Source organism: Apium graveolens, chromosome 3, assembly GCF_009905375.1.
Source record: "Apium graveolens cultivar Ventura chromosome 3, ASM990537v1, whole genome shotgun sequence".
Classification (NCBI taxonomy): domain Eukaryota; kingdom Viridiplantae; phylum Streptophyta; class Magnoliopsida; order Apiales; family Apiaceae; genus Apium; species Apium graveolens.
The window spans coordinates 226031236-226103324 of record NC_133649.1 but is presented as its reverse complement, the minus strand read 5'-3'; the positions used below and the strand labels follow the sequence as shown (position 1 = coordinate 226103324).

Genomic DNA, 72089 nt, shown 5'->3' with positions numbered 1-72089 from the left:
TTCAATAGTCCATTCTGCTTTTGGCTTGGGAATGGACTGTCCAACAGCAACTGTTGCAGTAGCAGCTGTGGCCACTTTGTAAGGGATGTGAGGACCATTTTCAACACAGTTGATGTAGCTTTCATCTTGAGAAAGAAGATGTAAATGCATCTTCACTTTCCAGTGATGATAGTTATCTTTTTCCAGGACTGGAATCTTTATTCCAATATCCTTCCTAGCAGGCGGATTCTTCTGTGCACTCATGATGTTAGCAGAATAGATCTTTAAACTCTTTGTATGTTAAGAGCTTGCTCTGATACCAATTGTTATTCCCATTGGACTAACAATGAGATTTACAGAAGGGGGTTGAATGTAAATCTCAAAACTTTTTCAAGTTTTGAGCAGTTTCTAAGGCTAAGTGTTTTAGTGAGCAAATGTGTGTGAATTGCTTGAGGCTAATACAGACAGATATATATTCAAACACAAATGTAAAGAACACAAAGAACTTAAAAGCTTTTCTGGTGGATTTGTTGTTCCACCAGAGATATGTTATTTCAGAAAATCTGTGATTCAAAGAATTAAATCACAGCTGCTTCCTAGTACAAACTAGATGATTTTCTCTCTGGATTTTTCATAACAGCTCTGGAAAAATTCACATCTAATTACTAGCTGCTACTTGGTTTATATATCACCAAGTTTACAAGTGAAGACAAAACTATAAAATACAATTAAAAAGGCTCTTCACATGTTTCTTCTTCATTTCTCTATCCAATGCAATTTGGGTTTAGCTGTTAATCTTTGAATACTCCCTTGTTTGCACCAGAATGGAAATGCTGCATTTTCTTGATTCCTCCTAGAGGCTGCCACATTCCAGTTTGTCTCTGTCAACCCATGTGCCTCTGTCAGCTTATGAATTGTCACTATCAACTGCTATTGAACTAAGCATCCGTTGAAGCTTTCATCCGTTGATGCCTTATCCGTTGAGCCTTTATCCGTTGAAGCTTTATCCATTGATGCATTAGCAGTTGAAGTCTTTATCCGTTGAGGCACTTATCCATTGATGGATATTATCCGTTGAAGCTTTAGAGACATCCGTTGAAGCTTTTTTCCTTAACTGTTGAAGGTCTTCAATATCAGTTGATACTTCTTCACTTATACAAAATTACAAGGCATGAAATATTTACAATTAGCCCTCCTATTTGCATATCCACTAGTAGTCAACATGACTGATAATTTCCTACAACATCTAAGAATTACAAGTTGAATCCAGAGAATGAGATGTGCTACAATACTAAACTTATTGCTAAGTAAAGCTACTCCTTCAACAGATAGCCAAGATAGTCTTATCCGTTGAGGCTACAAACACTAGATTTCTACTTAAGTGTTTTGTTTAAGTTATCATCAAACTAATACACATATTCCTAACATAGCACATCTCTGCAAACAACATATGTTAGTTGAGTAGATGTTGTAGGATTCTGTAAGTCATGATGACTACTAGATTGATGTACAGAATAGGTTGGCTAATTGTAAATATAAGATGTCTTGTGATTCTGTACAAGTGAAATAGAGTCAAGTGGTAGAAAGACTCCCAACGGATAATCTACAAAGACTCCCGACGGATGATCACCAAAGTTCCCAACGGATAATCAACAAGACTCCCAACGGATGACCAACATAGTCCCGACGGATGATCATATTCAAAATAGCTGTTGATAGTGACAACACAGTCACATGCATCGGATGTTTGCAAAAGGAATGTGGTAGCCTGTTAAGCAGGATTTTGAGAACAAAGAAGCATTACCATTTCCATGCAAATGTGAAGATATTCAAAGATGCTGGATAGAGTAATGTTACAGCATGATATTAGACTAGATTCATTTTGTTGTCTTGTCTTGTCTTATTATCATGTAACTTGGTGATATATAAACCAAGAGTAGCAAGTAGAATATATAACTGAGTAAGCATATTTTCCAGAGAAGTAGATAAAGCTGTATTTGTTAAGAATTTCTCTGTAAGTTTGTTTGTTCACTTGTAAGCAGCTGTGTGCTACTCAAAGCATCACAGAGTTCTCAATATGATATATATATATATATATATCTGGTGGATACATTTAAATCCACCAGAAAGTTTTAAAGCTTTGTGTTTTATTACTTAGTGTTTTGATTTCTATTATTCTTTCATTCCGCATCACTGCAAATTAAACACTGTTATATATATTAAGTCAGAACATTTTTAAAATCTCAAAAAGAAGCTAGAATTATATTCAACCCCCCTTCTGTAATTCTTGTTGTATTGTTTGGGAATAACAATTGGTATCAAAGCAAGCTCTTGAAGTACAAAGAGTGTAAAGATCACAACAATCAACAAGATGAACAAAAAAGATGTTGCAGTTCAAATTCCATTTCTGGACCAAGACAACTATCACTACTGGAAGGTGAAAATGCACCTACATCTTCTTTCTCAAGATGAAGCTTATGTGGATTGCATTGAAAGAGGTCCTCATGTCCTATGAGAGCTGCTACAGGGAATGAACCATCAGTTCCAAAACCTAGGCATGAATGGTCTGATCCAGACATTGAACAAGTCAGGAAATATAACAAGGCCATAAACATACTGTTTAATGTTGTTGATGGTGATATGTTTGACAACATTATTAACTATAAAACAGCCAAAGAGGTTTGGGACACAATACAGATTATTTGTGATGGTACTGAGCAAGTAAGGGATAACAAGATTCAAGTCTTGATTCAGCAATATGAGCATTTCCACTGTGAAGAAAGTGAATCACTAATATTTTCAGTAGGTTTCAAAAACTATTGAATGCTCTAAAACTGCATGGAAGGGTCTATCAAAAAAAAGACTCTAACCTCAAGTTACTTAGATCTCTCCCAAAGGAGTGGAAGCCAATGACAGTCTCATTGAGAAATTCATAAGATTACAAGGAGTTCACCTTGGAAAGATTGTATGGCATTCTGAAAACCTATGAGCTTGAAATAGAGCAATATGAAAAGATGGATAAGGGAAGGAAGAAGGGAGGAACCATTGCACTAGTTACTGAGTTAGAGAAGGAGAAAGAGATGAAGGTGGAAGCTGTTGAATCTACATCAAAGGTCTGTGAAAGCAAGGGTAAAGGGATGGTAGCTGAAAATGAAGAATAATTGAGCCAAGATGAAATGGATGATATAGATGAGCATCTAGAATTCTTATCCAAGAGGTTTGCCAAGCTCAAATTCAAGAAGAATTTTGGAGCAGCCAAACCAAAGAGAAACATGGTTGATAAGTCAAAATTCAAGTGTTTCAAATATGGCTTAGCAAGGCATTTTTCCAGTGAGTGCAGAAAGCCTGATTCTAGTAAAAAAAAGTTTGAGCCTATTAAATAAATAAACATAAATACTTTGAGTTGCTCAAGCAGAAGGAAAGGGCTTTCATAACTCAGGAGAATGACTGGGCTACAGATGGATTGGATGAAGATGAAGAAATCAACTATGTCAATCTAGCCCTAATATCCAAGTCAGATGAAACAGAGACGAGTTCATCAAGCAATCAGATAATCACAACTAACCTATCTCATATTTCTAAAGCTGAGTGTAATGATGCAATAAATGACATGTCTACTGAATTATATCACCTGCGTGTTACACTCAAGTCTCTCACTAAAGAAAACAATAAAATTAAAGAGAACAATGTGTTTTTGAGTGAAAGAAACAATGTATAGAGACTCAATTTGTTGAGTTTGAAAAGATGAAAATTGATTGCAAGATTGCTAAGGAAGAATTAACTGAATCTTTGATGAAAGAAGAGATTTTAAGGAAGCTGCTTGAGCGAGAATAGGAAGTAATTAAAGCATGGAAATCATCTAAAGATGTTCATGCTCAAATTACTAAAGTTCAAGGTATAGAATCCTTTTGTGATGAGCAATGGAAAAAGAGCAAAGAGAAGCTTGATTCCAATCTGGTTGAAGGACTCTTTATAGATGTGGAGTCGACGGATGATGAAAATCATCTGTTGGATAATCAAAAGGATTATCCGTCAAGAGACAAGGAGCCACATCTGTCGGTTGTGAGTAAACCAGTTAGCAAAGCTAAGTTAGTTAAATTAAATGAGAAATATGGATCAGTTTCTAAAAACTTTGTTCTAGGAGAATCAAGTCAAGTTAGAAAAGAAAAGAAAGCTAATATTGGTCATATTTTTATCAAGCAATTGAATGATAGACTGGAAAAGATTGAGGTTAAAATATAAGCTAAAAAGAAAAAACAATAGAAATGGGACGGTAGGGATTAACAAACATAACAACTACACACCTGATAAATATACACCAAGAAAAATTTGTGTTAAGTGTGGTAGCGTTAATCATTTGTCTGTTAATTGCAAGCTTGCTATGCCTACTCCCATGTCTGCACATTCTTCTTTTCCCAACATGATTGACATGCCTGCCATGCCTATAAGTACTATACCTGCTCATAATGAATGCACAATTTGCTAATATGCCATTTGCACCTAATCCTGATTATGCTGCATTTAATATGCCACAAATGCCATTTAGCATGCCTTACTAGAATAACATGTTTGCAAATAGCATACCTTTTCATGTAAACCAAAATGTGCATGATAATTTTGTTTCAATGACTGATTTCAAAGGTCCAACTCAAATGACTAAGGATGAATCTGAGATCCCCAAGTCAAATGAGATCAAACCTAAGAAACTAGAGAAAACGGCTAACAAGGCAGGACCCAAGGAAACTTGGGTACCAAAATCAAATTAATTTGGTTTTGATGTGTGCAGGGAAATAGAAAGAATCTTTGGTATCTAGACAGTGGTTGCTCAAGGCACATGACTGGAGATTCTACCCTGCTCACTGAGTTCAAGGAAAGAGATGGCCTAAGTATCACTTTTGGAGATGACAACAAGGGTTATACTGTGGGATATGGCTTGATTTCAAAGGATAATGTCATCATTGAAGAGGTTTCCCTAGTGGATGGACTCAAGCGTAATTTGTTGAGTATCATCCAGCTTTGTGATAAGGGTACAATCACTTTCAATTCAGAAGCCTGTGTTGTGACCAACAAAAAGAGCAACAAAGTGGTTCTCACTGGAGTGAGAAAAGGGAATGGTTACCTAGCTGATTTCAACTCATCAAATGCAGAATCAGTAACTTGTCTTCTCAGTAAAGCAAGTCAAGATGAAAGTTGGTTATGGCACAAGAAGCTGCCCCATCTAAACTTCAAGACCATGAATGATCTAGTCAAGAAAGAATTGGTTAGAGGTATTCCTCAAGTGGATTTTACTAAGGATGGATTGTGTGATGCTTGCCAGAAAGGAAAGTAGATTAAACCATCATTCAGAAAGAAGCTTGATTCAACAATTGAAGAACATTTACAACTGTTTCATATGGATTTGTTTGGACCAGTCAATGTGTTGTCCATCTCAAGGAAAAGATATTGCCTAGTAATTGTAGATGATTTCTCAAAGTTTTCTTGGACATAATTTCTAAAATCCAAAGATAAAACTAGTGAAATCATCATCAATCACATAAGGCAAATCAACAATCATCCTGACTTCAAAGTAAGAAGAATCAGGAGTGACAATGGAACTGAGTTCAAGATGAGTTTTCTACAGCTAGAACTCCACAACAAATGGAGTGGTGGAAAGGAAAAATAGATCTCTTATTGAAGCTGCAAGAATAATGCTAGAAGAATCAAAGTTACCAACATACTTTTGGGCTGAAGCTGTGAATATTGCATGCTACACTGAGAATATTTCTTGGTTAATCAAGAAAAATGCATGACACCCTACCAATTGTTCAAGAATAGGAAGCCAACAATAAATTTCTTACATGTCTTTGGCTGTAAATGCTATATCTTAAGGAATCAAACTGATCAACATAGAAAATTTAATACCAAAGCAGATGAAGGAATTTTTGTTGGATATGTTGTGGGAAAAGCATATAGAGTCTACAATCTAAGAACCAACATAGTCATAGAATATGTACATGTTGTGTTTGATGATAAAAAGATTGAAGGACTGCAAGATGGAGATTTCCATGAAAGCCTCAAATTTGATAATATTGAGATGGTTAGTGATGACAGTGATGATGAAAGTGATCAAGAAATAGTGGCTAAGGATACTGCAGAAAAATCTACAACTAATGAAGCACATAATTCAACATATGTCAAGTTACATAATGCTTCATCCGTCGGTAGACAATCTGCTTTATCCGTCGGTAGACAATCAGCTTCATCCGTCGAGATACAAAGTGCATCATCCGTCGGAACAATGAGAGAAGCTGAGAGTCAAGACAGATCACTTAGAGAAAGAACCCCTTTGTTAGGTCACACAACACTGTAGAAGGGGGTTGAATACAGTGTAGAATATAATCAAATCAATTTCAAACACAAGTAACAGTAAACTGATATATTCAATATAATAAACTCTGTTACAATGGAACTATTCTCTCTCAGTGATGAACAAATATCACGAGATCTGCTAGGTTACAATGTATGATCTTCTCGATAATGATAACACATATAGTGTAAACCTATGTTTGTGTTTATGTAGTACACAGTTATAAGATAACTTCTAATTAATATAGAATATAATTCTGTCTCCTAAAATATATCAATCAGATATCTTATACAAATCTTTCAGTCCTCTAACTCTTTCCATGTATATCTTCTTTTGTATTAGTCTCGATCTTCTTTCCTGTAAATCAGCTTCCTTCCTTAACTGTAAGTCTTCCCGCACTTAAGTTCTGATATCTATCTTCTGATATTTATCTTCTGATAATCTAAGTTCTGATATCCTTAAGTTCTGACTTCTAGTAAGTACTGATTTCAGTAAGTACTGATATTTCCTGTTTGTTAAGATCTGAAAACTAAACATGAAACATATTAGACATAACATCTCAAATATATCTAACAATCTCCCCCAACTTGTAAGTTGTGCAAAAATATACAAGTTAATAGATTTGATGATGTCAAAAACATTTAAGTTCAAATACAATAAGAGTTTAATAAGACTATTAATTACAACTTACAGTCCTTGTAGATTTACCAGTATCAATGGATCAATCTAAATCCATAATGATTCTTAACAAAATCTTTTACCAGCTTATCTTCAGCTTTTCTCAGAACTTCAACTAAATGTGCTTTGACCTGCATCAGTTCTTCATCTTTACTATCACCAATTTGATAAATGGCTGTTCTGAGAGCTTGAATTGATGTTCTTTCAAGTCCATCACTAAGTCTGAAACTCTAGGATGTGAAGAGTTTTCATTATAACATAAGCATCTTCCTTTCAGAATAACTTCCACCTTAGCAGAATTCTTCAGCATAGGAATTTCTCTTCCATCATCTTCAGTAATCATTGGTATATACTGAGAAGTATTTGTACCAGAGATTCTAAGTAGATCTCTTATAGCCTTCAAAATGTATTCTGACCATCTTCTCGTAACATCAGATTTTACTTCCAGAAGATAGTGAATATGTTGAAGTTCTCTGACAGACTTCTTTAGCACATTAGTATCATCTAGTCTGTAAGTTAGTCCATCATTGAGAAATAAAATCAATTTCTCCTTTAGATTTTCCTTATCATGAGCATCCATCACGATTTGAGCAGACAGCACTTTGTCAAGGTGCTTTTGTTTTATTTGTTCATATGGTTTGTCTGTCAACATGAAAGGATCTCTTAGAGTAACTTCTACTCCAGTTTGTATCTTCTCTTCATCAGAACCTAATCCAGCTCCACCTCTAGGTTGCTTGCTCTTAACCCAAACATTGCGAGTTGATTAATCAAAAGATTGGATTTTGGTTCAACTGGAGTAGCTTTCTTCCATAACAGCTTCTTCTTATCAGCAATTGTCATCTTTTTCAAATTAACTTGATCAGAATTTGTTGTTTCTTCTATAACTTGCTGTTCTTCATTCTGAACAACTTGAGCAGTGTCAGAGGTTGTTTTAGATTCTTCAATTATCTTTCTTCTCTTCAGAATGTGAACAGTTTCATCTTCTATCAAATCATCATCATGCATTGTAGTTTAATAGACTGGAACGGAAGAACTTATCTTTTTCTCAATCTTTAAAGGTTCATCAACCTTTTCTTTTCCTTTTGACTTAGGATCAGTCTCAGTTTTTGATCTAGTCTTGGACTTTGAAGTCTCAGAATTTGACTTTTCCCTGATCACAATGCCTTTTTCGGAGGTTTCTTTGCATCAGAAGCTTTAGACTTAAGATTTGTCTTCTCAGCTGCAAATCTAGCTTCTTCCTCCTTGAGAGTTTCCAAATCCATTCCTAGGTTTTGTTTCATAAATAATCTTCTAGATATCTCCTCATCAAGTGTCTGGATTTTAGGATTTTTGTAATAAACAATAGTCTGCTTCCCCTTTAGCTTCAGAGTTTATAAAAACTTCTGAGAGTCTTTAGATCCTGACTGAATCAGAATATCAGAACTTGACATTTGACTTTGTTTATCAGAACTTGACTTTAGACTTTTAGCATTCACGGCATCAGAACTTGACTTGTTCTGTGTAGAAGATTTTCCTTGAACTTTTAGGAACCTCTACTCTTATCAGAGTTTCCCTGGTCATCACCTTTATCATCCTTCTTCTTAAGTATTTGAGTAGGTGAGCATTTGGATTTAACTACCTTCTCCCCCTTTTTGGCATCATCAGGAAGTAAGAGAGAGTGAAGAAGTTCAACTGAAGATTTGATTTCATCCATTTGAGCTTTCTGAGAAGCTTGGTTAGCCAGAACCTCATCAATTTGGGCATGTTGCTTCTCTTAAATCTTCTCAATGGCTACAATTTTCTCAAGAGTAGGTCTGATATATCTATTATTGTCAAGCTTAAGCTGTAGATCTAGCTTATCAGCATGTTCCTTTAGTGTATCAACCTTTTCATGAGTAGAAGAATGTAGACCTTGAAGATGTTTGGTAGATAGAGCAGTGATCTTGAGTTGTGTCTTTAAATCAGCATTTATGAGCAACTCATCAGCTTTAGCAATATACTCTGTCAGAATGTTAGAGCTTGGAATGAAATCAGTGTCATTCCACTTCTTGGTCCACTCCACACCTCTGTGAGTATCCTCCCAAGGAATAGGTGCTTCCTTTTATACAAATTTCTTCACCAATGCTTCCTTGCCTAGTATGGGAACTGGAGTCTCAACACAAACAATGTCTTTAGAACTTGAGGAAGACTCATTATGTTCTGACATCACAACAGTGTGTGAAGCAACTAGAGATTCAGGAACAACTTCATTTAAATTCTGAGCATCAGAATTTATCTCCAGAGCCGGTGTGGTTGGTGTAGATGGTATCTCAGCATTTAAAATTGGAGAATGAGTTGGAGATTGCTGAGCTTCTGTAGATGGAGCTTTCAGATAAAGAACATTTGGTATATTCAAATTGTAAATATCTATCTCAGAGTTTTTAGTTTGTTCTTTAGCATCATCTGTAGCTTTAATAGGAGATACAGGAGGAGTTACAACTATATCAGTAGCAGTGTCTTTGGCTTGAGCTGGAAGGGCTTCAATGACAATTAGTTCTTGTGAGATCAGAGATTCTTGATCCCCTTCCTCAGCTTCTTCAGTATCTTCTGATGGAGCCTTAGCCAAATACCTCCTAGCCTTCATTTTCTTCAATCTCCTTTCCAATGAAGGAGTTACTTCAACAGTAACAAAACTTACATATTTCTTTCTTTTCAAAGTATCAGAACTTTGAGCTGTTGTTTCTGTCTGAGAAGTAAAGTTCTCATCTTCAATTATCACAGGTTCTGATGCATGAACCTGTGCTTCAACTGTTTCCTCTTCATCACTATTAGATTCATCTTTGAGAATCATCTTCCTTCTCTTTTGTGGAGGTTGAGGAACAGACTTTGTCCTCTTTGTCCTGGAAGATAAAGATCTGATGGTATGTACTGATAATTCAGGTTGAAATGATTGAGGTGATGGTTTGACAGATGTCCTGATGGTAGATTTTGGTTGTGGTTGAGAAGTTTGAGGTGTTTGGATAGTGCTGGTAGGTGCTGATGGTTGAGGTTCAGATGGTTGGACATCAGGATATAGTGCAGTGCATGTAACTGGATCATAGATTATTAAGGCTTGTTTGACAGATAAAGGTATTTTGAGGGGTCTCAACACAACCTTCTTATTATCAGTAGATAATAAGTCATTAAAAGCTCTTTTAGCTAGTTTAAATGATTGAAGTAATTTACTAGCTAATTGGGGCTTATCAGCACAACAAAAACTATAAATAAGCTGACAAAATCTAGCAAAATAAACAGTGTTCCTATCTTCTGTCATACTATCCCCAATAAAGCCTAAAACAGCACTTGCATAATCAAAATCAGTTTGATTAATGAGAGCATACCCGATTTGTTGACTGAATATAGGAATTGCATCGAAATTAGAACATTTGTTTGCAAAAGCCTTTGTGATGCAGTCAAAGAAGAAACTCCATTCCCTCCATATGTAAGATCTCTTCAATTGACCCAGCTTTGCTAATGTCTTTTTATACCCCAGACTGGCCATCATATTTGAAGAACTGGCTCCTCAACAGTTGTATAAGCGCAGTTCTCAGGCAACTGCAATGCTTGGCGAACTATAGCCAAAGTCACGACATGCTCATCCTTCCCTGTTGTAAAGATAATACTTGGGGACCCTTGAGCACCACCATCATCATAGATTCCACTTCTCCAAAACTCCAGTACTTGGGTTCCAGAGATTTCTTCAGGTTGGGTCAAAGCATACCCAATATCAGAATTAGCAAGGAAATCCTGAATAAAGTGAAGTTCCGATGGAGCTTCAGCCTTGCTAAGAATAGACGAGTAGTTGTTAGGAACAAACTGAGATCCATTGAAAATGAGGTCTTTTGGTTCCATCTCTGTAAGAAATTAAGTGAGAAAATATATTGCGTGAAAGGTATTTATGAAAATTCCTGTAAGAAAAACTGCTTCAGAGAATATTAGTGGGTAAGATAAAATAATAGAGATTAAGAATAGAAAAGTAAGTAAAAGATTAGAAAATCTTTTAACCCCTATATATGTACTCTCTCCACTCAACAGTTATATTTTTGAAGCATGGGATACACTTTACACCTGGCAACGTGTGAACAGTCAGTATAAAGTTAAAGCAGGAGTTAATGGGCACGTAAAATAAGCAATAATTACCGTGCACATGCAGTTTTTCAGGACTTACACGTTTACCACTAACCCTTAATGATTATGATTGTTTTTATCTCTCCTAAATATTCTGATTAAATATGACTATTTCAGTTTTTATCAAAAATAACTCAAGTAAAGAATAATGCCATGTAAGCATCAAGGATTCCATCAGGATTTAATATCAGAACTTGACTTATATCAGATTTTAACAGTCATCAGAATATGGCTTATCAACTCAAAAAGTGAATATCATTTTCTGTGATTCTTCATACAAATACTAACTTGATTCTTCAGAGTTTGATCATCAGAACTTGTCCTCGGAATTTATGCAAATGACACTTAACTGTTTCTCAAAAATAACTTAATCACCACAGTAATTTTCATCATTCATATGGAGTGAAAGTGTGTGCATTCAGCAAAATATCAGATAAAGATTAAAGTCTGATAAACTTCAGTACATCTTAGAAATAAGGTATAACTAAGAAAAGTGCTTAAAATCTGTCATTAATCATGAAGTCTACTATAGAACAAATTTATGCAAGAGTCCACCTCAACTGTTTGTGCTCATTTTATGCATCTTTTGAAATTTCTTTTTACAATGGCTTCTCAGTGTAAGTGAATCACGACTGCTTATCAGAATTTATGCTGTTGTCAGAGTATTTCTCCAGTAATCTGAGAATGTGAAAAGTTACCAAGAAAATTTATTTGCTTTTCTAATGCATATTACTTAATACCAGCAATGCACTTGGGTCTTCCCTTCCACATATTTACTCTAGATCTCAAAGGAGTACCTGACTTCAATTTTCTTTTCTTTTCTTTAGATAAGTGAGGCTTATCAAGCATGTGGTTCATCCTTAAGATTTACTGACATCAGAATTTGACAAATGAGAAGCAAGAATCTAGTTTGTGACTTAGTAATAAGATATACAAAGTAAATTTGACTAAGCTCAAAATCAGAATTTGCTTGTGTTAATGAGTTTCCACATAAACAACTAATTCAAACATGGGATTTCTAGTAAGTTAAAGACTACTAGGTCAGCATCTAGCACAATTATCCTCATTGGATTGAATAGTCACAGAACATTCAAAACACTTATCAGAGTATATATATCCACATTAGATAACAATCAGCATTTAATGAATTTTCAATTTAAGAACAAATTTTATGAAGATAAGACAATCTGTAAACACTGATCATAAAGTCTGATGCATGAGAACAAAAACTAAGCAGATTTAGAGAAAGGACCTGAAATCATTCCAAGTTCATTTACCAGTCTTGTAAAAGTAGCTTCACATAGTGGTTTGGTGAAGATATCTGCTAGTTGTTGATCTGTTGGAACAAAATGCAATTCCACTGTACCTTCCATCACATGTTGCCTTATGAAATGGTACTTAATGCTGATGTGCTTTGTCATTGAGTGTTGAACTGGATTACCTGTCATAGCAATAACACTTTGATTATCACAGTAAATAGGGATTTTAGAAAATTCTAACCCATAATCCAGTAACTGATTCTTCATCCAAAGAATCTGAGCACAACAGCTTCCTACAGCAATAAATTATGCTTCTGCAGTTGATGTGGAAATTGAATTCTGTTTCTTGCTAAACCAAGAAACCAATCTGCCTCCAAGAAATTGGCAGCTTCCACTAGTTCTTTTCCTTTCTATTTTGCATCCTACAAAATCTGCATCTGAGTAACCTATTAGCTTAAAATCTGATCCTCTAGGATACCACAATCCCAGATCAGTTATACCCTTAAGGTACTTGAAAATTCTTTTCACAGCTATTAAGTGAGGTTCTCTTGGATCAGCCTGAAATCTTGCACATAGACAGGTAGCATACATGATATCAGGTCTACTTGCAGTTAAATAGAGTAAAGAGCCAATCATACCTCTATAGTTAGTAATATCTACTGATGAACCAGTATCTTTATCTAACTTGGTTGCAGTGGCCATGGGAGTGGATGCTGTTAAATTGTCTTGCATTCCAAACTTCTTCAGTAAATTTCTGGTGTACTTGGATTGACAGATAAAGTACCTTCTTCATTTTGCTTGACTTGAAGTCTCAGAAAATAGCTGAGTTCTCCCATCATACTCATTTGATATCTTGAATGCATTAGCTTTGAACCTCTCACAGAGTTTGGCATTTGTATAACCAAATATGATATCATCAACATATATCTGTACCAAAAGTAATTCATTTCCATGGTTGAGGTAGAACAGTGTTTTATCAGTTGTACCTCTATGAAATCCACTTTCCAGAAGGAATTGAGCTAAAGTCTCATACCATACTCTAGGATCTTGCTAAAGGCCATAAAGTGCTTTGTCAAGCCTGTAGACATGATTTGGAAATTTTGAATCTACAAAGCCTGAAGGTTGTTCAACATAAACCTCTTCTTCCAATTCTCCATTAAGAAAAGCACTTTTCACATCCATTTGAAAGACTTTAAACTTTTTGTGAGCAGCATAAGCCAAAAAGATTCTTATGGCTTCTAATCTAGCAACTGGTGCAAATGTTTCATCATAATCAATACCCTCATGTTCAGAGTAGCCTTTAGCAACCAGCCTTAATTTATTCCTTGTAATTATGCCATCACTGTCAGTTTTATTTCTGAACACCCATTTTGTGCCAACAACTAATCTATTTTTTGGTCTTGGCACTAGGGCCCAGACTTTATTTCTTTCAAATCCATTTAACTCTTCCTGCATTGCTTGCACCCAATCAGCATCTTGAAGAGCTTCTTCTACTTTTTTTGGTTCAGTCTGAGATAGAAAAGAATGATAGAGACATTCATTTCATGTTGCAGTTCTAGTTCTGACAACTGCTTCAGGATCTCCAATAATTAAGTCAGGTGTATGTGACTTGGTCCACTTCCTTGCAGATTAAAGTTGACTTCTAGAACTGGATCCTCCCCCATTATCTATGATGTCTCCATCAATATTTTCTGATGCTCCCCTTGTAGTTATGCTCTCTGAGACTTCAGAATTTGACTTGGATCCTTCAGGATTTAAAGTATAAGAGTTTCCAGAATTATCAGAATTTGGCTCATCAGAACTAGGTGAATCAGAACTTGAAGAGCCAGTGTCAGGTTCCGATGCTTCTTTAGAGTCTTGAGATGTGGTAGGATCTTCAGCTTGCTCCCCCTGGACAGGTGCATTTTCCTTTGGAGTTGTTACCACAGATTCAATGACATCAGTACTTACAAGATCAGATTATAATTCATCAGAATTTACAGAATCAGAATTTAAGTCTTCATTTTTAAATCTCAGCTGATCGTGATCATTGAAATCTTCAAGTCCAGTAATCTTCTTATCATCAAAAGATACATTGATAGATTCCATGATAACTCTTATTCTTAAATTGTAGACTCTGAAGGCTTTTGTGGAAAGTGGATATCCAACAAAAATTCCTTCATTAGCTTTAAGAACAAATTTTGACAGCTGTCCAGGATGAGTCTTAAGAACAAAACACTTACATCCAAATACATGAAAGTATTTCAGATTTGGCTTCTTTTTATTCACCATCTCATATGGTATTTTTCCATGCTTGTTTATGAATGTTGCATTCTGTGTAAAACAAGCAGTTTGCACAGCTTCTGCCCAAAAGTAGGTTGGTAGCTTTGCTTCATCAAGCATAGTTCATGCAGCTTCAATGAGAGTCATGTTCTTTCTTTCTACAACTCCATTTTGCTGTGGAGTTCCAGGTGCAGAAAATTCCTGTTTGATTTCATGCTCTTTGCAGAACTCTTCTATGATTGAATTCTTGAACTCAGTGTCATTATCACTTCTTATAATTTTAACAGAATCTTTGACCAACTTATCCAGCTGTCTGACATGATGAGTTAGAGTAGATGCAGTTTCATTCTTCTTGTGCAAGAAGTACACCCAAGTGTACCTTGTGAACTTATCCACTATAACCATAGCATATTTTTTCTTTGCAATAGACATGACATTGACTGGACCAAATAGATCAACATGTAGTAGGTGATAATGCTCAAGAATTGATGACTCGGTTTTGCTCTTGAAAGAAGATTTTCTTTGTTTTGCCTTTTGACATGAATCGCAAAGGCCATTAGGAGCAAATACTAATTTTGGAAATCCTCTCACAAGATCTTTCTTTACAAGCTCATTTATGTTGTTGAAATTTAAATGAGAGAGTCTTTTGTGCCAATTCCAGCTTTCTTCAATTGATGCTCTCCTCAACAGACAGATTGCAAAACCATCAGAACTTGTTGAAAGTTTGGCTTCATAAATGTTACCATGCCTGTAACCTTTCAGAACCACTTTGCCTGTAGAATTACTCACAACTTCACAGTCTTCTTCAAAGAAATCCACATGATAACCTCTGTCACAGATTTGACTCACACTCAGCAGATTATGTTTAAGTCCTGAGACAAGAGCTATTGTTTCAATGATGACATTCCCAAGATTAATATTGCCACATCCCATAGTTTTTCCCATGTTGCCATCTCCATAAGAAACTCCTGGGCCAGCTTTCTCCATAAAGTCTGAGAGAAGGGATGTTTCTCCTGTTGCCCTGCAATCACAAAGACCACTAATGGTTAGTTTTAAGGACCCAGACTTGCTTGGATCCTTTGGCCTTTTTAAGTTTGTTAGCTTTAGCAGCGGATTTAATATCAGAGTTTATGCTAACATGCTGTTTATTAGAACTTATATTAGACTTTGCATCAGACTTTACACTAGAAGGAATTTAAGTAACTTTCTTCAAAGAAGGTTTTTTTTATAATAATCATAGTACAAACTATGATATTCCTTACAAGTATAAATGGAATGCCATAAACTACCACAATGAAAACAAGGATTTTGTGGCTTAAACCTAACAGACTGACTCTTAACTCCTGACTTAGGAGGTAAATAGTTTATATTCTTATTCTTCCTGCAAAAAGAAGCAAGATGGTTAGAGTTTCAACAGTTATAAAATTTCTTTCTAGGAGCATTAGGAATAGGCATATAATTATTACTTTTATTCACACCTTCCTTTCCATTCCTATTTTTCCTAGCTGCCTTTACTTTGTTGACATTCCTTATTTCTTTCAGCTTATGCTTAAGCTGCTTCTTTGTCATTAAGCCCATGTTAACTTCAGCTGGTTTGTCCTGTTCTAATTTGTCAGAAGTTGACTTCTCCTTAACTTCTGTCACATACTCTTTCATCTTTTCAGAATCAGACTTTACAGTTTTAGCTACAAACTTAACATGATTTACCTTTGGCTTAGCAGATTGTTTAGCAATAATTGGCTCAATTTGTTCAGTTCCATTTTCACTTTTATCATCTCCATAACCTAAGCCCTATTTCTAGTTTCCACTATTTAATAAATTCTGAATTATTCTGCCAGAGTTAGTCCAAGTCCTGATAATCTCTTCTTCTTTTTTTAACTCAGTTTTGAGAGATTAACTCAATTTTAGCAATTCATCTCTAACATAAAAAACAGCATCTCTCTCTTTCTGAGTTTGATGGAACATAAATAACTCTTTTTCTAAATAATCATTCTTTTTCTTATAAGCAAGATTTTCAGAAGTTAATCTTTTACATGTTAAAATTTGATCTCTGTAACTAATAAACATGGTTTTAAGATATGATCTCAACTCAGTAATATTATCAGTATGAAAGGCATAAGTTATTTGAGGTACCTTCAATTCAGCAGTTTCAGGGCTGCCATCAGCATTTGCTATCAAGGCATAGTTCACCTCATCTTCAGAATCTGAAGTGTCTGTCCAGATTTTCTTCTTTGTGACAAGTGCCTTGCCTTTGTCACTTTTTTCTTTCTTGCAGTCAGGAGATATGTGGCTTCTTTCACCACAGTTGTACTATTTGACATTTGAGTTATCTCCTCTGTCAGACTTTGCACCTTTGCCTTCATATTTTCTGAAACATTTCTTATCAGTACCTCCACCTTTCTTGGAAAACTTCTTTCCCCTTCTGAATTTCCTGTAGGCTATCTTTGTGATACCCTTCATCATAAGAGCACACAATTTCATCATCTCTTCATCAGCATCTATTTCAGGTAAACTTTTAGTTTCTGAATCATCATCATCAGAACTTGATGATTCTGAATCAGACTTTATGATGAGAGCCTTTCCTTTGCCTTTCTTTGAGATAGCCACTTTTAGTTTCAGGAAGAGCTAAAAGGAATTTTAGATTTGAATCTTCAAGATCATATTCCTTGTCCACCAATGACAGATCATTCAAGAGTTTGACAAACCAGTCATATAAGCCAGTTAATGACTCATCACTTTTTGAGTCAAAGTGCTCATACTCTTGAGTGAGTATAGTCCTCATGTTCTTCTTGATTGCATCAGTTCCCTGGCATCTTGTCTCCAAAGCATCCATATCTCATTTACAGTCTTGCAATGAATTACCCTGTTTGACATGACATTATCAATGGCACTATGCAGCAAATGCCTTACCTTTGCATCCTTGGCAATGGATGAGATATCTTCAGCAGTATACTCACTTTTCTCCTTTGGTATGGTTTTTGTTGGCTGATCTGCAAATACAACAGAGAGCTTGGTTGGCTTATGCGGTCTTTCATTAATTCTGTCAAGGTATTCCGGATATGTAGCTTCCAGAAATATAGCCATCTTCACTTTCCATATGGGATACTCAGAAGGTCTCAGTATGGGAACCCTAATAGTCTCATATCGACTGTGGATTTGAGTGTTTTTAGTTTCTTCAGTTTTGGTGGGCTTGGTTGGATTTTCTGCTTCTTCAGACATGATTGTTTGGATCTTTACTATATGTGTGTTAACAGATAAGCTCTGATACCAATTGTTAGGTCACACAACACTGTAGAAGGGGGTTGAATACAGTGTAAAATACAATCAAATTAATTTCGAACACAAGTAACAGTAAACAGATATATTCAATATAATAAACTCTGTTACAATGGAACTGTTCTCTCTCAGTGATGAACAAATATCACGAGAGTTGCTAGGTTACAATGTATGATCTTCTCGATAATGATAACAGATATATCGTAAACCTATGTTTGTGTTTATATAGTACACAGTTACAAGATATATGAAATATAATTATATCTCCTAAAATATATCAATCAGATATCTTATACAATTCTTTCACTCCTCTAACTCTTTTCATGCATATCTTCTTTTGTATTAGTCTCGATCTTCTTTCCTGTAAATCAGCTTCCTTCCTTAACTATAAGTCTTCCCGCACTTAAGTTCTGATATCTATCTTCTGATATTTATCTTCTGATAATCTAAGTTCTGATATCCTTAAGTACTGATATTTCCTGTTTATTAAGATCTGAAAACTAAACATGAAATATATTAGACATGACATCTCAAATATATCTAACATCCTTCTTCAAATCAAAGATTCACTAACTCAGGGGATTTTCTTATAATCAAAACTCAGTCACACATCAAGATAATAATGAGGCCTCTTCATCAAGAGCTAATCTACCACAACAGAAAAAATGGACTAGATATCACCCTTTTGAGCTTAATATTGGTGATGCATCTTCTAGAGTTCAAACAAGAAAAGCAATTCAAGAAGAATGTCTGTATAATAGCTTTCTTTCTAAGGAAGAACCAAAGAAGGTAGAAGAAGCTCTGTTGGATCCTGATTGGGTTTTAGCTATGCAGGAGGAGCTAAACCAATTTGAAAGGAACAAGGTATGGAAGCTGGTACCCAAGCCTAAAGGAAAGAATCCAATTGACACCAAGTGGGTATTCAGAAACAAGATGGATGAAAATGGCATAGTTGTCAGGAATAAAGCTAGAATGGTTGTTAAGGGCTATTGTCAACAAGAAGGAACAGATTTTGATGAAACTTTTGCTCCTGTTACAAGACTTGAAGCCATCAGAATCTTCTTACCCTATGCAGCCCATGCAAATTTCAAAGTCTATCAAATGGATGTCAAAAGTGCCTTTCTGAATGGAGATTTAGAGGAGGAAGTCTATGTCAGTCAGCCTCTTGGTTTTGAAGATCCAAATTTTCCAGAATATGTATATTATCTTTTGAAAGCACTTTATAGATTGAAGCAAGCACCTAGAGCCTGGTATGATACTTTGTCAAAGTTTCTCTTAGAAAATCACTTCACAAGAGGTACTGTTGACAAAATTTAATTATTTAGAAATGTTAATGGCTCTAGTATACTTGTTCATATTTATGTAGATGATATTATATTTGGATCTACAGATGAAAAACTTTGCAAAAAGTTTGCCAAATTGATGCAATGTAAGTATGAAATGAGCATGATGAGAGAACTAACTTACTTTCTTATTTTACAAGTTAAGCAAGTTAGTGATGGAATATTCATTAGTCAAACCATATATTTATGATCTTTTAAAGAAGTTTGATATAATGGGTTGCACATCTACAAAATCTCCCATGGCCACTGCAACTAAACTTGAATTAAACACTACTGAAAAGTCTGTGGATATTTCAAGCTATAGGGGCATAGTTAGCTCACTTTTATATTTAACAGCTAGTAAGCCAGATATAATGTTTGTTGCTTGTCTTTGTGCTAGATTTTAGGCTGATCCTAGATAATCTCACTTAATAGCTATTAAGAGAATTTTCAGATATCTCAACGGAACACCAAAACTTGGTATTTGGTACCCTAGAGATTCTGGTTTTGATCTAATTGGAAGATTATGCAGGTTGTAAAATTGATAGAAAAAGTACAACATGAACCTGTCAATTTCTAGGAAACAAGCTAGTATCCTGGTTCAGTAAAAAACAAAATTCAGTTTCTACTTCTATAGCTGAAGCTGAATATATTGATGCTGGTAGTGTTGTGCACATATTTTATGGATGAAAAACCAACTGTTGGACTATGGTCTGCAAGTGGACAGAATTCCTATTTTCTGTGATAACACAAGTGCAATTGCTATCACTGAAAATCCAGTATAGCATTCAAGAACAAAGCACATAGACATCAAGTACCACTTCATTAGAGAACATGTGATGAATGGTACTGTGGAACTTCATTTTTTTTCAAGTGAGAAGCAGCTTGCAGATATCTTTACCAAGCCACTTGATGAATCCACCTTTTCTAGGTTGGTAAGTGAGTTATGTATGCTTAATTATTCTTAAATCATTTTAGATAATTTTGCAAGTTGTAATGCAGCCAGACTCTTAATTGATTTTTCTGTTTTAGATGATATTTTGGCTAAGTCAAAATTTACATCTCGACGGATGTTCATTATCCATCGAGTTTGATCATCCGTTGAAATAGAATAGCTTGGTAAAAATCAATTACCTTTCTGGATTATTTTATACCCGATGGATAATTGCCTTATTCTCATCCGTCGAATTGTCTACATCTTAGCCATTAAAAGTATTGAATATTATCCATCGGATATACTTACAGTCTGTAAGTATATCACGACGGATAATTGACAGAATTTTGACAGTTTATTTTATTTTTAAACGACTATTTTGGGCAATTTTTATTGGGTCTTTAATTTTAACTTTAACTTTATTCCTTTTTAATCTGAGAATACATAAAAGCCTTACTTCAAGTTTATTTTTACTTTTATTATTCTCTATTGTAACTAACTGCTATCTTCTTCCTCAAAGCAAAATCCTCTCTCTCTCTCACTGCAAATTTCCTCACTTTAATAATGGCACCAGTAGTCAGTCTCAGTCAGGGTTCATCTATGAGAAGAACAACTCCGCTGCACTTGTGAACAAAGAAATTCCTGTATCTGAAGATTTTCACAAAATGATGGACTTTGTGAAAGGATGCAAACTCAGTTATGCCATGCTGGAATCACCCACAATGTACTGTGAAGTTGTGGAGGAGATATGGACTACTGCTGTGTACCAGTCTACTGACAAAACCATAACTTTTACTCTTAAAGGTAAGCAATTCTGCATTAACGGTGATATAATTCAAGCATGCTTTAAGATTCCTGAGAACACTACTACTGAACCTCACACAGATGCTAATTTAGTTACCATGCTTAATTCAATTGGCTATGCTCTTCATACCACTAAGTTAAGTGAGATTAGAAGGCTGGGTCTTAGAAAATAGTGGAGTTATTTGTGTGATGTAGTTATCAAGGTGTTTTCTGGTAAGGTAAGTAATTTTGATTCTGTCAACACTGCCATGCTTAACATGCTTTATATGCTAGTTACTGATAAGTACTATAATTTCAGTGACATGATCATGTTTGAGTTAGGTTACAAGTTAGGGGAAATTAAAAAGAGAGGTAAAAATGTCTATTGTGCTAGATTCTTTATGATTCTTGCTAACCATCTTATTGAGGATATTAGCATTGAGAACCCAACCAACAAACTGGATTGTTGGGTTCAAGAAAGGAGAGTGATTGCAGATCTTAACGGAGCAAATCATCACAAAAAGGTGCCCCTTTTCTATTTTCCAATCATGGAGGGCCCTCAGGTAAGTGAGGTAAGCACCATAGTCTCTACTATTCCAACCTCCCAAATTTCTTTGCCTTTGAGTGTGGCTATGGAATCAGTGTCAATGACCCAACAGATGCCTACCCAAGCCACCAAAACAAAAATTTCCAAATCCAAAACAAAGAAAACCCCCTCTGGTTTCTCTAAAAAGAAACCCGTTGCAAAATCTACCGAAACTAAAGAGGGGAGTGTGAAGGGTGGTAAGGTAAGTGAGGGACAGGGTGAATATCAAAGAACCCCAAGAATAAGGATGGAGAGATAAGTGTACCCAAGCCTAGCCACACCACAGTTTCCCAACAAATTGTGGTGAATAATAAGGAAATAAGCACAACTCTAGTTTCATCCTCCCAAAAGGATGTTACTATTGAAACAAGCTCCCCACCAGGAGCACAGGCCAAGAGGGTAAGGGACACAAGCTCACCCCAAACTTATGCCAGAAAGAAGAGATCCAAAACCATTGGGGATGCACAGGGTGTTAGTATTGGTGCCCTAGAGACAACACTATGATGTTTTAGTTTAAGATATTAGGATTATTAATGTTTATGTTCTATCGATTATTCTCTTTATAATTTATTAATTCTTAATTTACTGCGATATAAATGTTAGATTAATAAATGTCCTTGGAATATGATATGCTATTTTATATCTCTAAGTACGTGACTTAGAAATGAGATTATGAGAATAGTATTAATATTCCTAAAGGTCCCTAGTCGAGTATTATTATTAAGGGACAATAATAATGCATTAAGACTGGTGTGTTTGTTGACTGATGATCACATCTCATTGATCATAGGTATAGTGATACTAAAGTCAAAAACACAGGCAGATGTATATGTACATGGTGCTGGACAAACCCAATGTGAGATTCTACATGTCTGTTGTGTCATAAATAATTCTCACAGTGATAATGATGTAATGGTCCTTAGACCTGAAGTCATTATATTTCTATACGAGAATTAATATACATTGATTCCATTAAAAGTTATCCTTGACCAGGTAATGATAAAAGTGGACATTGGGTATATTATGAATCGTATGAGAAATATAAATGATCTAGATGGGATTTAACCCTCCTATTTTAGGAGTGATATTATTGGCCTCTTGTGTGAGCTAGACTACGAAATGCGTGGCCACGCTTAAATGTTGATTGATATGATAGTCTACTCATTGATCAAGAAAACCTGGATTAAACACTGATGAGGATGACACATTACATGCCTCTAGTTTAATCTATAATATGTGGTTAAAGGGATTATATTACATTGTACATTATTCACGAAAGGTTTAATCGATCACCGATTCAATTATTATTACTTGGGTAGCAATGATGTATTACTAGATGCCGCTCATTGTTTACGATTTTAAATTAGATTTAAAATTCGTTGCCAATGTAATAATAACCTAGATGGTCAAACACAAAGAATGCTTGAAGAATTATTTAATTTAAATTGGATTTAAATTAAATTAAAGTAATTTAAATTATTTATAATATTAATTAAGTTTGACTTAATTAATTAGATAAATAATGATATTTAAATTTACTAATATTAATTATGAAATTTATTTGTTAAATAATTAAGTGAGACTTAATTATAATACAAATAGGAATCTCGAATTAATAATAATTCCTAATTAGTTAAGAATTATAATTCATTTTTCTACTCTCTATATAATATCTCTTGTGTGGCTGACTTTTTGATGTGCAAGACTTTTACTAAAACCCTAGCCACCAAGAGAGAAGATGGAGAGAGCAAGAAGAAACGGGTTTGTGCTAGTACACATCCAATCCTCGAGTTCAAGAATTCGTATGGATACCAATAGAGCGTAGATCGCGAGAGAGGGATGTGTGGTGATTGAACAAGTTTTTGATCTCCATTAGTCAACCAATTGGTAAAGCTTCTTAAGGTAAACAATCTGATCTACGAATTAAATATATGTTTTTCGCATGGATCCTATGGTGGGTTTCGAAAATTCTGATTTTTTACATTTTTAATTACTGTTCCCGTTGCGTTTATGTGCTCGAAACCCAACACAGGGAACACACACAGTGCAAAATGAAGCTAAAGACTCAGTCACTGCACCATCTCAAATTCAGATTGATGTGGCTCCGATAAATGTGGAGTCACAGCCAAAATCTTTAATCATAGAAGCACATCAAACACCAAACTCTCCCACAAATTCTCTGGATGTGGATATGATCAACACATAAATCCCTGATTCTCCAACTTAAACTTGGTTGGAGAAGCCAAAATCTAGTGCAAGTGAGCATCATCTTTTAGATGATAGGTTGGCTCACTTGCCAATTCTTTCAGGAACTGTTGAGACATTTGTGCCAAAATTATCATCAATCTGCACAGAGTCTACAATAGTTTCCACTCCAAACTCTATCATTTCTTCTATTCCGGTGGATATTGTTCATCCATTGGTTAGTGATTGTATCCCGACGGATGTGCCTAACAGCAGTCATCCATCGGCTATCCTAACTACTACCCTGATGGATGTTTCTCATCCGTTGGACTCCCTACACACACTGAAATTTCAACAATTATTACAAGTGTAGACGAGTTAGTAGTTGTACAATCACTTTTAGGACTGAGGGAAAGGAGTAAATTGAGTGAGAGGCTGAGTTGCTCTCAGGCAAAATGAGTGGAACAGAGAGAAATTATGTAGGCTATTTCTTTCAGCCTGGAAAAAGAGAGTGAGAGGAGTTCCACCTTAGTAGGTGAGGGTGTGAGGGTGGTGAGCCAAGGGGAGCCCTTGATGCAAGAACATAGAGAAAATGAGAAAAAAACAAGTATAGCTGAATGGGAAGAGCCCATTATAAGTGAGTTAATGGATATCAATGAAGCTGACAAGAGAAAGCTAATTCAGCAAGAATATCAAGCTATTTTAGACTCTGTTTCTTTTGAAGCTGAGGCATTTATCCACCCTGTGTCAGCATATCAAGTTCTAGCTGAACAAGACAATGTGGCTACAGAAAGGATGCTAAACTTGGTGCATACAACTGCTTCAATGCAAAGAGCAAAGGATGCCATCACAACCATACCATCTACAGCTGGTGATGATGTTGATTATGGAACTGATGGTTCTGAAGACTTCTTTGGAGATGAAGATGATGATGTTAAATAAGAGACAATGGACATAGGGGGAGAAGAAGGCCCTAGTTCCAGATTTAGTGTGACATCTTGGGCATTATCAAAAGATTGTGATGAACACCATTTCAAGTCCACTCTCTTTCATATAATTCAATAAACACAGACTGCTCTTCAAGCCATAGTACCAAGCAGCTTCTACAAGCACACCTCAACTCTCTACAACTACATCAAATACAAGCTCTTCAACACAAACAAGATGTCACTTCAATCAAAACAGAGATTGACCATGTCAAGAAGGATGTCTCTGAAAGATTGGATACTAAATTTCCAGATACAACAGTGCTTGACATCAACACACAGTTGAGGAAGAATTCTAATCTTGCAACCAAAGTGGATTCCCTGGACACAAGACTGAAAGAAGTAGAAGCCTCTCTCACACTTATTCATTTACATCAAGCACAGCAAACTCAGTTGCTTCAAAAGCTGGTGGCTGCACAGACTTCTACCTCCACTCTACTTGATGATAACAAAAAGGGGGGAAAGATTCAATTGTCCCCGTTAGTCAAGGAGAGCAAATCAGTGAGGGGAGCATGTGATAAATGTTCAAATCAGTCAAGTAATAGTTCCAAAAATTACTTTACCAAAGCCACCAGTATTGGACAACATTGATCTGATCCATATAGCAGCTGCTAAGCTGGGTTCACAGTAAAATTTCAAGAAGTTTGATTTTGCAGCTGTTGAGAAGGAATTGGATGATAAGTAGAAGAAAATAGATGAAGAAATTACAAAGAAATTTGGGCCAATTGAGAAACCAAACAAGGCTTTTCATCACTACTCTCAAGTCAAGAAAATCTCTGTGAATGAAATGAGTCTAGGTAGCTTAGAAAAGGGCCAACCTTCATGCATAAAGTCTTCAAAGGCCAATCTGGTTTTGAAGCCTAAGAAGAACTATCTAAATTCATTAGAAAAAAATCCCATGAATCTTATGTTTGAGACTCCAAGGAAAGATGAAAAGAAGCTGTTGGAAAGGTCCATTACATTCTTCAAAGATCCAACTGATTCAGTGCTGAAAAGAAGAATTGCCAAGATCTACATGAATGGTAAAGAAATCTATCTGGTGGCTGGACACCCTCAGTTTGTAGAAGCCAAGAAAGAATAAAAGGAAAGAATTAAGCAAGAAAGGAAGCAGGCTGCTCTAGATGCAAAGAAGCTCAAATAAAAGAAGAAGCAAGCTGTTATCTTGGCCAAACTTCAAGCTGTGAAAACTACAACTGAGATTTCTGAGAAACCACATGTGATTACTGAAGCTCAAGATCAGAAAATGCTCAATGAACCTCAACAGACAAAGAAACCAAGATACAAGCAAAGAATCAAGAGAAAATTGGACTTCAGTGATGAGGAATTGAAAGACTACATTCTCGAACAGTCTACAACCTCAACTCAAATATCCAAGCCCTCAGTGGTACATGAGGAATTCAAGGTGGATCCAACAAAAATTTTTTATGGTGAGCCTATAATTCCCAAGGATGAGCCAATAGACTGGGAACGTTTTCCAATTCCTGAACTCAATTTACCTATCTTCAACAAGCCAAAGAGAAAAAAGTCTAGAGCAATCAAGAAGGTCAAGCCTATGAGTTTCAGAACCAAAACCCTAGCCAAACCAACTGTCAACAAGGGAGATCTTCTAAACATATGTGACATCAAAGAATTTTTAGAGATTAATCTCTACATGGATGAACTAGAAGAAGTGAGAGCAATTGATGCTCACAGAAATCTCCCTGAAAGACTGGTGTTCAAGTATAAGGGAGGGAATGAAATCACATGGCCTCTTCACAGGATTCTTCAAGAAAGCTGCTCTGTACTGATAAAGATCTACTCATCCTTCAAGAAAAACTTTAGATTTAATGTGACTGTAAGGAGATTAGTCCTAAAGAAGATAGAAGATCTAAGGAGTAATAAAGCCAAAGATGCACTCCCAAAGACTCTATCAATTCCCTTCACAGAAAATAGAGTGCATTTGAGGCCTTATTGGCTGATGGAATTCATGGATGACAAGGGTGTTAAAAGATTCTTCAGAATGGATGACCAATTGAGTATCTCTAGTAATGAGACTCTATTGGAAATGCAAGAACAACTGGATCTATCAGATGCTGAAGAACTTGAATTCCACAAACAACTCCAAAATTAAATAGAAGAAAATAACAGGAAGCTTGGGAAGAAATCTAGACAATCAAGGAAATAGGAATTCTGCCCAGACTAGAGGAGCACCTTGACAATGATTGTGAGAACTCTTTGTACACTTTACTTTGTTCAATTTTCAATAAATATGTAGCACTTATCAGTTTTATCTACTATATTTCAATCTGTACATTTAGGGTATTTTGTTATCATCAAGTTTCTCTTAATTTATGGCTACAATTCTATTAGACATAAATCAGGGAAGATTGTTAGGAATATGTTATGAACTTGATGATAAGTTAAACAAAACACCTTAGTAGATTTAACTTAGTTAATTTTGAAGCTCTCGATGGATGTTCTAATATAGTCCCAACGGATGAACTTTATAGTCCCGACAGATGACAACTGAACATCCATCGAGAGTGTAGCTTATGTAATAATAAGTATTGTAGCACATTTCTGCAAACAACATGTATTAGTTGAGTAGAAGCTATAGGATTCTGTAAGTCATGATGACTACTAGATTGATGTACAGAATAGGTTGGCTAATTGTAAATATAAGATGTCTTGTGATTCTGTACAAGTAAAATAGAGTCAAGTGGCAGAAAGACTCCCAACGGATAATCTACAAAGACTCTCGACGGATGATCACCAAAGTTCCCAACGGATAATCAAAAAGACTCCCAGCGGATGACCAACATAGTCCCGACGGATGATCATATTCAAAATAGCTGTTGATAGTGACAACACAGTCACATGCGTCGGATGTTTGCAAAAGGATTGTGGCAGCCTGTTCAGATGGATTTTGAGAACAAAGAAGTATTACCATTTCCATGCAAATGTGAAGATATTCAAAGATGCTGGATAGAGTACTGTTGCAACATGATATTAGACTAGATTTATTTTGTTTTATTTTCTTGTCTTATTATCATGTAACTTGGTGATATATAAACCAAGAGTAGCAAGTAGAACATATAACTGAGTAAGCTTATTTTCCAAAAAAATAGATAAGGCTGTATATGTTAAGAATTTCTATGTAAGTTTGTTTGTTCACTTGTAAGCAGCTGTGTGCTACTCAAAGCATCACAGAGTTCTCAATCTGATATATATATCTCTGGTGGATACATTCAAATCCACCAAAAGTTTTAAAGCTTTGTGTTTTATTACTTAGTGTTTTGATTTCTATTATTCTTCCATTCCGCATCACTGCAAATCAAACATTGTTATATATATTAAGTCAGAACATTTTTAAAATCTCAAAAAGAAGCTAGAATTACATTCAACCCCCCCCCCTTCTGTAATTCTTGTTGTATTGTTTGGGAATAACACACAGCTTCAAGCTCCACCAGCAACGACTCAGGTTCTTGTTTCTCACTTTCAAGTTTATCATTTTTCTTTGTCAGTCTACTAACCACTTCATTAACAGCAACCATACTTGTATGAATGTGGAACATTTTTGTGCTCATCTTTTCAACAGTTTCCTTATATTGACTCACATTTAAATCAATGATGGTAAGAGTTGGTACTTGTGTTTTTGATGAGGATGACTCTCCTTGCTCCAAGACCATAAATGGATAATTTCCAACTTTCTCATCTTCATCAGTATCAGAATCATCCCAAATCTTTCACTCTGCAATATAGGCTTTGCTTTGCTGTTTCTTCAGAAGAGCTTCATACTTTGCTTCCAGTTCAAGATAAGCTTTGTCTTTCTTTGCATTTTGTAGCAAAATGGCCTAGTTCGTCACAATTATAGCATCTTATCTTTAATCTATCAACATATCCAGTTTTGTAGCCATTTTTGCTATCAGGTGTGTACTTCCCTTTTCCTTTCCAGCTGTTGTCTTTATTGAAAGATCGTTATTTTCTCTTGAAGAATCTTGGCTTCTTTACACTAATGTTAGAGAACTTTCTTTCCAGATAGGCCATTGATTGATCTAGCTCATCAAGTTGATCCAGGGTGTAGAATCATCTTCTTCTAATTCCAGTATGACTTGTTCCTGTGAATCTTTATTTCTTTGTTCACTAGTTGAGATACTTGGAGTCTGGAATTTTGGCTCATCATTAGAGATCTGGCTTTCATTAACAATAAGAGCACTTGAACCATCTACAACATGCCCTTGACCAGCTCTTAATGATTTCCTTTGAATCATTTCTAATTCATATATTTTTAAAATTCCATATAGAACTTCCAAAGTCAATCTGCTCAAGTCTCTCCCTTCCCTGATTGTGAAATTTTCTGTTCCAAATGGTCAGGGAGTGTGAGAAAAAAATTTAGGTTCACTTCTTCAGCTTCATAATATTTATCATGCAGCTGCAAGTCATTAATCAACTTGTTAAACCTTTCAAACATATCAGTAATGCTTTCCTTTGGCTTAGCCATGACACCCTCATACTGTGAAATCGGTATTCTTCTTTGATTTGACCTAACCTCCTCTATTCCTTCACAAAGTATCTCTATCTTCTCCCAGATCTGTTTAGCAGTGTCATAGTTGACAATATTATTATACATTACATTGTCAAGTGACTCTATCAAGATCAACTGCAAGCCACTATCTAAAGAAACTTTTTCTTTCTCAATCAGTGTATTCTAAAGGATCTTTAGGAGCATAATGAACTGGAATGACCATGTCTCCATCTGTAGATTGCTCAACTCTTACCATAGGAGTGAAATGCCCATTCTTGAGAATCTGAATATATAATGGATTGGCCATCCTGATAAACCGTAACATTTTCTTCTTCCATAGAGTGTAGTTAGTCTTATCAAAAGTGGGGATTTTAATGCTACTGATTTTCTGTGTATTCATTCTTCCAAGATCTTGAATCTGTTTACTTTCAGATTTTGCTCTGATACCACTTGTTAGATAATGAATTACACACAGGGGGGTGAATGTGTTTTGTGTTTTTCTGCTTTCTTGAAGTGTTTATGGTGATGAACAAAGTAAAATTAAAACCTTGTAGTAAAATGTGTTAGTATTGAATTTAAACAGATAAAATAGTGAACACATATCTTTCAAAACTCACTTAATTTTATATTAAAATTAAGAATGTTTTGCTATAAAATTTCTAGGCTCTTTGTTGATAAAGAGCTTAGCTTCTTCCTTGAGAGAATACAAGATTTTTTTGATCTCAATTGTTACACTATGAAAATAAAGCATCTAGTGTTTACTTTATAGAGCAGTAAACACTGGTTATTACACAGTTGGCAGTAGCATGTCTAAACCCTATTTTTGGATAACCAAATCTTTTTATTTCTGGCTTAGTGTATCTTTGCTAATCTTGCACGCCTGTGACTTTACTTTGTCAGTTAATCTTGGCCTTTGATCTTGTACTCTTGAAGCTGCTTTTTGTAGACTTGTCAATCCAACTGATTGGATTGTTTGTTGATTGATAATCTTGGATATCTAATTGGTCTACATTTTGTACTTTAAGTTTTACCTCGAGATCTCCAGTTTCGTATATAGAGAACTTGACATCTCGATAAGTATATTGGCTTATCGAGATCTCTCATCATTCTATAGTTGTTTTGACTTGTCGATATCTCTGAGTTCTCTAGTGACAAGTTGGCTTATCGATAACTCAGAGTTCTCTAGTGAAGAATTGGCTTATCGATAACTCAGAGTTCTCTAGTGAATAATTGGCTTATCGATAACTCAGAGTTCTCTAGTGAATAATTGGCATATCAATAACCCAGAGTTCTCTAGTGAACAATTGGCTTATTGATAACTCAGAGTTCTCTAGTGAAGAATTGACTTGTCGATATATCCATTCTTCATCTCTTCAATTTGGCTTGTCGATATCTCTGAGTTCTCTAGTAGCTTTTCTTGACTTTTTGATAAGTCATTCTGGAGTTCTCGAATGACTTTTCTATAACACAAAATATGTGACTTGTAGACTTCTTGACTTAGAATGTTTTTCACAAAACATATTTATTCAACTCCAAGCTTCTTCATACTTTCTCTAAGGCATGATCTTCATGATCTTCTTTTAGAGCTTATTCTTAGTCTTGAGACTATTTACAGAAAAATACTCCAGTCTAGTCTATTTACATTTTTACAGACTTAAGTGTTACAATGCACAATGCAAACATAGATTACCATACAACTTACTTAGGGTTGTTAATTTGACTTAGTCTATTATAGTACAGGCATGTCTTGCACAATATAAGCAAACCTCCGGGTATTTATCCTTTTTAATAAAAAAGAATATTTACCCAGAATCTCTTTGTGTGCTTATTTCATTCAAGTTTTGATATTCCACTGCAATTAATTTTAGAAAACGAAAAACATACATTCACCCCCTCTCTGTATGTACCTTTTGGACCTAACAATTGGTATCAGAGCCTATTGATCGATATACAGATCAGATCCGTAAGATTAGTAAGTTCTGTGTTGGTTTTTGTTATTGCGGAGTCTGGGAGTGCTTCTGGTGTGTAGATCTGATTTGGATTGATTTGTGGTTGTAGTGTTCTTGATTGTTATGGATTGGTTGATTGATTGGTATTGGTGGATTTTGACTATTTGGGTTATCTTATTTTGAGATTTTATATTGCAGAATTTTTGCAGATCTGAAAATATGAGTATTCGGACAGTTAATGGCATCAAGGTTCCTTCTTTCAGTAATGTCAGTGAAAACAACTATAAATATTTGTGGAAAATAAAGATCACTCTATTTATTTCAGTGGTAAACCGTGATTACAAGGGAATTTTAGAGAGTGGTCCATTTGTACCAAGAAAGGACATTTCTGTAACTACAGATTCAGAAAATAGAGTTCCTCAAGAGTTTATCCCATAGGATCCGTCTGAATACACTGATAGGGATAAGGAATTAGTTTATTTGGATGCAATTCTTCGATCAATTTTAGTTGAGTCAATGGATTCCAATATGCGTCATCGGATTAAGGATTGTGTTGGTGCTAAACACATGTGGGAAACCATTGGAGCTATAGTGGAGGGAACTGAAGACAAGAACGGATTGAATTTTCTTATATCTGAGTACAAGGAGTTTAAATCTCTTTCCGGTGAAAGTATCAAACAGCTTCTTGGAAGGTACACCCAACTTCTGGATGAAATGAGTACACTTGGGAAGAAATACTCACAGAAACAGATAAACAGATAGTTTATTCTTACCTTACCTAGTCATTTGAAAAATATAGTGTCATCCAATAGAGAAGGACTAGAATTCAACATAATGTCATTGTATGAGTTTTATGACAAGTTGAAGACCTATAAAGCTGAGAAAAAGTAGAGGAATGTCAATCATAGGTCTGAGACAGTGAACAACATGAATAAGATCATAAATGAATCAACATGTCCTATAGCAGAGTACATAATTCCTGAAGAAAATGTTGAAGGATCACTTAATTTGGAAGCTTCTACAAGTGGATCAAATCTTACTGGAAATGAAGAAGCTACAGATGACTATTATACTTTGGAAGAGCTTGAGAAATTAGAAGATTAAACTATGTTTGAGATGGATTTTAAATGTAGTGCAGTTAAATTCAGAAGAAATTCGAAATATAAGTTGAAGTCATCTAGTGGAAACAGTCAAAATCTTGAAAATGAAGAATCTACAAAGTCAGTATCCAGTGAATGCTGCAAGGAAAGGTTGATTGAAGAAAGCACACATGAACTGTGTGATGGTGAAGAAAAGGGACACTCTAACAGTGAAATGGAAGAGTTCACACAAGCAAATGAGAAAGAAGCTTGTCTTAGAAGGAATGAAGATGGACAGAAGAAGCATCAGGACAAAGAATTAGTCACTGATGAAAAGCACTGGAATGGTACAGATGTAGAGGAAGAAAAATACAATGATCCAACATCAATGGAAACCTCTTCATCGTAGGTATCTTCTGAGACCACTACTAATATATCCTGGCATGATTGCAAATATTGTAATAAGGATAGAAGAGTAGAATTGCTTCAACTTCATGATAGTGTGATCAGCTTTAAAGAGGAAATAGATAGAATAAAATCTAAAAATAGACTGCTGCTCACTAGACAAGAAGAACTAGGCCTAATTACTGTTGAATTAGATAATCTTAAGAAACATAATGAATGCCTAGAGAACATGGTCAAAGCAAATGAGTATTTAAATGCTGTCTGTAGGAGTCAGATAGCTGAGTTAGAATATAAGTTGAAAGATTATCAAGACTCTCCTATTAGTGCAAAGGAAATTATTGACAACCAAATCGATGGAGCCATAATTAACATTGGATCTAGTGATGTTGGACATAAACATGTGATAGAATGAGAGAGTGTTGATAATGGTAAATCAAACTCTTCTGATACATCACAAGCTTCTGAAAAGGTCAGTAATTTTTTATGCAAAAAGGCTACTCCTGATTCTTTCAATGAAGATGAGGTGCTTGTTGAGGATTATGTCTCTAGTGATGAGGAGTCAACTGCAGAGTCATATAAGGAGTCAACTTATAGTGGTGAACCTAAAACTCACTTAGATGATAGAGATGATCACAAGGCTAAAAAGAAGAACATACGCAATAGAAATGGGAAGTTAGGTGTTAGAAATAAAAATGATGATCTGATTTAAATGTAATTCTGCTTCGCATCTTGCATATGCATGTACTGTGAGTAAAGTAGACAAAGGTAAAGTTCATAATAAGCATACCATGCCTACCATGCCTAGTTCTCATTCTTCATGTCATAAATCTAAATGGATGTCATGTGCTTTTAATACCTTATCTTCTTATCTTAACTTGATGCATTTTCCATCCACTACTTGTAAGCATAATGATAAGAACATGAGTAGAAATCATGATAGGGCAAAGACTATTAGTCCTCCAAAGGTTAGGAAGGAAACTCCTACTTGGAAGCCTAAAGGCATTCTAAAGGATTCTAAAAAGAAGGAGGAGATAGTCGATGAGAAATAAAAGCATCTTAAATTTGCATATGATATTATTCATAATGTGAATCTCTCTAAGTCCCCTGGACCCAATTTAGTTTGGGTACCAAAGAAAACTTGATCCATAATGTAGACAGGGCAAGCAAAAGTGAAGCGAACCATGTGGATTGTGAATATTGGATGTCTTATACACAAGAGTTCGAGGATAGAGCCCTTCTATCATAAGTGGACAAGTTAGCTGGCTTAGTAGTTACCTTTGGAGATGACAACAAAGGAATCACTACGGGATATGGCGTGAAATCAAGAATGTCATCTTTCACTCAATATTTAAATTCATATATTTTTTAAATATCTGTTACAGTTATTTGTTGAGTTTCTACTTCAATAGTTTTATTTATGGACCTTGAAGCAATTCAACTTTATTATTTGCTCCATAAGTCAAATTGTTAAAGTAAGAGCAGCATTACACCTCTGATAATTTATTTCAGTGGTTTTTGATGAGTTTGGTAGCATTACACTATTGAGAATCTTTTTCAGCGGTTAGTGATGAGTTTTGTAGCACCATAAACTCTTGATAATTCATATCATTAGTTATAGGTGATATTTGTAGCACTATAAACTTCTGATAAATCTAGTAACAATTCTTGTTGATAGTTTTATCACTAGTTAATGGTGAGTTGTCTAGTACTACATACTTGAATAAATTTGTTGACAAATTTCGTTAATATTTTTATCACAAGATAGTGGTGAGATTTTGATAATAGTGAGATCTTTTTATAAATTGCCTTTTCTGAAAAAAAACTAACTAAGATCAAAATCATGTGTGTAACATATTTGGACATAATTCAATTTCCATGGAGTCTAACAATTAATGAGTTCTTAATTGAATATCATAATTGGAAGTAGACTTGGTGGATAGTGAGTCATGTTTGATTATGAGATTGTGTTTTTGTCATTATTAACATTTAATGACATCAAGCTCCCAAATAATCAGAAGGAAGACAACTTAGATAATCCAGATATTGAAGATCTTTCTGATGATGAAGACAAACCTAAGGTTGTTCCAAATGAATATGTAAATGCAAATGATCGTGTCAATTATCACAATTCTGATTCAGACTTTGATGGGAATGGTCATGAGACAAGCAAATATAGTCAATCTATTTTTGGAACTAGTTCTCAAGATTCAGATTTTGAAGGATAAATCGACAGTGGTGATCATGGAAATAGTTCAGATGCAGTAATGATAGTGGAAACTGGAAGAAGCACAGTCATACCATCTTTGGAACCAATCCACAAGTTTCAGATTCTATAGATCATGCTAACAACAACTTAGGGGGAGCAAAGGAGGAAGAACAAGGATATACTAGTCAGACTCAACATAATTCTGAAAATGCTGAATCATCAAGTGCTAGTCTACTAAGACGTAAGAATGGAGTAAAAACCATCCTTGGCATATGATGTGACGCCCTCAATCTCGGGGTTAGGCAATGAGGACCCACACACCTTTAATCTAATAATTAAATAAGCATAAACCCCGATTAACTACTAACAGGATCAAACAGGATAAAGTATGAGACAAGATTACAACTACCAATCATAAAATATAACTTACAACCCCAAAATAATATTAAATAAACATATTCGATTCCGGCTTGGAACCGACAGATAACCCATTGTATCTTTACGATTCTCTGTCTAAGCGCTTGCTCACTCAAAAATACCACTACCTATTTTGGCAACCGGAAGCCCTCAACACGATAGGGACCACCAGGTACGCTCTTACGAGCAGTGCGTCTAAGCCTGACCATCTTCTTGCTTAACTGTCATGGTTAGATTGAAACAAAACATATGAGTATAAAACTCAGCAAGTAACTATAAAGCAGTTCTACGATATGAAATCCACAATATACTTTACCAATCCCAGGGCATTCTACTTTATTTGTTCTAGGTGGCAGATTTCCATCTTTTGGGTTAAGGAAGGGTTATGAAGGAAAAATGTGGGGCTTTCAAGGAACAAGGCTCAAAGCAGGGTGAAAGCCGACATTCATCACAAATCATTAAAGGATCAGAACAGATCTTTCAGAAAGGAAAGCAAAAGTATTTCACTATATGAACCAATTGTACGATCAACAGATTAAGATCAGGGTTCACGAGCTTTAAGCTTCACAATATCACAATCAACTCTTTTCAAAGCGATATAAACCATTTTCATTTTCAAGAATTAATTACTGAACAGGATGTTTCAGTTCCATTTTAAATAATCAATATAGAACCCTTGATTGGATCACTTTATCTTTCCATTTCATTATAATACGGGTGATCAGCCCGTACCGACCTCCATCCGGTCTTTAAGGTACCAATCGGCATAATTTCAGCCTTAAATTGGACTAGCCCCGCTAGCCTCTTACCATGACTGGACTAGTCCCACTAGCCCCTTACGTCCCAATCCAATCCATCAGGAATTCGTTTGGAAAACCTTGAGTTAGAAAAAGTAGGTTTTTCTAAATTCATTTTATCATTACCAAGAATATGAAATCATTCAGATTCTTTCGAGTCGAAACTCATTCTTACGTCAAATTTCAAGAAAACAAAGTTAAGGAAGTGATTTAAAGACAAGAAAGGAACAACTCTAAGGATTCTGAATCAGGAATAACAAGGTACTTAAATCAGAAGGATCAATATCTGTTTCAAGGATCAATAGGGTGATCAAGAAATAAGGTATCATTAAAAAGGGTTCGTAAAGGTAATTATAGGGTTCAATACAATTCATGGCTTAACAAATAACTTGAACAGAAAGGCATGTTACCAAAGGGTTGAATCAGTAAGCTTATCAATAATAGTTTATCAAGATCAAAAACAGGGTATCTCAAATCATTAACAGTTCCATACTCTAAATGGTATGAACAATAACCTCTCTATAACTATTCTCACAAGTAATGAGAGTTACTTGCCTGAATTCGCTTTCCTGAAGGTTGAACTACTGCCACCTAGTATACCCTTTCCTTTCCTAGCCTGAATGCCCTCACGCTCCGAATCTACAATAAAACTAAAATCTTAATCAGTTTCTCAACTCTCGTTCCCGGAACGATTGCTCAATACGATAGCTCGATTATACCCTTGACTCGAATATACGAGTATAACTTATACACATGAGCACATAGCACATCACACACCATATACTTTACTCTTAACCTTTACACCTTTATATACTCGACAATCGACTTATAAACATCCTTATCTCACCTCGAAATCAAATCATACTTTATATTAGTACACATAGCTCTTTATATTTGAAATTCTTATACGAATAAACAAACGACAAAACTTACAATATCGACCCTAAAGTCATCTTTAAACCAATACGACAACCATAGTTAACACAAATCAATCATCCCCTTTCTTTTATACTTTAATTCGAACTAAACATAGTAAATCAAGCAAAATCTTATATACAATCCTTAACTAATCTTCATGATCATTTCAAACACTTAAATTAGAATTTGAACCTTTTAACTACTATAAACCATTCGGCCATTCTACAAACATCACCCAAAATCAAGTAAATTTTCATACCAAATCCATATAACACATAATCAATCAAACATTCACTTAATCCAACTTAATATTCTCATTAAAATAACCATATCATTCGGATTTTCAAGAACAACCAACATGCATTCAATTTTTGATCTCATACATAGCATGCAAGCATCTTTCCATGGTTTAATCCTAAATTCTAATGAATCCAAGCAAGAAGAACACACCAATTTAATTCTTCTTCCTTTATCAATAAAAATTCGAACCAAGGCAACCTATAATCTCATATTTATATTCGAATTTCTCATCCCTAATTCCATTAAACACTCTATTTAACTTATCATTTTCAAACAACCATTAAACAATCATTTTTATCAACTATAATCAATCCCCTTTTGATAAACCAAAGCCCTATGCGACTTTTACATCCAATAAACACATGCATGGTCTAATTTAGCTTTAAATTCATATAATCATTCAAATTAAATCATAATTTATAGACTTAAACTTCAACAACTCATTCCTATTAAGCTATCAACTTAACTTTTAGAAATCAAAACCCTTTTTGAAATTCAAACAAACCAAGCATGCAAACACCAAAAATTAAGTTTTGTGGAATTAGAGTTCAGTTTTACCATCATAACTCACCACCGGTTCACCGGAGTTCATTACCGGTGGCGGTGGTTTCTCGGTGGTGCCCCATTTCGGGGTTTCCAACCTTGAAACCTCCGATTTATGCACACACAAGGCACATGCAAGACTCATTTAGCTTTGAAAATCATTTTTCAATCATAAAATCACCTCCTTAAGCACATATTGGATCATATATACATATGTACATGCATCAAGCATGAACGCGCACACACACACATCGAACTTGCATGCAAGTGGATATACACACATGCACACTCTAATACCTACTTATATGTGTTTATCAAGAGATTTTGAGAAGAATTGGTCATATTTATCAAAGGAACAAGTAGTATAACAAGAGAGAAAAGAGAGCCGAGAGAGAGAGAGAGAGAGAGAGAGAGAGAGAGAGAGAGAGAGAGAGAGAGAGAGAGAGAGAGAGAGAGAGAGAGAGAGAGAGAGAGAGAGAGAGAGAGAGAGAGAGAGAGAGAGAGAGAGAGAGAAAGAAAGACAGAAAAGAGAGAATGGTGTGCACGGGGGAAAAAAGATAAGGAAGGGGGGAGGATGAGTTTATAAATAATAAGGACAAGGGCAATTTAGTACTTCTCTAATTCCCTTTTTAAATTGATTTTCCTTTCTCTTTTTACTCCCATAGAATATTGGTGGAATAATAAATATATCTCTCTCAGAAAGTTGAAAATTATAATGATTGATAATTTTAAAACGTAGATCTCGAAATTAGCTTTCCAACCATTACTCATAATAAGATTTTGAGCGTACGGTTGACTTTATATGATTTTCGCAAGTTCGCTTTAATAATAACATTTTTCCACATAAAAATCAATTTAAAACGCAATGACTACCAAATAAATCCGTTCATCATTTTTAGAAAGTCTCTAGGACTATTATGAAGATAACAGAACAAATCCCATGCTTTTATCTTACTCAGATAATTTTATAAAAATGCGCGAAGGTTAAATAAACCTTTATTTAAATCAAATAATTCCCTTAAATCCATAAAAATGTCAACAGATCACGTAATCATGCATACAGACAAGTAAGCACACATACGAACACGTCTCAACTCATGTCTGATCATAAAAATTTATCCTTCTTTAATATTATTCCTTTTTACACGTTCCGGGTCACGTTCTACCTGACGGCCCGACCCTCAGCGTTTTAATTACGCTTCTTGATATCGACCGACACGTCACTAGGATGAAATACTTTACTTAAACATTTCATTCACATAATAACACATACTTCACATTTTAAATATCTTAACCCCTTTTTAGGACGGGTTCCGTTCTACTTGACGGCCCGACAACACAGCTTAACTCCTAAGTTGACTCTTTAAATTGGAACGCTTTTATTTACGCTCCTAGACTCTAATATATAGAAAAGACAATTAATAAACACTTAATCACATAATTATAATCACTTCACATAAATCACACTTTATTGACTTACTTACGTCGCAAAATTCTCAATTGTCACATATGATACTTAGTAATTTTGATATTGGAGTAAAGGCAAGAAGATCAGAAGAAGAAGAACAAGGATCTACTAGTTAGACTCAACTTAATTCTGGAAATGCTGAGTCACCAAGAGCTAGTCTACCAAGACGTAAAGAATGGAGTAAAGACCATCTTTGGCATGTGGTACTTAGTATTTCTAATACCGGAGTAAGGGCTAGAAGAGTTGTTGCAAACAATTGAATAGATTCTGGTTTTCTATCATAATGGAACCAAAGGAAGCAGTGTAGCTCTTGGAGATCCAGATTGAGTGATTTCTATGAAAGATGAACTCCATCATTTTTGAAGATTAAATTTGTGGAGGCATGTTCCCAGATTCAAGGATAGATCACCATCTTTAATTAGTGAAGATCTTTCCAAGAGTGAAAAGAAGCCTGAAACTGTTTCTGAATATAATAGGGGTTGATCCAGATCCAGATTCTGGTACAAGTACAAGATTTATTCCCCTCAAAGCACCAAATATCATATTTGATTCAGCAACAACTCAGGGGGAGCAAACAAGTAATGTCCTACAAATCTAAGTTAACAACATGGGAAAGTAAGTTTATATACCTATCTCATTATATATATCCATATTTTTAAACTTATTTTGAAGCTAACTGATTACCATGATTTACATGTTATATGCTAGTGGTAAGTAAGTTAGAATTTTTGATGCAATATATGAGTTGTTTGAATGTTTACATGTTATTTGTTTACTCTGATGCAAATACTCATGATACTGATATTTATTTGAGCACACACAGACACATCTATCATAACTATGATTTATAGGTTTAGATTCTGTGCAACTAGCTTAAGTACTTTGATTAGATTTTGTGTGATTAAATCATATTTCTGAGTAATTCTGTATGATTTTTGATCTTCAGGCCTTAGGCAACTCTGACAACAGATTCCTTGGTCACTCTAATTCTCTGTTTATACTAGAATAACTCTGTTTATCTTGTTCTAGAATAAATATGCAGCATAACTAGTGATAGTTGTGATATAATTATGTTATGAGTAAATTTTAATTGGTTTAGTCTTGTGATTGACTAATCAATTGGTGCATACTTGTTGGATATACTCTTGGCATAATTAATTGATTTTATGACTTATGTGTTGCTCCTGTATGTAACTTTTATGATCTTGCTATGCTTATACAATGTTCTGGATATTAGATCCTGATATATTTCTTATACTCTGATTACCTTATACAAGTCTTATAAGTTTGAAACAATGTTCACCTCCTTTCCTTTATAGTGTTTATCTGTATTGGAATAACTTGAACTGTTTTGAGCTAACGAGATTTATTAAGTAGCATTGTCAAAAGAATCAGAAAGCATGATCATCTGAAACATCCTTCATAAATCCATATTGTGGTAAGTAAAGGTAAAAGATCTCTGATTCTGAGGCCACTCTGTTTTTGATCATTAAATTCTCTGATATTGTACTTCGGATATTTGTGATCTTCAACACCCTCAGAGATTCTAGGAACTGACTAAGAGCCTATCAATCCTCATAGTCATTAGAACCAAACACTTCTCAAACAGTATTCCATTACCTTACTCTGATATATTCCCCATATTTTGCTCTGATTCACTTAATTTTCTTGAGATATCAACTCAGTGATCATACAAAATTACCATTTGGTATTGGAGTTGTGTTGAGAATGAGGAAGATAGTGCCAAGAGGCACCACATAAGGAAGGAAAGGTCAACCCTACATCTTCGTCTCTCGCAAAGAAGTGAAGTATTTATAACCTGAGACATCTGTAAGCCCATCTATATTCTCTCAAAAGGATATAAAGCTGAAAAAGAAATATAAACAGTTACCAGGTGCATTCTCCCAACAGAATGTTGTCTATTGAAAGTTCGTCTATCAGCCAAGGCATTTGTATAAGAGTCATTACCCCTTGATTAAAATGTTTCCAATGCACATGTGAGATTCACACACACAAGGAAGGTATTGATGCAACAATCGTTGTCAAACTATATCAAGGTCAATGGCAATGGTTGAAATCCTGGATCATATTTCTGCTCTTTATCTCTGATCTTGAATGAAAACATATGATCCTGGAAGTTGCTCGATCTTAATTCTCAGATCCTAGTCTATGATATGTGAAATGATCTTGGACTCTGATCTTTTGGGTTAAGATCTTGGAGACTCTGATAAGTCCTTACAGACTTTAGAAGAAATCTTTGATCCCTAATGGCATATCATTGATCATTGGTTATCTTCCCAGAATTCAAATCTGGAATTGATTTTGACTTAGTCAAAATTGCAGCTCATAAATAAGGACTCAGATATTATCTGACGAGTTTATGGGGTATACTTCTTCATGGAAGTTGAGGGATATCAGGAATTCTGCCACTTTAAAGAATTTTAATTTCCCCCCTCAGAAGGAACATTTATAAATCTCTTGACTGAGATTTTCCATCCTTGAAGGTGGAAGGCAACTTTTCTATGAAAAGGATTTTCTCGCAGGTACACTTGGATGTTTGGAGCTTTGAGTGAGTGACACACTGTGAGACTGAGTGACAAAAACTTGAGTGTAGAGTGGAGTGAAACACAATATGAGATTACTAAACAGAAATCACACACTTGCACTGTGAGAAATGGTTACCAAATAATTTCTTCACTTGGTTTGTTGATCCTAAGGTTCCATTGGATTTCTCGCAATATGAGATTGAATGCCATAACTCTTATTTGTATTTTACTTCTTATTGGTGTTGTTGGGAAATCTGCACAGATAGAATCGCATACTTGGTCACCCGTACTCTGAATACATTTTGAAGGATTACTCAACTAAGGGGGAGAGATTATAAAGAGATCATGAACTAATAGTCTTTCTGTAACTAAGAAGAAGGATTTCTAACTTTGTTGTACTAAGGAGGGAATTCTTCATCTTATGGGGAGAGGTTATTGAGTTTTGGTTCTGGATTCCAAAATATTTTCTATGTGCTTGATGGGAAAATATGAAGATTGTTGAAGACAGTATTTTGAAGACGTATCTATCTGCAACTTTACATAAGGGAGAGAAGAATTTGTTCTCTACTGAAGCTGAATGTGTATAGAAGATGCGGTAGATATAAGATAACATTATTTCCAAGTCCAAGATTGAAAGTTGAAAGCTGATTGAAGATTTTTGGTTATGGTTAGTTGAGTTATCCTCCAAACAGTTGCTTCTCCATTATTATTTGACCGTCAGGTGTAACGGTCAAATATGGGGAGATTGTTGAGCAAGATTGAAGTTATACGTATAAATCAACAATACTGGTTTGGATAACTCAACATAGAACAAGGACTTTGAAATAATTTATGTTCCATTAGAATCAGTCTAGATTGTTTATTGGGCATATACACAAAAGGTTGTGTTAGCTGCAGTGATAAAGACGTCAACAGTGATCCGTATGAAGTTCATTAATATGTTCAGGCATCGGAGGAATAAGGTTGGAGTCGTTCGAAGCAGTTATCAGAATCAGTGTGAAGACCTCAAGAATTCCTTGTGAAGTTGGTTATATTTGGTAGAAGACTTAACAGTGGTTTGTACGGGTATAATACGAAGGCCTGAGAGTAGAACTAGTCATCTGTGAACCAGATTCGTGCACCAGACGTCAGTGATCCGTGAAAGGAATCAGAGTATTATTTTTTAGAAATACTGTTAAGTGGTTTTTGTACTCAAGAAGACTAGAAATATTTTAAGGTACGAAAATCCGGAGATTAAAAGCCTTGCAGATACAGAGGAGTACAGCACGAGGATTTACATGATTTATTTTTAATCAATGGATGATTTTTTATTAAATGAATAAATGGAAATCAATTCATTTATTTATTTAATTATTACATCAACAATTGATTTTAAATAAATAAATTAATATTTGATTTTTAATTTAAATAAATAAATGAAAACTAATTTATTCATTTATTTATTTATTTGTCAAACATGAAATGTTTGTTTATTTATTTAATCTTGCCAGTCAGATGCATGCATGAACTTAATTTGTTCGGAGATTAAACGAAAAAAAGAGGGGAAACACAGGATTGCAATGGAGTAAACAAAAGTAGATTATGAGCTTCATTTCTGTACTTGATTTGTGCATTGTGGGACCACCTAGATAGGTTGATCAATCAAAAAAAACAAAGCTGCATGTCTATGAATTATTTGTGTACAATAAACTAAGAAAATGGCAGCTTCTTGTTTGTTGATCACCTGGCGCGAGTTGCGCACGTGGATTGCACACCCTAGTTTCTGAGTTTATTCAGCCGCGTGCATCACACAACTCACCTCCAGGCTTTCCTGTTTCATTCGAATACAAAGCAAAACACCAACTACTTTTGTTTGTAAAACAGAAGGAAAAAGAATTCACTGAATAGTACATTTGAGTCGCAGGTTGGTTAACCAAATAAATGTCGCAGGTTAATAATCAAATGAAAAGAAAATTCATGTCGTAGGTTATGGTCAGGCTTTGGTCGCCAGTTGATTATCAAAATAAAAAGAAAACCAAGTCCTTTTATTATTCAACTAGTCGCAGGTTGCATTTCAAAGGGTCACAGGTTAGAATACTTTCTGGTCGCAGGTTATAATTTGCAAGTTGTTCAATTCAAAATGTATGGACTCAAATCAGCCATGTGTTCCTCCTATCTCTCCTCCACAATCTACATTCTATACAACCAAATTTTTAGCAAATTGGTATATAACTTCTCTATGCACATTCAAGAAACGAAGCTCTGCAGAATTTACTCTCGGATAATTTTTCGATTTCATTTATTGAAATTAAGGAGATAAGTGTTGCCCAATTTGATTTACACCACATCCAAGTCTTACATATTGTAACACTCATTATTTGTAGCCTCTTTGTGTGTGTTAATTATCATTTGGTAAAGGAGCTATAGATTTTTAGAGTGATAAAAAGAACCCTAGATTGAGAGAACATTGTATTGGTTCTTTTTATATTTATTGCTCCGAATATTTGTATTTGGAGTTGTAAGAAAACCTCCGGGTATTTATCTTTTTTAATAAAAAATAATATTTACCCAGAATCTCTTTGTGTGTTTATTTCGTTCGAGTTTTGATATTCCGCTGCAATTAATTTGAAAACGAAAAACATACATTCGCCCCCATGTATGTAGCTTTTGGACCTAACACCTTGGTATACAAGTCGAGCACTTGTCATCGGCAATTTTCCTCCACCAATTTATATATACAGAAAAGATTTTAAATAGAAGGTTTTTTAATATCATCAGTTGAATACTCCAATGGTGGTTAGATCATTAGAACCTGAAAAGATCTATTTAGACCATGAGAAGATGATGAAGAGGTTCTTGATCCTGAAATCGCATATCTTGGTGCAATTGGCTAGATTCAGATCTGCACTGATAGACAGACATTGGAATAAGATCAAGCATATATACCGTTATCTTCGTGGAACAATTGATTTTGGGCTATTCTTGCTGGAATAATTGACATATCAGTTGATTGGATATACAAATGTTGGATATTTGTCAGATCCTCATTTTGGAAAATCACATACTGGATATATATTACATTTTGCGGTATAGCCATTTCCTGGAAATCCACTAAGCAAACTACAATGGCAACCACAACAAATCACTCAGAACTAACTGCAATTAATGAAGACATTAAAAATGTGTTTGATTGTGGTCTATCATCAAGAATATTCAGGAATCATGTAAAATATCGGACATAACGAGAAATCCTGTTGTTATGTTTGAGGATAACATTATATGCATTGATCAACTCAAGAAATGATATATTAAAGGAGAGATGACGAAGAATATATCACAAATATTCTTCTACTCTCATGAGCTTCAAAAGAATGGTGAAATTGATGTACAACAAATTCGATTATGTGACAACCTTGCAGATTTATTCATGAAATCATTACCGAATTCGACTTTTGGAATATTAGGACATAACATTGGAAAGAATTTATTACATCAAAATTTCATAGAATTGATTAATTTTCCCAAGGGGAGATTATACTCTTTTTCTTTCATCAAAGTTTTTATCCCACTCGATTTTTCTTTGACAAGATTTTAACGAGGCATTCTATAATCCACTGATTTTTCACACTCTATTATTCACTTCTTGTCCATATACAGAACTTCCCACTCAAACTCAACACACACTCATCTCTTTACGTCTACTCTTTATAGTTTGAGCAGAACAATAACCAATTTCCCCACATTTCAATATTACTAGGCCTTTCTAGGCCATACAAGAATATTTGCGAATCTTGATTCAACTGCTTACTATCAAATTTCTTCAAATAGGTCTAACTCTGAACCTTCTCAAAATACTTAAGCGCCTAACATTCACAACTTCAATATCTAACATTCGCAACTTTATCTTCTCATATTCTCAACTTAACTATCTAGCATTCTCAACTTAGTCGTCTAACTTGATTTCATTACTCTCCCACATGTAGACTATACCCAGATAGTCTTAATATACCTCTATGTGAGGTTACGCAATATTCTTCTTCTCTATTAAGCTTATTACTACAACCTATATTCCAATTTCAATAACTTATATTCCAATTATCTTTAGAGTACGTAAAATTTTTATCCCACTCGATTTTTCTTTGACAAGATTAAAAATCTCGAGTCCGGGGAGGAGCTTGGGGACTGGAGTAGGGGTAAGTGGACTCCGTTTATTGAGTTAGCCGCCGCGAACCAGGATAAAATCAACTGGGTCGCACTTTATATCTTTACCACCTTATCTTTCCGCACTCGGTTTACTTATTTATAAGTAACGAATTTTTAACCAATAAAGAAAATTTGAAAACACCAAGCTCTAAAATTTGAAAAAGGCTTTAAGATATTTAACCTCGTTTCTAGCTTATTAACCCATATTTTGGGACTAACAACATATATATATATATAAACTAGAAATCAAATATTTTTTTTTAAAATTAATTTGAAATATATCATATATGGTATGCAAATCGATCGTTGGGAGATGGAGAAAAATACAGAATTCGGATTTAAAAAAAACTTACCGTTTGACGGGAAAAATTAAATTAAAAACGGAGGGGAAAATGTGAGATTATGTGTGAGATGGTGCAGATTAGTTGAGTGTGGTGCTTTTAGGGGGACCATTAGATTAGATTGATCTAATGGCTTAGATTAGTTTATAGTTTCTATTTTAATTTTAGTTTCTATTTGATTATGTGCCTATATATGGGGCTACTTCAATAAAAACTCTCTTATAATGAAAATTAGAAACTAAAATAAAAAAAATTCTAAATCACGTCCAAACATATCATCTATGATATGCAAATTGATCTTTTGGAAATTAAGAAAAATACAGTAAAGTCGGAATAAAAAAACTTACTGTTAGACGAGAAAAATCAAATTAAAAACGGAGGGGAAAAACCGTGATTCTGTGTTGTATGGTATAGTTTAATCATGTTTGCCGCTTATAGGGAGCCATTAGATTAGATAAATATAGTGATTTAGATTAGTTTTTTAGTTTCTATTCCAAATTTGGGTTTTTATTTGATTATTTGCCTATATATATATACAAAAATATGAATTGTTTATTTTAAATTATGTATTTATCTATTTAAATATTATATATTATAGAAATAATTTTAATAATTTTTAAAAAAAATTATTAAAATGGAACGAGATTGGGACTAAGTTTTTCTCCATGGGACGATGATGATGATACATTTTAAATCCCTTAGAGAAATCGAGACAAATATCACATATTTTTTTATGCGGGGTGAATTCGATAATTGAAATTCTCGCCCGAATATGTCCCCGAAAAAACCTTCCAAAATACCGAGATAAGCTGAGGTTAAATAAAATAAAATAAGTGCGAGTTAAAAGACCCATTTACTGATTTTCATCGTGTCAAAGTGTGAGTTTCAATTATTGTCCTTACCTCATTTATTTCGTCACAAAATGTTAGGTTTTGAACGGGTTGCAGCCACAAAATTTGGAAATATACTGATTCTTTATTTGTGTACTAAAGTACTGTCACCCAAAAATTCAAAATACGAGTACTAATTATCTTCATTATTGAAATTGGTAATAGAAACTAATTAACAAATAACACGTGTTTACAATAATTCAGTGTAGTGTCGGTTTGTTTTTTATTTTTGAAAAATTTGTACTTACTCTGTTTCATTGATTTGTATATAAATTGTTTGAACACGCGGGTTAAGAACATATATAATTTAATGAGAAAAAGTAAGAATATTGGATAAAGTGATGGGTTAATCAATATTTAATATATATAATGGATGTAGTGGAAAAAATGAGTGGATGTAAGTGTGTGTTTTTAATTTTTATATTTTACTATTTTAAATAAAATTTGAGATGTATATAATTGAGCAAGAGAGTTACCAGGAGTGAAACATGTCTATAAAAGAGACCCCAATTCATTCCCTTTTTTATGAAAAACAAGAACACCTGAAGTCTTTAAAATGTCTCTAGCAGATTTTATCAGTGTTCTGTTAGTGGTTATAGCCTTATGGCTTTTCATCCATCTATTCCGAAGCTTGACCTCAAACAGTGGCCAGAAGCCACCACCCGGTCCCGTTGGTTTACCACTTTTCGGCAGTCTTTTTGAGTTGGGAAAGCTCCCACACCGCAGTCTCTACAAAATGTCCCAAAAATATGGTCCCATAATGTCCCTGCGCCTGGGCCTTATACCTACAATTGTAGTCTCCTCTCCAGCTGCAGCCGAGCTGTTTCTCAAGACCCATGACGCAGTTTTTGCTAACAGGCCCAAAGTACAGTTTTCAGACTCGAAAACCATGGCGTTTTCTGAGTTCGGTGGGTACTGGAGGGGCGTTAGAAAGTTTTGCACCATGGAGCTTCTCAGCGCCACCAAAATCGACTCGATGGCGGGGCTAAGAAAGGAGGAGCTGGGGTTTGTAGTGGAGTGGCTAAAAAACGCTGCGGGCACGGGTCAGGTGGTGAATGTTAGCGAGAAGGTATCGCGTCTAATAGAAGACATGACATGTAGAATGTTGTTAGGGAAGAGCAGGGATGACAGGTTTAACTTAACTGAGGTACTTAATGAGATGACTAAGACTACCGGAGCGTTCAATATTGCCGATTTTATACCCTTTTTAGCTCCACTTGATCTCCAGGTATTAGCTTCACAAACTTTTTCTCCATAATTATTTTAATGCATACTTCCTGTTCAATTTTATAACCCTTTTTTTTTAACTTTCCTATAAGTTCCAAAAACAATAAATTCTTAGTATATAAATTTTAATCATATTCCTTTACATTACTATATATATGTAATATTAATTAATTTCACAATTTTAAACAATTTTTTTTCCATTAAATTATATTTTTCTCACTTTACATAACACATCATACTAATTTAATGGGATCCAAAGAATTCAATAAGATCCAGAGAGTAGTTGTTTACTAATCTAGTTTATGTAACGTGGCTAATTATTTTAACACAAATAAAGAAGCATTTACTGTAGGATAAAATAAGTATATAATAAAAATAAAAATCGAAATGATGAATACCCATCATTTGCTGAAGTCCCACTATCGTAGTACATGCCGTGGTCCCGGGTCTAATTTGGTTCTATTTTGGTACTCCCTCAATCTCCCCATTTTGACTTTTCGAACCGTTCATGATAAATGATTGACTATTAATTTACATTTAATCTATAAAATCAAACATAGTCATGAGTGATTTCGTTGAATTCATATTTATGAGTATTTTAATATAATTATATTTTTATATTTAATATTAATACGAAATTAAAAATATTAATAATTAAAAATATATATTGACAAACGTGTACAACACAAATAGGAAACATTTGTAGGGACGGAAGGAAAAGAAATTCGAGAAGGCCCGAGCAACGCGGCTCACCATACATCTTGGAATGTTTGAGCAGCCGCCCTTGTCCGTATCTCTGTAGAATGTTGAGTGTTCGATAAAGGTTTTTGATTGACTTTCCTAGATTATATTTTAACAAAAAATAATATTATTGATACTAAATTTGTTGTCGAATTATGTTTTTAAAATTTTAGTTAATAAGATTAATATTAATTTACAGAATTTAATTTATTTATAAGATAATAATCAATACCTAGATGATATATTACAATTTGTAAACCGTTTCGTTAGCGATTTTGAAAAGTGAAAAGAAATTAAAAAAGTTTTTTCTGTCTAATGCACGTCAAATAACAAAATAATTAAATAATTTATTGGAAAAATTAGGTTATTATTACAAGAACAATCAAAGTTATATACAAAATTAAAATATAAGATAATGAAATCTAACTGGTAAACATTATAAAAATCTCTTCCCAGATTAGTGGAGCTCTCAAATTTGTATTAAAAATTACTATCATTTATTTTATTTATATTTACTAATTATTTATTGGTTATGAACAGAATAACACGTTTATTTTATTTTCAGTTTGGGACCCCAAGTTAGCCAGTAAACTGTGATTATCATAATATTGCTACTAACCCTCTAAAAAGTCTAGTTCTCAAAAATTGATGAGTAACCTCTTACCTATTCTCCAAAATAAAATTACAAGACATTCTAAAAGCATCCAAATTTTTTTTATCTAATACTTATATGTCACATATTTAATTAGTAAGTTTATCAATAAGAGTAATGCTAGAGGCACAAAAAATTATACAAAAAAATTGTTACAAAATGACGTGTCATGGCTAACGTGGCAGTATGAAATGTTTTATTGATGTTTTTGATGTAAATACAGGAGGTCCATTTTCATATAGTCAATAAAAGGCTACACATGACATTTTGTAATTTTTTTGGAACCAATTTGATACCCCTAATATTTTCCTACCAATAATTATCACAGGACAAATTAAAGCGTGCCAACTTATCATTTGCCTAGCTAGTATATATTTAGCTTCTTATTCTTCAATTCAATAACTTACGAAGTAATATCATGCTGAATTAACTATATTTGTGATAGGGACTTGTTCGGAAGACCAAAGTTACTGGCAAGGCATTGGACAAAATCTTGGAAGCCATCATTGATGAACATGAACAAGAAGCTAATGAAGGCTATGAAAAGCCTAATAAGGACTTTGTTGATGTCCTCCTCTCTTTAAAAAGCAATCCTCCAAGTATCCATGAGCAACTAGCCAAAAACATTGACCGCTCAAACATCAAGGCCATCATTTTAGACATCATTTTCGGATCTGTAGAAACCTCCATAACTGCGATCGAATGGATTATGGCAGAACTCCTACGACACAGAAGGGTGATGAAACTGGTCCAAGAAGAAATCCGAAATGTGATAGGAGATAGCGAATTTATAGAAGAATCGCATTTGTCAAAACTAGACTACTTGCATATGGTAGTCAAGGAAAGTATGAGATTACATCCGATAATCCCGTTGCTAATTCCTCATGAGTCCATGGAGGACATTGTGGTTGATGGATATTACATAAAGAAGAAATCTCGCATTATCATTAATAGTTGGGGGCTCGGACATGATCCTAAAAATTGGTCAGAAAATGTGGAAGAATTCATTCCCGAGAGATTTTTAGATAGTAATATTGATCTTCGAGGAAAGAATTTTGAACTAATACCGTTTGGTTCAGGTCGAAGAGGTTGTCCAGGTATGTACTTGGGCCTAACAAATGTTAAGCTGGTGGTTGCTCAATTGGTTCACAGCTTCGACTGGGAGCTACCTTATGGCATGTCACCAGATGAGTTAAATATGGATGAAATTTTTGGTTTGTCGTTGCCCAGAGCAAAGCATCTTCTGGCCATACCCAAGATTCGCCAATGTTAAATTGTCATGCGATAGACAGTATATTGGATACAGCTCTGTCTGGTAGCTGTGTAAAAATAAACTGTTTGTTGTTTCGACAAGTTATTATGTAAAATAAAGTTGTATTATTGTTAAAAACTGTTGTTTTCGTGTAAAAAATCAGTTAGGCTTATAAATCTCTTGTTGCAATAAACTTGGCTCTTATAATAGCAGCTGTGATAGAAATCTAAAAAGTAAAATCAAATTTAGTATTTGATCTACCCTGAGAAAATGTTTCACTTGTTAATAAACATTGTTGATGCTATCTGTAATATGTTAACAAGTGTTTTCTTTCTTCTTCATTCAATCTTTTTATCTTATTTATTTTTCTTAATTTTAGAACCCATTATTTTTATAATCATAGACTAAAACTTATAATATGCTATATTGACTCCATAATCAACGACTACTTTCCAAAATCTTTAACATATGTTTTCATTTTTCTTCTTTCAGTATTTTTAAATATTCGTCATCTTATTGATTTTTCAGAATCTTAGAACCTTTATTTCTTTAATCATAAACTAAAACTTCTAATATTCTTCCTTGACTCGATAATTATAATTAATTTTCAAAATCTTTAAGATGTGTTTTCTTACATCTTCATTCAATCTCTTTGAAAATGTGTAATCTTATTGATTTTTCAGAATTTTAAAACCTTTTTTGTTCTTCAATCAATTGCTAAAATTTCTACCCCTTCATCCCAAATTAGTTGTCTCATCTAATTTTTACACGTATTTTAAGATGACTTGATAGTATACTGTTGGATCAAAAGGAGAAGGCCCAAAAGAGTTACATTTAGAACAGTTATTAGCTATTAATGTAAAGCCCAAGAAGGCCCACTTTGTATCAAAAAGCCCATTTGGGATTCAGTATAAATAAGACAGAACAACCTCATTTTAAGGGGTTGGCTCATTAAGTAAAGAAGATCACTCCTTATAATTGAGTCTCATATATTAATAAATATTGTAGGCACAACATTTGGCGCTAGAGGAGGGCTTTACTTTGTAGATCCAACCAAAGATGATCGTTGAAGAGATTGATCCGGCAACAGCCGGACCAACTCAGGTGAAAGAACTAGTGGAACGGCATCCATCTCAAGAAATTTTATCAGTAACATGCTCCTATGTGTAATATTTGAAACTTCAAGGCTACAACTGCCCTACCAAAATTAACCCTCGATGCAATGAGGGTCGTTATGAGATCCCCATCGAGGGACACTTAATTTATGATAATGAAAGCTTTTAAGTTGTCTTTCGAATTTTCAACTATACTTAAAGGCCCCTCAAATAAGAAAGACGTATGAAAAGAAAAATATACTTACACAAAACATGAGTTGTAACTCTTTAAAAAGGGCATTTATATGAAACAAATTCTCCAAATTTCACGAACTCATGATAAGATCTCATGAATTGATCAAGAAAAAAAAAACATACCTAGTTTCCGGTCATTTCACTGAGAACACACCTAGTTGATATTTTGAACTTAATCGTTTTCTAGACGGAAGTATGGAAAAATAACAGTTCAATGCTTACTTGTAGCAGTGTACGTGCTACATCTTCAATATTCAGATTAAAAGAATTCTCATGCCAAAAATTAAAAGGATAGATTTTCACCCAAGCTAGGGCTTACTTTTCTCTCTATCCACTCAACATTAGAGTGCTTAACACTTAAGTTTTATCACAGAATACAACATAATCCGGGAGTGAAAGGGGATATACGCAGCTTTGATTTCAGCAATAATCTTGCGAAAACTGTAAAATGTTGTTTCAAGTAAATACCATTACCAAATACCAACAGGAATAACAAATCAATTCAAAAATCATCCAGCAAATAGAAAAGGTCCAAAAGTGTTATTATTATTACATCACAACGGGGCATTCCCCGCCTTCAAGCATCATCGTTAGGAGGAGGATCCTGGGCAGTCTTCCTGGCTTGAGCAAAATCACGAATATAATCGTCAAATGTATGACCAGCTATATCAACCCCGGCACTCGACAATCTAGTCAAACAACGACCATAACCTTCACCCAACGCTCTTGCGATATCCTCAATATTCTTCTCCAGCTCCACCTTCATCTGACAATTATCCTCAATCAAGGTTTGGTTTGAAGCAGCTAGGTCCGTAAGGTCCTTCTCAGCCTTCTCCCACATTTTTTTCTCATCGTCCCTCGACAGAGTAACATTGCGTAAGGCTTCCTCCAATTCAGCTACCTTCCTGTTAGAAACATCACGCTCTGCTTCCAACTCGTTAACCCGTGTGCTCAGCTGAGTATTAGCCACCGTCAACTCACTTGCCAGGCGATCCAACGCCAAATACAAATTCTCGAATCTCTTCTTCTCTCGAGTCATCGAACCAAGATCAGCGCTAAGCTTAGAGCTCGCCCCGCCATCACAATCATTCTTAAATTCACTCATAATGTAAGTGAAATCTGAAAGGAACTAGAAACAAAACAAAATACATACGTTAAAACGAAACTATAAAATCAAACAAGAAACAATATTGGGCATCATAGATGCATACCCGACCAACACGACCCATACATCTATCCACCAAGTCACTGCGCTTCTTGGCAGAATAAGACACCATATCTTGGGGAAGCTGGAAGGCCCTAAAAACCTGTAATGGCATTGTCGAGCCTCCGGTCCACCTCTCGTTAGGCTGAATCTCCTCGCGTACGACATCCCTCGATGCATTGACGTCTGAAGACGTCTTCAAAAGCCCCTTCCCTCCATGATTGTCAGCGTTTTATTCAACGGAGCACGTTCATCCACAACCCTCGCACCATCGACATCCGAACGCTGCCTCTTTCTAGGCACCAGCTCTGGGTCGTCCGCAACAACTTCTTCACGATCCTCTACAACCCGATCACCATTGTCATCCAGCAATTCAATGGAAACAGACCCACCAACTTTGGAATCCCCAACATTCGAACCGCCAACCCTCGGCCCCTCGCGAGCCGACCCACTTGCCTTCTGAATTAAGAACATCATAGCCTTATCCATTTTTCTCCCTCGAACTCCGCTGTCAAGAACGTTCTTCAAAGAACTTCCAGCAACTGCAGAAAAGATGATTCTTAGTTAAACAATAAAAAAAAACAAACAACAGAACAAGAGCAAAAAGTCAGACATAAAGGGAACATATCCTTACGAGAATGACTCTCCAAAAATGCACTTTCCTTCAGCTGCAAATGGGAATACAAAGACATCGTCCCATGAAAATCATCCAAAAATTCAGAATCATACTTGTCTAGTCTATTCAAAGCATCAAGGGCCTCTCGACTAACTTGACGACAGGACTGCACAAACTCTAAGTCAGAACCCCCAAAATACGACCACTTAGCGTGATACCCTGAGTTTGATGAACGAACACTAACTATCTTCATTCGCTTATGCCGCGAATCAAAATAAACTTGACCCTCGTGATGCCGAACCCCATAAATAGAAAAGAATAACGGATTCGTAGGAACCCGACCCTTTTCGTGACACAACGCAATAAAACCATTTACTTGAGCAACAGAATTGGGAGTCAGTTGCGCGACACCACACACTATCGCTTCGAAAAGGGCTAACTGGAAAGGGTGCATCGGAAGTCGAAGTCCAAACTCAAAAAACAACAAAGGGATTCCATGCATGCCATACTCTGGCATCTTCCAGACTCGATCATTAGGACCCGGAACCCGATACCTATACCCGTTATCAAAATCGACCCAGTTCTCTAATTTACTCGAAGACACGGGCTTATTCACATAAAAACTAATATAATCTAAACTCGGTTTATCCCCAAATTCACGCCTACCCATCGATAAATTATCTGCTAATTTTCGTTTCCTAAACGCTATAGTCCTGGGACTCAAAGGAACGAGATCCCGAGGGGCACAATCGTCTCTAAACAACTCACCCTCATTCATAAAGTCAAAGGAATTGCAATTTGCTAGGTTCTCAGGAATCTCTAGGTGGTCAAGATTAAGCAAAGATTCTTGATCCCCCTCATCGAGAGGCCTCTTTTCAGGATTCCGGTCAGACACGGTCTCAACAGAGGCTGAAGAACTATCCATGACACCAAAACGAAAACAATAAAAAAGAAAAAAGGAAGAACAAAGAAGAACTATGGGAAGAGAAGGGAAACCCACACAACAAACACAATCGAATTAGACTCGATACCACGAAATAAGTTAAGGAAACGAAAAAGAAAAGAGAAAGTTGGAGAAGAAAAGAAACTTACAGCCGGGAGATGAAATGGCGGAGCAGCGGTTGAACCTTTAAGAAATCCGGAGAGAAACTGAATGGTTTTTTGGCTTCCCCCAATTAAAAAAAAAGAAAGAAAAGGGGAAAGAGTGAAAGAAAATATAAAAAAAAACAAACAAAACACAACAGTTATACACGTGCTAAACACATACACACGCGCCAAAAAAACAATCATAAAAAATCAATCAAATCAAAAAGTTTCTGATTTTATATTAAAATTGTCTTTCTTTTTTCTTTTTTTCTTTTCTTTTTCTCAGGCGGTGAATCAGAAACAGCAAATCTGAAGATATTGCAAGAAAAAGGGGGGGACAAATGTTGGACCAAAAGGAGAAGGCCCAAAGGAGTTACATTTAGAACATTTATTAGCTATTAATTAGCTATTAATGTAAAGCCCAAGAAGGCCCACTTTGTATCAAAAAGCTCATTTGGGATTTAGTATAAATAAGACAGAACAACCTCATTTTAAGGGGTTGACTCATTAAGTAAAGAAGATCACTCCTTGTAATTGAGTCTCATATATTAATAAATATTGTAGGCACAACATATACCTCCTTTGATTATTTTATAAATTTTCTTTTTGTAAAAAAAGTTAAATCTTAAAATTTAGAATATTAGAAGGTTTAGTTTGAAAATTAATCATGATTTTGAAAACACATCTCCTTTTTCTTTTATTATTTACAAAAAAGAGTTGATAAAAATATGCTAGGATTAAACCACAATTAATCTGGGATGTAGGAGTAATATTTAACTTTCCACATGATAATCACTAGACCTGACAAAATTGGTCTGAATCCGAAAAACCGAACCGAAATCTATGAATTCGAGATCCGAATTATATACTCCGAAAATTATCCGAAAACCAAATTAAACCGATCTGAAAATTTAACCGAAAATGATCTGAAATACTAGATCCGATTATAAGTTGGAACCGAACAAAACCGAGATAATATTCAAACCGAATATGATCCGAAATAAGCAAAATTCATACTAAAATGTATCTTATATTCATGATAATTTGATTATTTAATTATAAATTAATGTAAAAGTGCATTATATTATATTAAAAGTCCTACATTTATTAAAAAGATATTTTTTTAAGTCTCAAAACATGAAAAAATAAATAAGTTATGATCCGAAATATCCGAACCGAATTTAATCCGAACCGAATTTTGTCCGATTTTTATCCGAATTTCATCCGCTTTTGATCCGAATTACACCCGAACCGATTCACATCCGATCCGATCCGAATGACCTCCAGTTATATCATAATCCGAAAGTGGAACCGATCAGAAATAGATCCGATCAAAAACCGATCCGAAATAGATCTGATCCAAAACCGATCCGGTTATCCGATTTGTCAGGTCTAATAATCACCGATTACTTTTCAAAATCTTTACTAACCGTCATTATACTACCCCGCCCTGATTACATTGTCCATCGCCGAGTCCTGTAATATTGCATTTGATTTTGAATATTTTTCTTGTGATTTGATTTATGAAAAGATGAACTTTACAATACACTGATACAAATAACACTGCAATATGTTTGTCACGAATAAATTTAAATTTTATCAAGTGAATATTATATCAGAGACCACCACGTATTAGCAGTTTTGGTACTAGTTTCTCCTTTCTAATAAGCAAATAAATAAACTCTGATGCATCGCATTTCAACATATTAACTGATTCATGAACCTTCCCCGCAGACAAGGCACCACCACGTGTTAGAAAAACAGCCCCGCGACACTCTCCCCAAGTTGACACAAAAAGATGGTCCCATAATGTCTTCGTCTCTTCTCAAGCTACAGCCGAGCTCTTCGTCACGACCCACGACATCATTTTTGCTAGCCCTCCCAAAATTCAACTCCCGGATTATTTTCGGGGTGTCACCATTTTAGGCATGATTTTTACAGAGTATGCTCCTTCTGGCGTAGCGTCAGAAAGTCGGGGTTGCTGAAAAGAGCTACCAGGGCGTGCGAGGTGGTACATGTTAGTAACAAGGAGATCTTGTAATTAAAAGATGAGGGGAGGATCTAGTAGAGATATTAGAGGACGGGGACATGGGACACGGGTCCCTTAAAACAAAATTTTATATCTTTTTATCATTAATTTTCTCGAAAATACATGAACCTGCTATGATAATTCAAAAAAATTGAAGGATATCTTCACAAAATAAAGATGGTGTCCCCTGAACGTGTCAATTCGTTCGTGTCGTATAATTTCGTGCCGTGTATTTTCGTGTTTCATATATTTGAAGACCAAACACAAAACCAACATGTTTAGGGTTCGTGTACTTTCGTTTCGTGTTTTTCGTGTAAAATTGAATATTAGTAGCAATTAAAATAAAACAATAAAAAATAAAAAAATAAGATTTTTAGGTAAAAATTTTACGAAATATATTAAAAATATATGTATTTAGATCATATTTATATACATATTATATAATTAAATAATATTTTAAAAATAAAATATGCATATATCTAATAAAATATACATATATTTATTATAAATATTAATATTTAAGCATAATATTCATTTATGTCATATATTTCGTGTCGTGTACTTAAAGATAAAACACAAAACCGATACTAAATCTCGGTCGTGTATTTTCGTGTCGTGTATTAAAAAAAACAAACACAAACACTAAATTTTCGTGTCGTTTCGTGTCTTATAAGTCGTGTTGCGTCCAAAATTGCCAGATATAATGTCCCCCACCCCGGAATTTGATTCCGGGATCCACCCAGATATGATGATGTTTAACTAGTACTCTATTTTTTTATCGTTTTGACTTTTGCATACATTTCAATCTGCTTTGACCGGATAGTTAGAAATATGATTTTTTTTGTGAATTAAAATATAAGTTGTTTATTTTTATTTAAAAAAAAAATTACAGATGATAATTCTAACTAACCGATAAAATCACATTGTGGGTAAAAGTCAAAGCGATAAAAAAATGGAGAGATTATATTTTTGTTATCAGGGAATAAATAAGCGGCTAAATGGTACTCACAGGGCAATTGATGAAATATTGAAAATTGTCATTCATGATCATGAACAAGATGCTGTGACTGGTCACAATAAGCTTGATAGGGACTGTCTTGACGTCATTTCTTCTAGTTTTAGAAAACAGGCCTAGCATTACTCCCGGTTAGGGCCGAACATTAATGGATCAAAATATATCAAAGCAATTGTGTTGGACATAATAATATACGAAGGAACTTATAATTATAATTTATATATCAAACTGACTGATAATCATAGTAGGAAAAGTATGCAGGACAAAATTAATTTAGCTGGCCCATGTTTTGTAGGATTATAAGCTAGTATTAGTTAGGGTGCACATGAGTCGGGTTGGCTGGGTTAAAATCATTTTAGCGACCCGACCCAATTAAATCGGTTTGAAAATTCATAACCCGACCCATAAAAAATAAAAATGTAACTCAACCCTACCTTTTATTCATCGGGTTGGTTCGATTTGGTAACCATCGTAACAACTTAATGTTCAAATCACGTGAACCAAGATAAACCTCTTGCAAATCACGTGAATCAAGGTACACTGCATTTTAAGCGATATGCTCTAGCTAAGGAGGCATAATCATAAATTCTCCTTCCGTGGGATTCGAACCTGTGACCAAGAGGATAATTATCCCCTTTTTAACCAACTGAGTCAATTCTTGGGTTGAACGGTTTGTTAAAAGATATTTAAAATAAATAATTGATAGAAAACATATTTATGATATGAGACTACCTGCGGAGACATACGAATCCGCAAATAAGATCATGTTATGTGTCATTCGAGAATACTTTTTTAGATATCTTTCGAGATACATAGCAATACTCTACATTAAACTTTTAGGTTTATTTGTAGTAAAATGTGTTGTATACACAAAAATGTACAAAGAATCTCTAATGGTGTATGAAAAACAAATTATATAATTAACTATAATTGATATGTAACAAATTTAGTTTGAGATTGAACAACATATTAATACAAGAAGTATAGAATAGATATGTACATAGTACATATATTTACACGAATAAATTAAAAATCGGGTTGGTTGGTTTGGTTAAAATTAACTTAAAATTCATACCCAACCCATTAAAGTCGGGTTGACATATTTTTAACTCAACCTAATATCGAGATATAACGGTTAGATTTAATCGGCCGAAAATAGGGTTGGGTTGGGTCGGTTTTGTCAACCCACGTGCACCCGATTAGCCTGTTTGCCTATATTTTTTTATCCTTAATCTCTGATGTTTGCCTCTCTTTTTTACGTATAATTGTTTGTGTAAGCTTATCAAAATACTTGGTGTACGTTTGAGAAATCTTAAAATAAGTAACTTATAATTTAAAATGAATAAGGGTCTTATAAGTGATAAATAGATAAATACTTATAAGTTAAATAAGTGTTTGGTTAAATGTCGGAATATTTGTTACTTAACTAAGCTAAAATAAATAAATTTCAAATATAATTATCTTAATTCGTAAATTTTAAATTAGAATGACATGTAAAAACATAAATTTTAAAACAAAAATTAATAAAAAAGTGAAAAATGAAAAATAAGTTGAGAAAAAATACGTCATTGCTAACTTTCAACTTATCAACTTATAAGTTATAAATTCAACTTATAAGTTGGGTCGACAAATATTCGTCGATAAATACTTATTGCCTTATAAGCCAATAAGTCACTTAAACGGGAGTGGCCCAACATGCCTTTAGTTGACATGTGAAATTGGTTTTTTATTGTCCGTGTAAGCTTATCAAGATGCTTGGTTGACTTTATTCGCCATACCAACTCGGTAATACATGCCCATGTTTGTATTATGCTACTCCCTTTAAATTTCCAGTTTGTTTATACTTTCCTCTTTTAATTGTTTATATTTCAAAAATTTTCAAAAATAGTAAAGTTTTTACTTCCTCCGTCTCATTTTATCTGGCTATCTTACTATTTTTATTTGTCCCAAAATTATGTCCGTATTTCCATTTTTATCAAGTTAATTCCATTTATACCCTTCTTTAATTTAAACGGAAAGTCTCATTTTTATTGATTAATGAGCTAGATTAATGGATACACCTATATCAATCTCTTAACATATTAAATACATTCATGTTTCCAACATAAATTTAAGTGTTAAACACACAAGTGATAGCAAAAATTTCCCTACAGAAATTTTCATCCATATACGGGTACACACCAAAATTTAGCTATCTTTTTTTCCCTTAACTTGTTCCGTAAATTCAAAAAGTAATTTTTATTAAGAAAATAAGAAGTACAGTAAGCAATCACAACAACTATCACAAAAAAAATCAAAGTTTAACAATTATTCATTTTATAGCAAAATAATTGCATTCTTAATTAGTCACTTCTTCTATTTACAAAATTTTATTTAATAAAGAAATCAATTAAAATTATTGCATTTTAAATTGAATTTTACTTAAAAAATTCAATTTCAATACTTTATCTAGTAACATACATAAAAAATAACATATAAAACTATTATAAATATCATATAAAAAATCCAAAAAAACTTATAATTCATGTGTAAAAGTTCTATGAAATAAAAAGAAATCAAATTTAAATTATTATATTGTAAATTGAATTTTACTTAAAAAAATTCAATACTTTATCTAGTAACATACAAAAAAAATATATAAGAAACTATTATAAATATCATATAAAAATTGCAAAGAACTTATAATTTATGTGTAAAATCTATGAAATAAATAACAAAATTTTATTTAACAAATAAATCAAATTTAAATTATTGTATTTTAAATTAAATTTTACATAAAAAATTTAATACTTTATCTAGCAACATATACAGAAAATAATAGAGGAAACTATTATAAATATCATATAAAAAATGCAAAGAACTTATAATTCATGTGTAAAAGTTCTATAAAATAAATAAAAAATTTTATTTAACAAATAAATCAAATTTAAATGATTGTATTTTAAATTAAATTTTACATAAAAAAAAATTAATACTTTATCTAGTAACATATACAGAAAATAATAGAGGAAACTATTATAAATATCATATAAAAAAATGCAAAGAACTTATAATTCATGTGTAAAAATCTATGAAATAAATAACAAAATTTTATTTAACAAATAAATCAAATTTAAATTATTGTATTTTAAATTAAATTTTACATAATTTTTGGTGTATGTGGTGGCTCATTGAGATCTCTTTTCTTCAGGTGGTGGCTTATTGAGATAAAAAAAAACTTTTTTTGTTCCCATCACAATATTCTTTTAGTTGAGATGTGGTGTAATATGGATATACATGTATATGTAGGCTATTTCACTCTCATCACACACGTATATTTACACCTGACTTTATAAATAAAGGTAATATAGTCATGTTTAGTGTAAAATTAAAGTTTCTTAATATGTGTGTAAAAGTCAAATCAGCCAAATAAAATAGGACGGATGAAATATAATATAAAAAGTAACTACGTCTACTAATTCTCTCCATTACACCCACTTTATACCTATAATATTAATTGGTTACACTATTTTACTCACTTTTTTAACTTTTCTCCATTGTTTTATTATTTTTCTTAAAATTCGTGTTTAACCCAAATGTAAACATTTGGGAGCGACTGAGGGAATATTTTGTAAGCTTCGATGAATTTCTATTTCGGTAACCGGGGAGTGAATCTTGTTGAAGTTACAATTTCATTGATGCTATATGAAATTGCTAATAATTACGTGTCCCAGTTTGTATTACCTCTAGCCTTTCTAGTATAATTTTCTCAAGCTGCATGTCAATATCATTTCCACATCTGTTTAACTTCATATACATGTCATTTTGAATGCAGCTTTGTATTTTGAGATATTCTGAGATAGAGGTCCCGTTTGACATTGTTATTCTTGACAGTTATAACGGCTTTTTGCTTAAAAACTCTTACATGTCTCGTAAATTTTAAAAATTGTTGTATGCAAAAACGCTTTTGGTCTAAAAATTTAATGTTAACAACAGTATGTTCCCTATGCTTTTGAAAAAAACTGTTTTCAGCTTTTGCAGAAATTAACTATCAGTTTCATTATCAAATTCTCTCAAAAACATTATTCTTATATATTACATCTCAAAATATACATAAATTAAAAAAAATTACCAAATAGTTATCTAATTTTCTCAACACCTTTTCCATCAACATTTTTTCTCATAGCACAACAGTTTTCAGCGGCACTCCCAAACGGAGACACAGAGTGGTAACGCTAAAAAAATGAAAAATTGCTCAAAAACATTACATTACGGACTAAACTGAGTATACATTATTGGTCAAGCATCAAATTAGTAATAATTTCGTATAAATGCATTAAATTTATAATTTTTTGTGTGAGAACGTAACAGAAAAACCGTTTTTAAAAATATACTCAAAAGCATAATTTTATTTAGCTCTTTATCACTGCTACGTGAGGATGTACATAAAAATAAAAATAAAAGTCGCAAGTTGCAACTTGCAAGTGGTAACTTGGGACTTTAAGACGAGAAAAATTGCAGAGCCATTTGTCTTTGAAAATACAAATGCATTTAAAGGCAAAAGCATTCAGCATAACCATATGGGATAATTATAGTAGTTTTGGGTTTCCCTTGTAGGTAGAGCCGGCCAAATGTGCGGGTTTGAACCGCACATTCGGGACCGGTTCGTACGGAAATCGGAAAAAATTCGGACCGAACCGGACCGGTTTAAACCCGTCTAACTCGCTAAATTAGGTGAACCGAATACGAATTCTAATTTCAGAACCCGGAACTGCACGAGCCCGCACGAGCCAAGCCCGCACGAGCCGCACGGACCAGGCAACTCGCACAACCCGCACGAGCCCGCACAGCCAGCCCGCAAAATATTTAATGTAATTTTTTTTTTAAGTTTTAATATCATTTGATTTGTAATTTTTTAATGTTTAATGCGGTTTGTTCCGTTTTTTTCGAGAGGAGTCCTCTCACATCATTTGTAATTTTTTTTAATTAATAAAATTTATAAGAGGTACCGTCCTCTTTTTAACCAAAAACCTAAAATAATAAAATTAATTGATTATAATTATTATTTTTCGAATAAATTATATGACATAATAGAAAATAATGTTACATTTTATTAATAATTTTTTAATAAACATTGTTATACTAATTTCGAATTTTATATAGTAAAAAATATTTATTATACACACGAATTTTCTATTAAAATTATATAAGTGATTAAACTCTATATTCTATATGTTTGGACATTACATTCACATCACATGTAATGTGACATAGACATAGTAGACAGTAGAATGCACATGGATGGATGCACAGCCCGCACTCAACCCACTCAGCCCGCACTCAACACGCACAGCCCGCACTCAACCCGGTTCAACCCGCATCGCTCACGAGTCCAGTGTCGGTTACGAGTCCTTGTCTGTCGGTTCGAACCCGGCCCGGCCCGATTCGTTCAACTTGCGTGTCGGTTCAGTGTTCATGCTTCACGAGCTCAACCCGCATTCAGCCCGGCCCGGACCGCCCAACTGGCCAGCTCTACTTGTAGGTCGTGGGCTACAATCTCGTAACTAAACTCTGAGGTTGTGTTTGGTTGGGATGAATGAAATGTAATGAATGTAATTAAAGGAATTAAATGGGAGTTGGAGGGAAAATTTGAAAAAAATAATTAGATATACAAAATTGTTATGATAAGAATTGTGAAGAAAATGAGATTAATAAGAAATAGAGTATTTCATCTCAAATTGAGGGTGTTTAATTATAATGTAGGTGGATAGAAATTGAATAAGTCAAAGAATGAATTTTTCTAAAAAATAATCATTTTTCACTTAAAATCTCGTTACATTCCATTCCATCTCATTCGCCCCAACCAAACACAACATAAGCTGACAAGGCTATTTACTAATTCGAATGAGACCACATGGCTGTAGTATTAAGAGTAACTGGCCCAAACTGCCCAATAAAAAAGAATGATCGGCCCAAAATCTCAATCTCCTGACTAGTTTCTGCAATATTAAACATCTCCAATGTTGAATAATCAACTAAAAATCTTGAGTGACATGCCTTATATAGACATTATAGAGAATTTGTTAAAATTTGATTAAACGAGACTGGTTTACATTTCTGACCCGAGTAGTTTTTAACAAAAAAGAGTACAGCATAATGTTAAAGAATCGACAAATGTCTAAATAAATTTCATTTAAAAACTCTTTACATATATATAACTTGTGTAGGAAACAAATGACACACCAGCCTGTAAAAATCCCATTCTTGATCGATTTTGACTTTAACACCTGCCCATCTACACTTAGCACGGAGGATCCAGGATTTAATTACTACTGGGATTAAGAGTTACTTTTCTTTTACGCAAGCTTAATAAAAGACGATGTTTTGTGTATTCTTCAAGTAAGCTTTTCTTTCTGGTGTTTTTATAACCAAAACATTGTAGTCTATGACATGCCAAAAATTTTAAAACCAAAATCCATAGCTTGTCAAAAAAGATAACAAAATCATATGGGGAAAATGCAGAAAAATGTAAAAAGTTTGTTGGCCAAGAAAAAATATGTATAAGTTAATGCATATAGTTCATAAGACTCTCATGTAATCATGATTTACGCATTCTGTTTGAATAAATAAGAGGTTTCACACGACTCTACCAATTTTACATTACTTTCCCATGAGGCAAGATGATATCTGATACGAAATCATACTTCTTGTAACTAAAACAAGTAAGTCACTCAAGATCCGTGGCCTATATATAAGACACACTAATTCAAGTCAATATCAGATAGACAATAATTATAATTGAGTTACAATCAAAGGCAAAAATGGAGGGGTTAAGAGTTACTAGTTTAGCGGTGATTATGATAGCTGTAATGGCCATGTTAGTGTCTCCAAGCCATGCACAAGCTGTAGATTTGGACATTAAATGCCTTTTTAAGTGTGCAACTAAATGTTTTCAAAACTCAACCTCAACCGAATCAACCTTAACCTTAAGAGGGGGAACCATAAAGTGTCTTACCCAATGTTTCACTACTTGTGCAGCATCATCTCCTCCTAAATCACCCTCTCCTCCTAAAGCACCCTCTCCTCCTAAAGCACCGACGCCGCCTAAACCACCGATGCTGCAAAAACCAATAGCAACGCTACCAACCTCCCATGTTTCAGTAACTATGCCTTCATCATCCGGGTTGATGAGGTCCTGCAATTTCCAATGTGCAATTCGAAATTGTACCAGTATCGAAAGAGGTTAACCCCAATTGCCACATTATATTCAAATTTATGATAATATATCCAAATTATCTTCTAATGCTTTTAAAAATTTGTTTGTTTGTTACTTGATTGACAGAAATGGAGAAACTTAATTGCATGGAGGACTGTTTCAAATCTGCATGCGAAGATAATTAAACATTTACAATTTCTACTACTACTACTACAGACCGGCCATGTTAGGCGATAAATTGTATTATCTCAAGAAACCGAGAATACCTATTCATAAAATTATATAGCATTACATATCTGTTTCTCTTCAATTCTAGTATATTTATATTGTATTCTTCGAAATGTTATTTCACTTCGCTTATGAGTTCTGTTTCTAGCCCCGGAACTAACTTATTATAAGTACAAGATTACCACTTGTGGATAACTGTTTAATAACAAATTTTTACATATTAAAATAATAGGAAAAAAATAAGTTAAAAAGGATTTGGTATTCTTAATCTAAAACTTTAACCTAAATTTTTTAGCAAACACTTATTAGCGAACAATCTTAAAGAGAAAGAGATGAATTCTAGTTGGAAAACCCGAAAAATATTTGATGTGGGACAATGTTGGAGGTAGGGTAAACAATAAATTCGCTAATTCAATTCATATTAATCAATTTTATTCAATAAAAAGAGATTAATATTATTTATATAGAACTCCTATAATTTGATGAACTAGTAATTTGGAGATTAAGTACAATTCACTATGAAATGAAACAACTTTCTTTAATAATAACTCATACATACGTATTAATAATATAGTACCATAGATACATACATACATATATACATACATACATATTACCTATAAGATTCGTAAATAGATAATACAATTACTAAATAAAAAGCATACTTAGATATAAATAATATTATAAAGTAATTAATAACTAATTTAAGTAATTTTCACTTCGCATTATTCTCCTTTCCTTTAAAAACACTCAGCAACGAGTTTTATGATAAAGAAGAATCTATAATCCTCGAATAGGACTTTATATCTTTTGGACATGAATTTGTGGAACCCATTAAAATATATCTTCACGCTCGACTTTATAAAATTATTTTGAATTTATAAAATTGACATGCTTAACTAAATCCGTTTTGGCTTGAATTTCTTTTCACAAACAAATTTGTCATTAGTTTTAATATACTCGTCATGCTTTACTTCCGGCTAAGGTTTGATTTTATTTATGACTTCCACATGCTATGCTCTGAATCCATGTTTTTGTTAATGCCTAATAAAATTACAAGTTTGTAATTTTTTTTTTCCAATTTAGCACTTATGTCCTTTAATACCTAATACCTTTAACATTTACTTTAGTATTGACTATGTTCAAAAGCCGTAGATTTTAACATTAAATGCCCTTTTAAATGTGCATATCATTGTCTTGATGATTCTAACTTCAAGAGATTCAATCTTAAAGTGTCTTACCCATTGTTTAACTTCCTGCGCAACACCCACTCCATTACCGGCGACGCCACCAACCTCTCATGTTTTCTTTTTATGCCTTCACCATCTGGGTTGAATCCAACGCCTACATAAGGGGCGTTGAATCTAACTTATGTCCTTTTTATGCATCCAACGCCTACACAAGGGGCCTAACCCCCACAGATTAGAACTATATTTTTGACTTGATCCTTGACATACAACAAGGTACGTGGGCATCTTGTGAAGGCAGATTGAATTACGAAATACGAGAAAAGTCAAATAGAGTCTTGAGCTCACGAACCCTAGCATTAAATATACACTAATTTTTTATCCATAACATTTGGCATCATCTGTGGGAAGAAGATATCAACCATGGTAACTACACAAAGCGGAAATAATGCTTTTAAAGGAACATCGGCTGTGACTACCCAAATAATCTCATCCGCCATTGAGATTGCCCTTCAAACAACCTACTCTCAAGGGACAACGAATGCTCTAGTTCCCAATCCGAATCCCAACCACCCCCAGCTTTAGGGCGAACCCTCAAAAATTGAATCTGAATGCTCCCTTGGGGACACAATCCGCGGGTTTTGTAATGTCGACCATAGTACACCACATGCCTATAAACACCTCCTATGGAATGCCATTATATTCTGAGGCTGGAGGGAGTAGGCCACCCATACCGCCTCAACCACAGTCGTGGAATGCTCCCAATTATATTAGAGGTCTACGACCAACCAATACTGAGTGAGATGTCTCCAGAACCTATACAACTGAGGAGTGTATAGAGTCAACTGATGAGGATGCTCATCACAAGAAGAGACGTAGAGATTAAGAAGAGCCCGTTGGAGTCAAAAGCCTCGAGCCCGTAAGAGCCAGGCATTCCAAATATCAGGAAATTCAGGGAATGGCACCCCGGACTTTTGAATAAAGGATACGTGCACATGAAGCAGAAATCCTTAGGCTTAAGAGGGACATAGAGAATAGTCAGGCTCGACAGCCACCAAAGGCCAACCAAGATAGAGGCACTAGAGGAACTGCTCAAGTCATCGACTTGGAGGAGACCCCCAGGAGGAAATCGATGGATGCCCCTCGGGGAATCCCGTTTGGTTTGCGTCCCCTCGGAGACCCAGATGATCCAACCCCTCCTTCAACGGTAGAGATCATGAACACCCATATCACAAGAAAGTTCAAGATGCCCAATATAAAGGCCTATAATGGGACTGGGGATTTAGCGAATCATGTCAGGACTTTCTTCAATGTACTGCTACTGCAAGCGGTGAATGATACAATCAAATGTCGAGCTTTCCCTCAAATCTTATCAGGAATGGAACAAAGGTGGTATAGCCGCTTTCCTCCAAATTCGATTGGATCCTTTCAGGGATTTAAGTCAAGTTTTCATCAAACAGTTCATTAGCGGAAAGGTGCATGAGAAAAGCTGAGCTTCCCTCATGAGTATTGTGCAAGGAGCAAATGAGTCTTTTAGGGACTACTTGAGAGACTACTTGAGAGACTACTTGAATCATTTCACAAGGTGGCCTTGAAAGGCCCAAATCTTGATGATAAGGTAGCTATGATAACATTGTAACAAGAAATCAAGGATGAGTACTTCAAAATTTCATTGGCCAAGCGGCCACCAGAGAATATGTTATCGTTCCAAACAAGAGCAGGAAAGTATATCCAAGTTAAAGAAAGTATGAAGAAGACAATGGACTTGTATATAAGATAGTGGTGAGCAACGAGCCCGTTGGTGGCAAGAAGCGGAAGACAGACCAGGAATACAAGCAAAGGATAAGTATCCTAGAGTTAGCAAATATATTGATTCATCACTCAAGAAAGGGGGACCTGGACAAAAGTTCACTGAGTATGCTAGACTGAATGCTCCTAGGAGTCAAATCTTGATGGAAATCGAGAAAGACAGAGATGTTCACTGGCCAAAGTCCCTGAACGCTGATCCCGCCAAGCTAGATAAGAGTAAGTATTGTCAATTTCACAAGGATGCTGGCCATGACACCGGCGAGTACCGGCAACTAAATGATGAGATTGAGTTCCTTATTTAAAAAGGAAGGTTGAGTATGTACACCGAAGATGGTGAGAGAGGAGAAAGAAAAATAATGGAAAAAAGGAACTTTGACAACCGTAGGAGGGATCAAGATGATTAAGGGAAAAATCCCAAACCACGAGGACCAGTGATCAATACAATCTTTGGAGGACCAACTGCGCCTGGCTCTTCTAAGAAGTCAAGGAAAGCTTATGCACGAGAAGTCATGCACATAGTTGGAGAAGCCCCGAAAAGGGCCAAGACTGGAGTAACAATGATATTTGATGGCTCTAATTTGGAGGGGGTCAAGTTTCCCCATGATGATCCTCTAGTCATAACACCTATCATAGAAAAAAGCCCGGTAAAAAGAGTTCTTGTAGACAATGGGGCGTCAATGGATATTTTACTTTATGATACCTTTAAAAGGATGGGATATAATGATTCTCAGTTAACCCCGAATGATATGACAATTTATGGGTTTGCTGGAGTCGAATGTCCCGTTGAATGGATAATTAGACTACCTTTAACAATGGGCCAGGAGCCGAGGCAAGCTTCATAAATATTTAACTTTGTGATGGTTAAGGCTGGATCATTATATAATAAAATTATGGGAAGGACGTGTGTACATGCCTTCAAGGCAGTCTCTTAATCCTACCATTTAGTGATCAAGTTTCTAACTAAAGATAGAATATGAGAAGAAAGAGGAGACCATAAGATGGCAAGAAGCTGTTACGTAGTCTCGCTAAGGGCAGATGGAGCCGGGAGGCAGGTTCTACCAATTGAAGATATGGATGTTCGTGAAAATGATGAAAAACGAGGACAACCGGCAGAGGATTTGATCCTGATTCTTTTGGTTCCTGAAGATCCTGAAAAGGTAACTTTCATTGGAGCGTCGCTGAAGGAGCCCCTTAAAAGAAAGTAAATAAGGTTCTTGCAAGAAAATAGTGATTTATTTGCATGGTATATGCCCGAAATTGACCCTGACTTGATCATCCACAAGTTGAACGTGGATCTTAATCGGAAGACCATAAAGAAAAAAAAGGAGTTTTGCCCCTGAAAGGAAGCGAGCTATCAAGCAAGAAGTTGAGAAGCTCTTAGAGGCTGGTTTTATTGAGGAGATACACTTTCCGGAATGGTTGGAAAATCCCGTGATGATGAAGGAGACTAATCAAATGGGCCACTGAGCTCGGGGAATTTGGTATCAAGTATAAGCGTAGAACAACGATCATAGCTCTGGCTTTAGTTGACTTCTTGGTTGAATATACCATCACCAATGAAGAAGTCGGGGGGGGGGGCAGGAAGATATATCCCAAGGAATGGATGGAGAGAAGAAGATATAAAATAAGGAGTTCTAGATGCTCTATTTTGATGGGGCATCAAAAGCAAATTCAAGTGGAGCTGGCTTGGTTTTACAAAGTCCCGATTGATTCTTTATTGAATATGCTATGAAGTAAGACTTCCCCACCACGAACAAAGAGGCAGAGTATGAAGCCCTGATAGCTGGACTGGGCCTAGCTGGAACACTGAGAGTAAAAAACTTGAAAGTTTGTGAAGACTCGAAACTTTTGGTGTCCCAGGGCCAAGTACGTATGACATGTAAGAGCTGTGATGATTCAGTTTAATGAATATCACGTTGAGTACATCCCAAGGTAGAAAAATTTCAAGGCAGATGAATTGTCCAATTTTGCCTCTTCAGAGACTGATAATAGTTTTGGAAGTGTGCACTTCCGTGTTTTGAAGAAACAGATCATTGATGTTAAGTTAGTTGCCCTCATTGGGCTTGAAGAGTCTTAGATTGACCCCATCAAGGCTCACCTACAATCCGGGTGGCTCCCTAGTAGTGCAATGGAGGCACAAAAGCTGTCTATGCGAACCTTGAGATATTCTCTGATCGATGGAATTTTATACAAGATATCCTTCGTGATTCCCTACCTAAGATGCCTCAGACCCGATGAGGACCGACTAGCTTTGGAAGAGGTGCATGAAGGCATATGTGGCCAATATTTGGGGCGAAGGTCCCTAACTCACAAGATTACTCGTTTAGGATTCTATTGGCCAGAGATGATGACTGATGCCAAAGTCTAGGTCGTGAGTCCTAGTCGAGATCAATCGACTAGAGACGTTAAAATGGCCAAAATTTTGACTAGAAACCTAGTCGAAATCTAGATCGTGAGTCCTAGTCGAGATCAATCAACTAGAGACGTGAAAGTAGCCAATACTTTGACTAGAAACCTAGTCAAAATCTAGGTCGAGAGTCCTAGTCGAGATCAATCGACTCGAGATGTAAAAGTAGCCAATATTTCAATTAAAATTTTGGTCGGACCCTAGGCCTTGAGTCCTAGTCGAGATCAATCAATTAGAGACATGAAAGTGACCATAATTTTGACCAGGATCCTAGTAGAAACCCAGGTCATGAATCTTGGTCGAAAACCTTCGACTAGGATGTAGCAACATACCAAAATTTTGACCTGGATCCTAGTCGAAATCCAAGTCATAAACTCTGGTTGAAAACCTTCGACTGGGATGTAAAAGCAGACCAAAATTTCGATCTGGATCCTAGTCAAAATCCAGGTTGTGAATCATAGTCGAAAACCTTCGATTAGGATGTTGAAGCAGACCAAAATTTCGACCAGGATCCTAGTAAAATCCAAGTTGTGAATCCTGGTCGAAAAACTTCGGCTAGGATGTAAAAGCAGACATAACTTTCGACAAGGATCTTAGTTTAAAATACAGGTCGTGGATCCTGGTCAGAAAATAACAGAAAATTTGGAAAAAATTAGAAAAATGGAAAAATGAAAAAATGTTCCAGGAAAATGTTTTCTAATTATCTATAATGGTAATTGGAACAATAAGAATAAATATATTTGGGGAGCTGAGTAGATCTCGGAGCTCAAATATGTTCTGCCAAAAGGACAAGGAACCCTCTCTCAAGAGTTTTGATATTCTTAGAA

General features: G+C 34.7%; 2 protein-coding genes and 1 long non-coding RNA gene across 3 annotated transcripts; all 3 read left to right on the top strand.

Moving 5' to 3' along the window:
• Positions 1-47769: 47769 nt before the first annotated feature.
• On the top strand, positions 47770-51441 carry LOC141713147 (cytochrome P450 CYP736A12-like). The gene is made up of 2 exons (XM_074516435.1): positions 47770-48493; positions 50331-51441. Exons 1-2 carry the CDS (start codon positions 47822-47824, stop codon positions 51156-51158), a joined length of 1500 nt encoding a protein of 499 aa, XP_074372536.1. The 5' UTR covers positions 47770-47821; the 3' UTR covers positions 51159-51441.
• A 13687-nt stretch (positions 51442-65128) lies between these two features.
• LOC141710984 (uncharacterized) lies at positions 65129-65964 on the top strand. Its single transcript, XR_012571173.1, has 2 exons — positions 65129-65657; positions 65758-65964. It is a non-coding gene; the product is annotated as an uncharacterized LOC141710984 (long non-coding RNA).
• A 2214-nt stretch (positions 65965-68178) lies between these two features.
• LOC141714855 (uncharacterized) lies at positions 68179-69157 on the top strand. The gene is made up of 2 exons (XM_074518351.1): positions 68179-68491; positions 68823-69157. The coding sequence occupies exons 1-2, from the start codon at positions 68179-68181 to the stop codon at positions 69155-69157; spliced, it is 648 nt and encodes a 215-aa protein (XP_074374452.1).
• Positions 69158-72089: the final 2932 nt, after the last annotated feature.

Coding starts and splice junctions, on each gene's coding strand:
- LOC141713147 (XM_074516435.1), top strand. CDS start 47,822: ATGTCTCTAGCAGATTTTATCAGTGTTCTGTTAGTGGTTATAGCCTTA. Junction 48,494..50,330: donor TAGCTCCACTTGATCTCCAG/GTATTAGCTTCA, acceptor TATTTGTGATAG/GGACTTGTTCGGAAGACCAA.
- LOC141714855 (XM_074518351.1), top strand. CDS start 68,179: ATGGATGCCCCTCGGGGAATCCCGTTTGGTTTGCGTCCCCTCGGAGAC. Junction 68,492..68,822: donor CTTTCAGGGATTTAAGTCAA/GTTTTCATCAAA, acceptor CTTGTATATAAG/ATAGTGGTGAGCAACGAGCC.